The 72089-nt window shown below is 38.1% G+C and overlaps 4 long non-coding RNA genes across 4 annotated transcripts; all 4 read left to right on the top strand.

Moving 5' to 3' along the window:
• The first annotated feature begins 6173 nt into the window (after positions 1-6173).
• LOC128512306 (uncharacterized) lies at positions 6174-7009 on the top strand. Its single transcript, XR_008356282.1, has 2 exons — positions 6174-6297; positions 6383-7009. It is a non-coding gene; the product is annotated as an uncharacterized LOC128512306 (long non-coding RNA).
• Positions 7010-23253: 16244 nt separating this feature from the next.
• On the top strand, positions 23254-30522 carry LOC128512305 (uncharacterized). Its single transcript, XR_008356281.1, has 3 exons — positions 23254-23813; positions 29996-30122; positions 30229-30522. It is a non-coding gene; the product is annotated as an uncharacterized LOC128512305 (long non-coding RNA).
• An 8233-nt stretch (positions 30523-38755) lies between these two features.
• Positions 38756-40064, top strand: LOC128512308 (uncharacterized). Its single transcript, XR_008356284.1, has 3 exons — positions 38756-39252; positions 39531-39639; positions 39812-40064. It is a non-coding gene; the product is annotated as an uncharacterized LOC128512308 (long non-coding RNA).
• An 18014-nt stretch (positions 40065-58078) lies between these two features.
• Positions 58079-59773, top strand: LOC128512304 (uncharacterized). The gene is made up of 3 exons (XR_008356280.1): positions 58079-58667; positions 59203-59258; positions 59539-59773. It is a non-coding gene; the product is annotated as an uncharacterized LOC128512304 (long non-coding RNA).
• Positions 59774-72089: the final 12316 nt, after the last annotated feature.

The raw sequence follows: 72089 nt of genomic DNA, 5'->3' as shown, positions 1-72089 counted from the left end.
GAACAGACAAATTAGAACATTGAACTGTTCTTAAGGACATACTGTGCAGAGAATCAGGAGACTTGGGCCGATCACAATAATAACTGCATTTCAATGTGTGTGTAGACATTACATTATGAATGCTTCAGTGTTCATCAATTAGTTTTAAAGAAATGCACATGTATGGGATCAAGATGAGAAAACTTGGAATAAAATGTTTTCAGACAGACATCATGTTCGTCAGACGAGATGTAAACCTGGTAAACTGTATCATGGTTATACTGTAACACACATAATTCTTCAGAAAATTAATAAGTTGATGTATAAGCTGAAACTACTTCATCATTGCAACCTTTCTTATTCCATATATCCCAATTTAAGCCTGGCCGATCGGGACCTTTAAACAAAACCAGTTCATTTAACTCTCCCCCAGAACCCCTACAGATTGTGGGTCAACCTGCCTAGAGGGTAACAGCCATCTTAAATTCAACAGACAGGCAAGGATAAATCCAGAATCTCATAGACAAGGAGGGAGTATGGACCAGATAAAATATTCTGGGTTCTGGCCCATGGTGTATTGGCATGATGATAAGGGAATTTCAAGCTTACTATCCCAACTGACCAGAGTAGTATCCCAGAGGAAAGCCCACAAGGAATTTTAGTCCCATAGGTAACTCTGTTTGTTAAGTGTATCTTTATCAGATCCAAGATGACAACATCCTCAAGCTCTTCAACGTAACTCAATATGAAAAATAGTAGCTAAAGACCACAACTCCCAATAGAGTTTATCAAGGTCACAGAAATTGTGGCAAGACAGATGCAAAATTAACCTCACAGTTGCACAATGAACTGTTGATTGACCGGCCCTCACCTGTTTTGAACTATGGCTTTGAATACCTGTATACAGGACAGTCTGTCTTCATTATACAGTGTATATTCATCATATTTTTCTTTACAACACAGTCTTCAGGGTCAGGGTCCTGTAACAGTCAGAGGTAAAGCTCTCAATAATTGCTAATAACTAACTATTAAATCATGGTTATTCCTGCCCATTCTCCTCTATCACAAAATACTACCAACAGGGAGGATGATTAAAGCACGTGCTTTCTCCAAAACACTTGAACCACAGGTTTTCAAAATGCTGAGTAACAAGGTGCTGAGTAACAATAGTCAAAAGTATGTGGTATAGTAGAGGTAAAAGCCGTTACTAATTAAGCACACCTACCTATAATTTTCATCACCTGGAATTTCACTTTCATGTGCGAATGTGTGTGTTTGGGTGTGTATTGTGGAATGTTTTAGAAGCTGAGCTGACAAGGTGACCTCTTACCCACCTACCACCATCGACCCTCCTGCAGAACAAGTTCTTAATTACATCATTAACAGATACAAAGTATATATATCATATATATACATACTGATGGCTTCTGACTTGGCATCACTTGTGTGTACACTGAATCAAAGAAGTTGAAACTGATGTTGTTCCTTTAAGACGAATGTTGTTGATGTTGTTTCCTCAGAGATGGTTTAGTGCAGTTTTCTTGACCCATGGTTAAGGGATAAAATTAAAAGCAGGATTCGGAACGTTACCTTGTTAATCCAGATCAGTCATCTGGATAGGGAGTGCTTAAAGGGAAACTCTTCAGTTTCATTCTGTCATATTCATTGTATAAGGGGGAGGAGTGATAAACGCCATGCAGCAGGGTATAAAAGAGAGTAGTTAATAAAGCAGACCCAGAAACTCATCAGCGAGACACAGATAAAGACATCTTATTTACACTTATTCGCTGCCTGCCTGACCCCTCACCATGTCTGGTGGAGAACTTATTACTACTTTTCTGAGTAGCCGTGTTGGATTTTTGGGGATCTCCAGTCTTGTTCTGGTTGTTTTGGAGAAAATTATTGATTCCGACTTTGTTTGTCCTTGCCAACCTGGCTATAATGAAGTAAAATGTGCTTCACCATTTCTCTGGTAAGTTCTCATCTGTACTCACATAGCCAGAGGTTGGTAGTAACGTGTTATATTTACTCATTTACACTTAAGTAACATTTTGAAAGAAATGTACTTCTATGAGTAGTTTTACTGCAGCATACTTTTTACATTAACTTGAGTAAATTTGTGAAGAACAAACACTACTCTTACTCCTCTACATTTGGCTATACTCGGATCCATTTCTAACAATTTATTCTACACAATAAATGTTCTTTATTTTTGCCAGAGAAATGCAGATGGTGGATCTACCACATGACCAATCAGACATAGCAACAATCATCGCATGTAGTTACATGACCAGACACAAACTGGCTGCATAGTGGGGAAAAAAATCCTAAGCCAGGGTAGACAGCAAATGAAAAGATGTCGCGGTTAGCTTAGCTGTTTTATTTAATGTTGCAATGTTAGCATATATAATTAGTAAATAAACTAAAGGCTAACTGTTCTGCTGGATTACTTTTTGGTAAAGTGAGACCTCTGGTACACATGTTTTAATGTCTGCTGAGCCATTTGGAAGGAAACTGAATATACAGTAATAGAACTTATGGATTGCGAGCATAATTCAATCTGGAAGCGTGCTTGTATATCAAAACACTTGTATATCAAAGTGAATTTCCCCCATGAGAAATGATGAAAGCTCAGATTATTCGTTCCACAACCACCAAAAATTAATATATAAAAATAATTAATGCAAAATATAAAGTAAAAATAAAACAATTTAACCTGAACTTTAACTTTTAAAAAAACAAAAATAAATAAGTGTTTCAGTTAGTGTGTTAACGTAAACTGTGTCATCTAAAAAATAAACACGAAACATCTCTAATGACACTTAAGTGTGCACACACTAACAGAATCACACAATGTCCAATGATGCGCGCGGACACACACTAACGGAATCAGTGCATGGTGTCACAGAGAGAGAAAATGGAACTTTAACCTCACTAACAAACCTTGCATTTGCTTTACACGCACAGACGTGTTATAATAAACAGTACGCATGCGTGAAAGGACTTTCTTACACACACACACAAACACACACATACAAACACAAAATAAAATATGTTTTACGCACACACACGTGGTCACAGTGTTATAGTAAACAGTACACGCTTGCACGGAGGTTGATTATACCAGTAAAAGATGAGCACTAAGACCCAGCAGGGGAGATGATTACCCACAATTCCACAGCACAAGATAGAGAAAAACCATTGGCTCAGTTTTGATCACGTATCGCTCAGCGTGCCACATGATGCTCGCTAGTCGTAAATCAAGTAGTTTTTCAAGTCAAAATTTATTACAAATATTTTACTTTATGTTTACTTTATGTTACTCGCAATCCAAGGTTTCACTGTACAGGTCCTTCTCAAAAAATTAGCATATTGTAATAAACTTCATTATTTTCTGTAATGTACTGATAAACATTAGACTTTCATATATATTTTAGATTCATTACACACAACTAAAGTAGTTCAAGCCTTTTAATTATTTTAATATTAATGATTTTGGCATACAGCTCATGAAAACACAAAATTCCTATCTCAAAAAATTAGCATATCATGAAAAGGTTCTATAAACGAGCTATTAACCTAATCATCTGAATCAACTAATAAACTCTAAACACCTGCAAAAGATTCCTGAGGCTTTTAAAAACTCCCAGCCTGGTTCATTACTCAAAACCGCAATCATGGGTAAGACTGCCGACCTGACTGCTGTCCAGAAGGCCATGATTGACACCCTCAAGCAAGAGGGTGAGACACAGAAAGAAATTTCTGAATGAATAGGCTGTTCCCAGAGTGCTGTATCAAGGCACCTCAGGGGGAAGGAAAAAGTGTGGCAGAAAACGCTGCACAACGAGAAGAGGTGACCTGACCCTGAGGAAGATTGTGGAGAAGGACCGATTCCAGACCTTGGGGGACCTGTGTGAGCAGTGGACTGAGTCTGGAGTAGAAACATCCAGAGCCACCGTGTACAGGCGTGTGCAGGAAATGGGCTACAGGTGCCGCATTCCCCAGGTCAAGCCACTTTTGAACCAGAAACAGCGGCAGAAGCGCCTGACCTGGGCTACAGAGAAGCAGCACTGGACTGGTGCTCAGTAGTCCAAAGTACTTTTTTCGGATAAAAGCAAATTTTGCATGTCATTCGGAAATTAAGGTGCCAGAGTCTGGAGGAAGACTGGGGAGAGGGAAATGCCAAAATGCCTGAAGTCCAGTGTCAAGTACCCACAGTCAGTGATGGTCTGGGGTGCCATGTCAGCTGCTGGTGTTGGTCCACTGTGTTTTATCAAGGGCAGGGTCAATGCAGCTAGCCATCAGGAAAATTTGGAGCACTTCATGCTTCCATCTGCTGAAAAGCTTTATGGACATGAAGATTTCATTTTTTAGCACAACCTGGCACCTGCTCACAGTGCCAAAACCACTGGTAAATGGTTTACTGACCATGGTATTACTGTTCTCAATTGGCCTGCCAACTCTCCTGACCTGAACCCCATAGAGAATCTGTGGGAGATTGTAAAGAGAAAGTTGAGAGATGCAAGACCCAACACTCTGGATGAGCCTAAGGCCGCTATCGAATCATCCTGGGCCTCCATAACACCTCAGCAGTGCCACAGGCCGATTGCCTCCATGCCACCCCGCATTGAAGCAGTCATTTCTGCAAAAGGATTCCCGACCAAGTATTGAGTGCATAACTGAACATAATTATTTGAAGGTTGACTTTTTTTGTATTAAAAACACTTTTCTTTTATTGGTCGGATAAAATATGCTAATTTTTTTGGGTTTTCATGAGCTGTATGCCAAAATCATCAATATTAAAACAATTAAAAGGCTTGAACTACTTCAGTTGTGTGTAATGAATCTGAAATATATGAAAGTCTAATGTTTATCAGTACATTACAGAAAATAATGAACTTTATCACAATATGCTAATTTTTTTAAAAAGGACCTGTATATCTTACACTGGAAATAGTTTACACTGTTCAAACATACACATTACCTACAGTAGTTTTTTTTTTTGTAAAAGCTTTGTTGTGAAAAAAGTGAGATATTTGTGTTTCTTGTTCCTTAATTTGCTATTTTATAAAGATATTTAGTTTTATTTATTTATTTCATTTATTTTATTGTGTTTTATTTTACTTATCATTTATAACATTATTTTATCATTTTGTCTGGCTGCTTACATAATGGAGAATAATTTATAATAATGGTGGAAAGCGCTGTCTTCCGAGTGTGTTACGTCGCTTCCAATGGTGTGTGAGCAACCAGATCATGTGGTTTGGAGAAAATGTGATAGTTTTCTGCCTTCCCTAACTTGACCGGTAGTAGTAGCCTTAATGTGGGGGGCCCCTAGTAATGGGTAGGAATTGAATACAAATAAACTATGAAAAAATCAGGGAAGATTCCCCCTAATAACTAAAGGACCTAAATGTGTCCAAAAGTATGTGCATCTCTGTGTATTACACTTCAGTTCCTCTACTCCAACACACCACGTCTTGGAGCTGACATGGAGCTGGCTTTCATTTTGGATGAGGGAAATTAGGGAAATTTTTATTCTATACAATTGTGTTCTTCCCCTTTATTGCAAATATTTTATGGATGGAACACATGTGAATGTTATCAGTGGGTGTTTCCAATGTATGTATATTGCGCCCTTGGTGACCCCCTCTTCAGCGTCCTGTCAAAACCAACAATGGTAAGACCCAAGGTGATGTTCACTCACCGCACTCTATCCCCATTTTATCATTCTGAGAGAGAGACCTTCTTATTCATCCCCCTGCCTCGCTCACATGGTCCGGTGGCCACTGTCATTTTTTCGTAGTTATTGTATTTAAAAATGACAAGTAATGTAAATTGAAATAGAAATATAAATCGAAATGCAGAAATTTTGGTTCAATTAAAATATTTATTAATTAGCTTGTGTCTGAGTGTGACAGATCAGGGACACATCCAGGGGAGGAGATGAGGTGGTACACTTTAGACTATGAGCATTTTTTCCCTTCTCCCTATTTTTCTTTTTCAATCATTCTGCTGTGAGATGTTCAACTAATCCCTCTATAGAATGTGGATCCAAAAACTCTGCAGGGGTTATGTAAATTTTGTTTGACAAACACATGTTGCTTACTATTTCAATGGTTAATTCATTTTCAAAACATTGCTATGCAATAATAAATTATTGACTTATTTCACTAATTCATTCTTTCCAGTTTGTAGGTTTTGCCATAGCATTGGTGATCTCCTCCATCCTACTAATAACATATTGCTGCTGCCATGATCGTGGTCAGCAGAATGAATACGTTCCAACAGCAGCCCGGGACTGAGAAAAAGCAGCAGGTAAATAAACTTGTGAGATATAATATAAAGTTTATTAAAAACTGCTAATTCTATTTAGTGTTATTTATTATTATACCCTTTTTAGGTGAAACAGTCCAGGATAACTGATCAGATGGGTTCACATTCCAGGATGGCCCTGTGCTGAATTGTCTTGAACTTTGATAAAGACGTTTTATTCTTAATATACTTAAAAAATACAAATAATTTTTAAAAATTAAATTAAATAAAAAATTACCTTAATATAACCAAATGCTAGGAATGTAAGCTTTTAAAGCTCATGTATGACGTAGACATCTGTGTTAACATTAACTTTTACACTCTGTTATCTGGTGATTTGCTTTCTCTGTATACTTTTTGCTTTGTGTAAGTAATCTGAGACAAACCTCATGTAATCTCTTTATTTACACTAGTTTAAAATTAAAATAAAATAAATAAATAAGCAGACTCCTCTGTTAATTAAGTTTAATTATTTTATTAATTTGTCTCTGTTAAACCGAGTCAATACTTTGAGACTTGTTCTGTATTGTAGGGGATTAATTTTAAAACATATTCATTTAAAACTTATTAAAGCTAATAAACGGTGATTTTTGGTGATTTTATAAGGTTAATGTATTGAAAAGATGGATTGTTAATTGGAACTAAACGAGAACTTGTTGAATATCTGTACCATACTTTAATAGCTCCTCAATAAAATTCTACTGTTTGTTCTTTATTTCTTCTTTAAGTACAGTCTGTGTTCAATTCCTAATTTCAGTAGAATTGATTAAGTCAGAAAAAAAAAAAATATATATATATATATTATGGCTAAGACACACCGTCACCACTATCACACAAAACCACCAACATCAAGGCAATCACACACTTCCTGCCTAGTCCACACAAACAAAGGGGTCAGAGTTAGAGTCTGTGAGACAAAGAGAAGAGCCATCCCAAATTAGCCACACCCAGTTACTCCTCCCAATACTGTACTCTACACCGTAACTTTAGATGGCCTTTCTGTTCCATCAAATGCAACAGTAAAAGACCTTGGTGTGATTATTGATTCCAGCCTTTCATTTGAAGCACATGTAGATAATATTACCAGGATAGCATTCTTTCACCTCAGAAATATTGCCAGGATAAGAAATTTATTGTCGCTAAACGATGCAGAAAAACTAGTTCATGCTTTTATCACCTCTAGGTTGGACTATTGTAACGCCTTACTGTCTGGTTGTTTAACTAGGTGCTTAAACAAGCTTCAGCTAGTCCAGAATGCAGCAGCGAGAGTCCTCACTAGAACCAGAAGATATGAGCACATCACCCCTATCTTATCTTCACTGCATTGGCTCCCTGTGAAATTTCGCATTGATTTTAAAGCGAACTGCTAGTGTCTTACGATCCGCCACGCCTACTTCGATCAAAGGATGCAGGCTGCTTGTCAGTACCGCGTATTATGAAAACTACAGCTGGGGGCTGGGCTTTTTCTTACAAAGCCCCAAAATTATGGAATAGTCTTCCAAATAGTGTTTGGGACTCAGACACAGTCTCAGTGTTTAAGTCCAGGCTAAAAACCTATTTATTGGTTGTGTGGGTATATGGGGAGTGTGAGTGTGTATACTGTCTATTTTTGTGTGTCTACATGTGTGAGTGTGTGAATATTTGTTTGTGTGTATGAGGGTGGGAATGTATGTTTGTGTATGTGTGTGCCTGGCTGTCTACGTTTAGGTGTCGGGTCAGGTCCTAGACTCCACCTCTCTCAACATCCCAGGCACCCCCTGCTCTGCCACCACACACAGCTGTGGGGTGCCCCCAGCCGCTGGTGGGTTGTTGGTTTCTCGCTCCGGGGCGGGGCGCTCGAGTGAGCGCTGGCTCACTCGCGGCGGTCGCTGGGTGGGATCTGGCTCTCCTGGCTTGGCTGGGCACCGGCTGGTGGATGGGGGGGGCCCTGGGATCTCTGGACCCAGGGACCGGACTGCCTCGGAGTGGACGACCACTGGCGGAGCCTGCGGTCCTGTCACCACAGCCCCCTGGGGCGTCTGGACTGGGGCTGCTAGATGGCCCCCCTCTGGGCTCTCCGCTGCCCCTTTCGGGGTGGGGGGGCTGTCCCTGCGGTGGTTCTCCTGAGACTCCTGTGCTCTGGGGGGCCTCTGGATGTCTGGGACCCGTGTCTCCGCCGTATCTGCTCCATGCCTCGCGGGACGGGACTGTGGTCCCCCACACACACTATTAAACATTTACATGGAGGAGCCCTATGAACACAAGCGTGCTCACACACACAGGTGTGCACACAATCGTTTACACTGGTGTACAAACAGGTGCTCACACACACTGTCTTTGCTGTTGCTTCAAAACAAAATGTTTATTTCAAAATATTTTATTAATCAACAGGTTTTGGGATTTGTGGTTTGCCGCGAGTCGTGCAGGTGTTGGTTGTGGCTGAGGTTTCTCTGCTGTTGTGTCTTCTGTTGTTTTTTCTCTTTTTCTTTGGCAGGTGCGGAAGCGAATTCTGACTGTATTCTCTCCCCCCTCCCACCCCCCCTCCTTTTCTTTTTTTTTTTTTTCTCTCTCTTTTCCCTTTTTTTTCCTTAAATGTTTGTTTGTTTATTTATTTTTATTCTTTTTTTTTATTATTATTATTATTTATTTATTATTATTTTTTTGGTTGATTTGGTTTGGTTCTCTTCTCTTTTTTTGGTCCCCCGGTCTTGTCTGTTATAATATGGGAAACAAACAAAATAAATTAATTAATTAATTAATTAAAAAAAAAAAAAAAAAAAAATGGCTGTGAATGATGATAGAACAGCTACACATACACTCTGCTATGTGTTATCTGTGATACTGACAGGCCGGGAAAAAAAAAATAAAAACCTATTTATTTAGCCAAGCATTTTTATAAATAGATTATCCTTAGGTAAAGGAGCAGATCTGGGGGACTCATGGACGTAGAGTATTATGGTGAACTGGTATGTTTAGATGCTGTCTTCCTCACTCTCATTGATCACTCAGGTTTGCTGACGGTGAGGTGATTGGTTGCTTTACATCTCAGTTCCCCCTCATGTCTGTGTTTCCTTCTGGCTCCTCCCCTTTTAGTTATGATGTCATAGTTAGTCCTGCCGGAGTCTCTGCTTGTACTCTACAGTTAATATACATTCACATTATACATTGTGTGACTGTGACCATACCTAACTGCCATCTCTCCTTTTCTTCTCTTCCCCCCCCTCTTTCTCTTTCCTCTCTCCTCCTGTCTCCCCATTTCACTCTTTCTCTCTCTCTGTCGAGCTACACATGTCGTTCCTGAGCTGCCAGTGATCCAGACTCCCTCTGCCCTCCGGACTTGTCTGACCCATCCTGGTGCCCCGCTTCTGGCTGAAGATCTCGTCACATGGATGCCCCGTGTGTCTCTCTGGGATGCGTCTGGTGTCTGGGGATGGTTCTCTCTACCTAGAAAACGGTTCTGGCCTCGACTGGTGTTGGCAACTGTTTCTCTGGGGACTTGACAGTTCGATAGTTCAGGACTGGAACTTCTTACAAGTCTACCTGGGTCTTCAATAACTACCTGGACTCCATATTAACATCAATTAACATCAGCTATTATACTGAACTGCCTCCCACCCTACACACTGTATAAATGCAGATCATTTACTGCTTTCTGTTTCACCCAGATGAGGATGGGTTCCCTGTTGAGTCTGGTTCCTCTCAAGGTTTCTTCCTATTACCATCTCAGGGAGTTTTTCCCTCAGCACCGTCACCCTCGACTCGTTCATCAGGGACAAACTGACAATTTTGATTCATACAAATTCACATTTCATACAAACTTAAATAATTCTTTTGACTGTGTAAAGCTGCTTTGCGGCAATGAAAATTGCTAAAAGTGCTATACAAATAAAATTGAATTGAATTGAATTGTTAAAAGTATAACAGTGTAAGCTTCACCTAAGAGAAATCAGGAAGTAAGAAAATGTCATAGTTTATCTCATCCGCACTTTCACTTTCTCTCTCTCTCTTTCTCTCTCTCTCTCTCTCACACACACACACACACACACTCTCTCTCTCTCTCTCTTTCTTTTTCTGTGTGTGTATGTGTGTGTGTGTGTCTGTGTGTGTGTGAGAGAGAGAGTGTGAAGATACACCACACAACTTTAGCTAAAACAATTTTAAAAAATGGTGGGAGACTGATATATAGATTTCTACTCCAGTTTATAGTAAACCACCGGTATATTTAAATCTCCACACGTATGAGATGATCAATTTTTAAATATTTGTATTTTCACACATACTTTCTTAAGCCCATTTATACCTCAGTCACCCTGTCTGCATACACTGGCTTAAACAGAATAAAACCAGATTCCAGTCTTAACACACCATGTCTTCTGGCTCTTTCATTGGTTTTGTTGTTTTTACTTTCTGTTTCATAGATTCAGTGCCAAAAAATAGAGGAGTAAAGGGCAACTGCACAATTTATAAATATTTCTTCTCCCTTGTTATAGCTTTAATTTGGATGTTCTGTGACGTATTAGCACTTATGGCTGCAATTTTCTAAATCCTAAATCATGTTTTTTTATTATTATTATTATTTATAGACACTCCTTGATAAACACAGTGGAATAACAGCAGCAAATTGACATGGCACCCGAATCATCGCTAACTGTAAAACTTTCACACTGAACTTGGATTCTGTCCCTCTCCACTCTTCCCTCAGAGCTGGAATCTTGATTTCCAAATGAACCTCTAAGCTATGGTCCAGTTTTGTTTTTCTTCTCCTTAGCCCAGGTAAGATGCTTCTAAAATTTTCACTGATTCAGGAATTCAATCACTGATACTCGAAGAGTAACAGTTTGTGAAGACCTCTGTGTGTGGTGGCTCTTGCTGCACTGACTCCAGCCTCACTACACTCCTTGTGAAGTTCGCAGAATTCTCGAATCAACTTTGCTTGACAATTTTCTTAAGGCTGCGATCATCTTGTTGCTTGTGCACAATTTTTCCCTTTCTGTCCACATTTCATGAATGCACTTCAATACAGCACTGTCTGAGGCATTTTATCTTTCTTGTGGATGGTGTCAATGATCATCTTCTGGAGTCTTCATACTGTATGAAAGTGTGTGTAATGCTACAGCAAACAGAGACATTATTTGCAACAGTGTGCATTTGTGTTGTATTTTGTATTAGAGATTTGGAAGTGTGTATGTGTGAGAAAAATGTGTCTAGATAATAATGAGATGAATGAATGAAATGTCTCTGATGAGCAAGCCAAGGGTGACGGCGACGGTGGCAAGGAAAAACTCCCTGAGATGGTAATAGGAAGAAACCTTGAGAGGAACCAGACTCAACAGGGAACCCATCCTCATCTGGGTGATAACAGATAGAAATATCATCATGTGTGTTGTGCAGGTGAAAGTTCAATATAACAGAAGTTATTTAAATTAACATATAGTCCAGTTCAGCACAGGGAGTCAGTAGGTGCAGAGAGCAAATAGGGTCTGGATCACTGGGAGCACAGGAGCAGCATGTGTAGCTCCAACCATCATAAAGCAGAATCCAGCTGGAGCTGGTCCTTCTTTGGATGCCTCAGAAAGCAGGGTTGGCCTTTGTCTACTGAAGCTGGCACAAGCTTCAGATACCTCGGGATGGGTAGAAAAATACAGAAAAGATGGAGAGAATTATCTTGCCATTCAGGTTAGATGTACTGGAGTATGAGGTTATGGGATAAGTTACGTGTATGCCCTACCCCCTTTTGTAGATTTTGAAATTCTGGGAACTACAAGAAGTCCAGAGTTTTGTGATCTTAAGGGACGTGGTGGATTAGAGCGTATCAGAAGACTGGTTAGGTATGTGGGAGCTAAACCATTTAAAGCCTTGTATGTAAGTAATACTATTTTGTAATTAATTCTAAACTGAACAGGTAGCCAGTGCAGGGATGATAATATTGGGGTTATATGATCATATTTTCTGGATCTAGTGAGAACCCTGGCGGCTGCATTTTGGACTAACTGAAGCTTGTTTATTGAGGATGCAGGACAACCACCTAGTAATGCATTACAATAGTCCAGTCTGGAGGTCATGAATGCATGAACTAGCTTTTCTGCATCAGATACAGATAAGATGCTACTAAGTTTGGCGATATTTCTAAGATGGAAAAAGGCTGTTTTTGTGATATTGGAAATATGATTTTCAAAGGACAAATTACTGTCTAATATCACGCCCAGGTCTTTTACTGTTGAGCTGGTAGTAACAGTCCATCCTTCTAAACGCACGCTGAATTGTGAAAACTGTTGTGTGCTGGTTTTTGGGCCGATGAGTAATATCTCTGTCTTATCTGAGTTTAGTAAAAGAAAGTTATTGGTCATCCAATCTTTTATGTCCTGGACACACTCTAGTTAGTCTAGGTTCGTCTGGTTTTGTTGAGATATATTATTGGGTATCATCAGCATAACAATGGAAACTAATCCCATGTCTTCTAATGATGTTACCCAAGGGAAGCATGTATATTGAGAACAGCAGAGGTCCTAAAACTGACCCTTGTGGGACCCCATATTTCACTGGCATTACACCAGACAGTTCTCCATTTAGATCTACAAAATGGTATCGATCAGACAGGTATGATCTAAACCATTTTAATGCCTGCCCCTGAATACCTATACACTCAAAAAAATAAACATGGCTACCTGTTACATGTACTAAAATGTAATATGTGTTTTGTACATAATAATTTCATGTTTCCAAGATGAACATGAATAAATTATGTTGTATTTACATGAAATTCAACAACTTAACATGTATTAGATTTAATCATGTTGAGATAAACCAAAGAGATCTTGTCACTATGAAAACCGGAAATAGGAAAACCGGAAGTATCGCGAGAAGAGAACACAGCGTGTTGAGAAAACAAACGTTTGGCGGGCGTGTGGAAAAGGTAAGCAGGAATTAATTCCCGTCTTTCTAAATAGAAACGAAATACTGAACATAAATGTTACCTGCTGTTTAGCGATGTTTAGTCACGTTATTTTGGGTTAAGCTATTTCTTGTATTTTTAATCACATTTAAAATACCGACGGTTATATGCGCGTGCTTAATCTGCGGTTCGGTTCTGGTTTCGGTCTGTTCTCATGAGTTGTGAAGCGAGAGGAAGAAACTATATATATTGTTCATTTGATAAATTAAGTATCATGAATTTTAATTGAATCTGTCTCTGTATTTTTTCACAGGAGTTTGTGAGTGAAAGTGTCCTGTCTGCATCTGACTTCAGGAGTTACCTGACCAACCGTCTCTAACCGTCATATTTAAAAGTCATAACGGACAGTTATAAAGTACAAAACTTTCTGTTGGTGTTACATTTTTTTTTCTATGATTAATACTTATTTGTGGTGTTTTATGTTTTGTACATCTTTTCAAATTGAGACTTCATTTGTAAGTTGCTGCTGGTGTAAAATAAAAATCTCCGTTTTATCCCGTTTGTCTTATGCTTCCTTCCTTCACAGAATTCTGTTGACCAGGGCTTGAAATTTAAATTTACTTGAGTTAGATCAACTTAATTTACAACTGAAAAATGTGTTGTACCAACGCTATTCATTTATGTTAACAGTATTAAAGTATGTTGGACGCAGCTGTAGTAAATAAGTTAAATGAACCTAATAAAATTAATTTGACTGAACCTAAGAACATTAAGTTGGGCTAACAAAATTGCTTAATGCTGAAAGAAAGCCATTAAATCAGGTGGAAATTCTTTCCATAATTTAATTACGTTCATTCAACAAGTTATTTTTTTGAGTGTAGGATTTTGTAGGCGATCTATGAGAATATTATGATTTATAGTGTCGAATGCAGCACTAAGATTAAGTAAGACTAGTATTGAGATGCAGCCTTGGTCTGAAGCTAAAAACAAGTCGTTTGCAATCTTAACTAGTGCAGTTTCTGTACTATGATGGAGCCTGAAACCTGACTGAAATTCTTCAAGGATGTTGTTTTCCTGCAAGAATGTGCATATTTGAGCTGATACTACTTTTTCTAATATTTTTGATATAAACGGAAGGTTTGAAATCAGTCTGTAATTTTTTATTTCATTCGCGTCCAAATTAGATTTTTTTAAAAGCGGCTTAAAAACTGCCAACTTGAAAGGTTTAGGGACGTGACCTAGATATAATGAAGAATTAATAATGTTTAGAAGTGGCTCTCCAACCGTATGCATCACTTCTTTAAAAAATGTGGTTGGTATTGGGTCTAACAGGCACATTGTTGATTTAGCTGACGTGATAAATTTATACAGCTCTTCCTGTCCTATACCTGTAAAGCACTGAAAAAAATAATGTGAAGCTTTAGGCTGAACTGGATCGTGAGAGGTTGAATCTCCGTTATTCCGTTAAGCAATTTCCCTCTGGGATTAATAAAGTTATTTGAATCTTGAATCTTGAATCTTATTCTCTTCCTGATACTATTGATTTTTTCATTAAAGAAGTCAATTTTAGTAGTCAGTGTATGTATTATTAGAAGTACCACATATTATAATGTTATGTGTCAGGAGTAAAGTTTTTTAATTGATTGCAAACTCATATGCAATAGGGCTAGCAGTCATTCTTGAGAACTAAGACAAAACATATTTTTAATTGTGAAAAAAAATCACCATAAAAGAAATCACCTTCTTATAGATGTGCAACAAACCACACCTACCCCAAAACCACGGGTTCTTATCCCTGATGCTGGAGGACACATTTTGTTGTGCTGGTGTGCATCTAAACAAAAAAGAAAAAGAAAACAATCTATCTGAAACAAAATTATTTTTAGCATTTCCTTGGAATTTGGTATAAGAGGCTTGAGGCCCCAAGACATTAATGTTTTGTAGACTGTATCTGTAAGGTCATTCAAACAAAGTAATTTAACTAAAAAAAATTGATTAATTTAATAACAAATACACAACAAAAACATTTCCCCCCAAATCCTGCCAGAACCTTTTAAGTTTAAGAACAAAGAGAGAGAGAGAGAGAGAGAGAGACTTTATTTAGCTGTTGCAACATCTAATACAGAATAATAAAAAAATAAATCTAACCATAAATATTTTACATCTATGTAAAACAGGCAATGACAGAACATTAATTTACTTTAATCACTTATTGGACTAAATTATTGAAGTTACAGAACACCCTTTCAAAATGAGTTACTTTGCCATTAGCTTAACTTGATTTTGACCATGTCCCAACCTTAACCATCAATGAGGCGCTCTGTGAGAATGGCTGAGGGAACAGAGGAAACCTGTGTAACGGGTTCGAACCTACATGTATGTGCACGGGCGGCACCATGAAGCACGGATACGAGTTGAGGTCTAACGGGAAAATTGTTTACATTTATTTAGGAAAAATAGGGAAGGAAAGGGTTAAAGGAGAGAAAGAAAGGGGAAGGGATGAAGTGCACGTGCAGGTCCGGGGGCGGTGTCCAACTGACATGTGGGCAGAATTGGTTTGAACTGTAATACCTTGTTCTGCTAACCTACAGTAGGTTTCAGGTTAAGACCTTCATTAACTGTCTACTGTAGATGGCAAATCCCAACTAAACACAAACAGGAACACAATTCTAGTTAAAACATCTGTGTACGAGGCCAACAAGCTCAGCTTTATTGTTCAATATTAGGGTTATTAAGAAAGCCTGCTACAAATCCAGTACAAACACCTAAAGCCCACATTAGAACCCAGTTAGAAATATGAACTAGTATTTTGTAAAGAGTATGAACTATACATTTATTAAATTTAATAAATTAAATAACAGCATGGATGTTTTAACTTGTCAGTGTAACATTTGGAGGTTTAGCAAGCAAGCAGAAAAAGATAAAAATCTTAGCAGTTACCTAAATTTTTCTGTCATTCTTATCATTTGTTACTGTAGTGTTTTCCTCTGTTTTTGATTTTGGATCTTTTCGTATAAAATTTGACCCCTGTAGGAACTGTCAGGCAGCAGTGAAATGGGAGAAAAATAAGGCGGGACCCAAGCGCAGACTGTTTTAGACTCACTTTGTCCATGATATTCATGTACTGTAACAGGGAACTCGTGATGAACGTGAATGCTCTCAGTACCATACAGAATGTGACAGGTGAAGCTTAGTGTCAATACCGCTGTTCAATGCTTTTGCACAGTGAAATCCGGAAGTGGAGTTTAACGTGAGTGATCTTCATAGAATGATGTTTCACGATCAAAGACAAGTAAAGAATAATCCGGTGAGGAAGTGAAGTCAAGGTACGCCTTATATACTCTATATGTTTAATGATTAAGAAGTGGGAACAGGTGTGCAGAGGAACGGCAGCAGCGGGGAGGGTGAAGATCCGGACTGGAATGCGGGAATGGATAGGAGAAGATAGGATGTAGAGGGAGCTGGGCGGTTTGTGACAAGAAGATTCTAATCATTCTGATTAATTATATTCCATAGGCACACTGTAAAAGTGATGCCTTTTTCAATAACAAAAGGTCTTTTTTAATATTCTGCAAACCTCTTACGGACATTAAGTAACACCCTAAATGAACATGAAAATGCATCTGTTTGTTGTTCGATCTGGGTTTTTACAGGATTTTACATTTTCTTTATTCCTCTGCATTCATTCCTTAATATCATAAATCCCCCCCTTTTTTGGACGAAAGCAGTATTTGCACCTCTCTGCTGTTGAATTGTGGATTCTTTAGTGTCAGTGCTTTGTAACAGGTAACTTAAGTATTATCTAAAAATAAGACAGTTCTCCAGAAGTTGTTGTGTTTCTTGCAGATATTATCTTTACATTCCTATTCTTGAGGCTGATAAATGGTTTCCACTGCAATTCTCTCCCACTTTATTCATGCCTGCTGATCCTGTTGAGAAAAGTGTGTGCTATGTTTATAACACACAATTATACTTAAACAAACCCAAACAATAATACTGTACATACTGTAAATTCAAACACAATGCATTATACCAAAATTCACTCCCAAACAAACAATGATCTATCTATCTATCTATCTATCTATCTATCTATCTATCTATCTATCTATCATCATTAAATAAGTAAATAACACTGATTATCCGGTTATGGCACCTGGAAGTGGGTTGGATATATCAGGCAGCAAGTGAACATTGTGTTCCTGAAGTTGGAAGCAGACAACGGCCACATTGTGATGTCCTGATGACTGGGTCGGAGCAACTCCAAAACTGCAGGTCTTCTGGGATGTTCCTGATTTGGAGTGGCCAAACCCTACCAGTAGTGCTCCAAGGTTCATTGATGTGTGTGAGGAGCCAAGGCTGGCCTGTGTAGTAGCTAAAACTGTGGCTCAAACTGCTGTAAAAGGCAATGGTACTGTAATTGGTGATCAGAGTGCCTCAGACTGTTGCACTCCTTGTTTCTTTTTTTGTTGTTGTTTTTATTCATACACCAACAAGTAAATTGTAACACATAACTCCTTAAACAAAATCATAAAGATGCGGTTAGAGGTTAATTTCATAGTTTTTTTTAAACCATGCTACATTGTATGTGGCATTTTCTCTCCTCCCCTATTTCTAATAGATATTTCTAATATTCTCACATGAATATTGGGAGAGGATAGTAAACATCATACAGCAGGGTATACTGTATGAGAAAGCAGTGATTAAATAAACCGCATTTTATCACAACAGACTAAAGAAAAAATATTTGCATACAATGTAAAAAATGAATCACGAGGCTTGTAATTTTCATAAAAAAAATTGATTGGTTTTCTGTGTTTTTTATAATATATTGGAAACATTTCACTAATAAAATTAAGAAATAAATTTTACCTATTTTTTTAAGGAAATGAGTGCAATTTTTAGACTTAACTTAAGGAACCATTTAGTCAAAAAATTTGAGGAAAAAAGGAGAATTGGCCCAATTATCCGGGTTTGATTGAGTCGCCTTCATTTGAATCTCAACAACAGCAGTGATCAGACGGCATTTTGAAGGAACAGACGAACAGTGTAAAATGTTAAGAAGTAAGTTAGGCCCCTTACTAATTTTTATACTTTATTTTGATTTCTTAAATAAGCTCCTTTGTTGCATTAGTGTCAGCAATATAAATGAAATAAATTAAACATTGTGAACATTTCTGAAAACATCCTGTCCGCCATTAGCATACTTGAGTTTGTTGTAGCGTCTCCACAGTTTACTGAAACAAGTTTTGGGGAGTTATACCCCTATCTCACCTATGTGGTTTCACGCGGTGGCTATAAGTACGGTTCATTATGATTCACCGTGAGTTTTTGGCGCTGTGAGTACGTTTCCAACTTTCCACGCGAAAAATTAAGTTTAATTGGTCTTTGCCGTTTTTAATTCAATTCAATTCAATTGTATTTGTATAGCGCTTTTAACGATTTACATCATCACAAAGCAGCTTTACACAATCATAAGAATTAAGTTTGTATGAAATGTGAATGTGTATGAATCAAAATTATATGATTGTCCCTGATGAGCAAGCCTAGGATGACGGCGACGGTGGCAAGGAAAAACTCCCTGAGATGGTAATAGGAAGAAATCTTGAGAGGAACCAGACTCAACAGGGAACCCATCCTCATCTGGGTGATAACAGATAGCAGGGATTGATGTGCATAATAATATGCGAGACTGGAAGTTCAGTATAAGAGAAGATGTGTAAGATTAAAGTCCAGTTTGTTCCTGGAGGCTCAGGTAGACTGTGAAAAATTTCAGTCCTGAACTATTGAGCGACTGAAGTCACAGGTCCTCAGAGAACAGCTGTCTGCATCAGTCGAGGACAGGACCACCTTCATGGAAAAGTGGAACCAACCCCAGTCACCACACGCATTCCAGGCAGACCACACGGGGCATCCATGTGATGAGATCTCCAACCAGAAGCAGGACTCCAGGATGAGTTAGAGAGGTCCAGCGGGCAGAGGAGGTCTGGATCACTGGCAGCTCAGGAGCGACATGTATAGCTCGACAAAGAGACAGGGAGAGGAAAAAGGAGAGAGGGAGAGAGAGAGAGGAGAGAGCAGAAAAGGAGAGAGCAAAGAGATGGAGAAATAACAGTTAGGTATGGTCACAGTCGAACAATGTAAAAAGTGAATGTATATTTAGTGCAGAGTGCAAGCAGAGACTCCGGCAGGATTAACTATGACAGCATAACTAAAAAGGGAGAGCCAGAAGGAAACACAAACATGAGGGCTTCCAGAAATGTAAAGCAACCAATCACCTCACCGTCAACAAACCTGAGTGATCAATGAGAGTGAGGAAGACAGCATCTAAACATACCAGTTCACCATAATACTCTACGTCCATGAGTCCCCCAGATCTGCTCCTTTACCTAAGGCTAATCTATTTATAAAAATGCTTGGCTAAATAAATAGGTTTTTAGCCTGGTCTTAAACACTGAGACTGTGTCTGAGTCCCGAATACTATTTGGAAGACTATTCCATAACTTTGGGGCTTTGTAAGAAAAAGCTCCGCCCCCAGCTGTAGTTTTAATAATACGCGGTACTGACAAGCAGCCTGCATCCTTTGATCGAAGTAGGCGTGGCGGATTGTAAGACACTAGCAGTTCACTCAGATACTGCGGCGCGAGACCATTTCATGCTTTATACGTCAAGAGTAGTATTTTAAAATCGATGCGAAATTTCACAGAAAGCCAATGCAATGTAGATAAGATAGGGGTGATGTGCTCATATCTTCTGGTTCGAGTGAGGACTCCCGCTGCTGCATTCTGGACTAATTGAAGCTTGTTTAAGCACCTAGCTGAACAACCAGACAGTAAGGCGTTACAATAGTCCAACCTAGACGTGATAAAAGCATGAACTAGTTTTTTATTGTCATTTGGTGACAATATATTTCTTATCTTGGCAATATTTCTGAGGTGAAAGAATGCTATCCTGGTAATATTATCTACATGTGCTTCAAATGAAAGGCTTGAATCTATAATCACACCGAGGTCTTTTACTGTTGCACTTGATGGAACAAAAAGGCCATTTAAAATCACAGTGTGATCAAAAAGCTTACTTCTAGCTGTATGCGGTCCTATGACTAGAACTCCTGTCTTATCAGGATTAAGCAGAAGGAAATTAATTAACATCCAATCTCTTATGTCCTGCCCACATTGCTCAACTTTAGTAAGCTGGTTTTTCTCATTTGGTTTTGCCGAAACGTATACTTGTGTGTCATCAGCATAACAATGAAAACTAATACCATGTTTACGAATTATGTTGCCTAGAGAAAGCATGTAAAGGGAAAAAAGCAGTAGACCTAAAACTGAACCCTGCGGAACGCCAAACTCCACTAGAGATGATTGCAGAATAATCACCATTTAAGTCTACATACTGATAACGATGGGTCAGATAGGATCTGAGCCAGGAGAGGGCTGTACCCCTAATTCCTACTACATTTTCTAATCTGTGAAGAAGAATAGCGTAATCAATGGTGTCAAAAGCTGCACTGAGGTCGAGTAATACAAGCATAGTTACACAACCCTGATCAGAGGCCAATAGGAGGTCATTTACTACTTTAACGAGTGCTGTCTCTGTACTGTGATGAGGCCTAAATCCTGACTGATACAGTTCATGTATGCCATTTCTATGTAGATATGAGCATAGCTGCTCCGCTTCCGTTTACAATTGTATAACTAGGTACTGAATATGGTAACACTATTGCACATATTATTTTTAAGCAGTTTTAAAGGTTTGATTTTTTTAAAAAGAATTTACTTGAATAAATCATATAAAAACATCCTAAATTATTTAGCCAGACACATGATGATTTTAACATTATTAATGGAATAATTGTTTTTAGTTTAAGCAGATAAAACAAAATGTACTCATATGTATTGAGGAAAATTAGTTAATAATATAAAAAACATTTTATAATGAAATTAATACATAATGCATTTTGGTGTTAAACATGCTTTTATTTCATGTTTCACTGGTATCAATAATAAACACTGTGTAAAATAGTGTATATAACATTTACAGCAGTTTTAAGATCTGTAAAACAATTTGTAAAACAATTTGTAACTGACAATTTATGTCATCGAAATTAACTGTTTAGCATTATATGCTAACTTCTTTTCTTGTGTGAATAGTTACATTCTGTACTAAAACCTGAGAGAACTTGTAGAGTAAACCATTTCTAGGTTCATATCTTAGTAACATTGTAAAACACCAACTCCCCAAAACCTGTTTTAGTGAACTGTGGAGACGCTACAACAAACTCAAGGATGCTAATGGAGGACAGAATGTTTTTTAGAAATGTTCACAATGTTTAATTTATTTCATTTATATTATTGACACTAGTGCAAGAAGGGAGCTTATTTAGGAAATCAAAATAAAATATAAAAATTAGTATGGGGCTTAACTTACTTCTTAACAGTCCGTCTGTTCCTTCAACACGGCGTATGATCACTGCTGTTGTTGAGATTCAAATGAAGATGACTCAATCAAACCTGGAAAATTGGGGCGGTTCTCTTAAAATAAATATGAGGCATTTTTTCCGCAATTTTTTTGCCTAAATGGTTTCTCAAATTGAGCTTAAAAATTGCACTCATTTCTTTAAAATAAATAGGTAAAATTGTATTTCTTAATTTTATTAGTAAAATATTCTCAATAAATTATAAGAAACACAGAAAAGTTATTTTTTTTAATGAAATGTGCACATTATTTTTAATGATTACATCAATTTTTAAAATGAAAATTACAAGCCCTATGATTGTTTTTTACAGTATAGCTCTGGATATAAATGACTTAACTTTTTGGAATTACAGTAATGTCTTTGCTAGTTATTTATGAGAACTCACACAGTTACACTTTAAAAATGTATAAACTGTGGATAAACAAGCCAAAACTGTGTGAGTAAACATAGCGTGTGATACAATGTATGTTTAATGCAAGATCGTTGTTATGTTTGTCACCAAGAAGTAGCGAGAATTAAAACTTCATTCTACATTTCCATCAGAAAACTAAGAGCTGCAGATAACATCACACTTCTGTGTGTGTGTGTGTGTGTGTGTGTGTGTGTGTGTCAGAACCTCAAATAATTTACAAAACACCAGTGAGACAACGATTTAAACAAATACACCGCATCATCGCTCATTTATTACACCAAGCAGCTATTACAAATTATTATAAATACACATTGTTTAGGTTTATAAAATGAATTTTGATAAAACACAAAAAGTCAAAAAGCCGCAAACAATATGTAAATCGAAAGTAAAATGGTTGACTTTGATGTGTGCGTATGTATGTGTGTGTGTGTGTGTGTGTGTGTGTGTGTGTGTGTGTCTTTCATCTCGTATAAGAGCAGATTAGCAACCAACTCGTAGAATGGAACATCATACATTTTATCTGTGTATTCTGTAGTTATGAACTAGGTTGTTCACGTTTCCATACAGGAGGAAGAAGAAGGTGTGATAATCTTCACTGTAACTCTCAGTGTTTATCAGGGAAACGAAGAATGAAGTTTCAGTTCTCACTACTTCCTGTGTGAATGTTGATGCTCTTCAAATTAAGGTATTTTGAAAAACAGGATGCAGTTACAAAGAAGAGAACAGGAAGCTCAAGCACGATTGTTATTCAGACCTAATCACTGTTGGTGTGTCTGTCTTTTTCATTATATAAACATGTTTTTCTGTGCAAAAACAACAAGAATCAGAATACTTGGTGTTTGTTGCTTGCTGCTTTTTTTTTTTTACTTTTTAAAGGGACAGGATGATAAAAGTAGATACAAGTCTGTAGGAAAACATGTAAAATCAGATCAGAGATCAGGATATGGAGAGTTTTATCAAAGTGTAAAGGTGTATTTGTTTAAATATTTATCCCACTGGTGGTTTTATGAGGTGTAAAAATTCAATAAAAATTAAAAATTAAAAATTAAATAAAAAGACAATTTATGGATATGTGTATGAGTGAGAAAAAAAATGTGTTTATATAGTAATGAGATTGTGAGAGTGTATAAGAGGGGAGGAGGGATGCATGACACACAGCAGGATGTATAAGAGAGATGTTACTAAAACAGTCTCAGAAACTCATCAAAGAGACACAAATAAGGACGTCTTTACCTCCTCTTTACCTCCATTCACCGCATTACTGATCTCTCACCATGTCTAGTGGAAGAGGTGCTTCTGGTTTTTTGAGGAGCCAAGTTGGAAATTTGGGGATCTCCAGTCTTGTTCTGGTGGTTTTGGAGGAAATGATGGATCATGATTTTGTTTGTCCTTGCCAGGATGGCTTAAATAAAGCAATATGCTGTTGTTATGCCATAGTGCCATCCTTTGCTTGCTGTGCTTTTACCTTATGCTTTGTTGACACGGAGGCTAAAGGAACCGAGGATAAAGAATGCGAGGATAAAGGACCCAAGGATGAAGGAAATCATTACAAATGTATTAAAGTGCTCTACCACTCGCTCATAGTCTGCATCTGGCTGTTTATCTTCTTCATCGATGGCCGATACGTGTCCTGTGCGTTTTCACACTGGGGTGGAGAGTACACTGAGACTGGGGCTTTAAAGTGGTGCAAACCGAACGGGAGTGAAACTGTGGTGTTTGAGAGAATGCAGGAGACTCAGAGGTGTATCACTGGATCTCAGGTGGGTTCTGATCTCTACACACAACAAGGACCAAACACACAGAAAGCTTTCACAGCTTTTGAAAGCATTAAAACTTTTTTTAAAAGGCTAATTATTACCCAATATATATATATATATATATATATATATATTTTTTTTTTACATAGTATCAGTATTTGGTGTGTGCAAGAAACTAAATACACTGTGTCCAAAAGTATGCGCACTGCAGACATCACACCTGTATGTGCTGATATATGTGTTGAGTATCTCAGTACCAGATTTATTCCCCTGTGCTTGCTGTTACGTACAGTATAATGCACCCCATCCTTGTAAAGGCTTTCAACTAGATGTTGGAGCGTAGCTGTGTGGATTTGTGTTCACTGACAATCTCACAGTGAAGGGAAACTGTAACTCTACACAGTGTGCCAATGGTTTATGGATGGAACACATGGTCAGGAGGCCATAAAGCCAAAAGCAGTTCCTCTGAGATCCATACACACTCAGGGGAGGAGATGAGGTGGTACACTTTAGAGTATGAACAGTTTCTTTCCTGCACTGTATTTTTCCCTTTCAATCATTCTGCCCCAGATGATCATCTAATCCCCCCAACAGTGGTGTAGTTGTGCCTGATGTGTATACACTGTAGATCTATACCTTGTGGAAAGCCTTCCCAGAAGAGTTGAAGCTGTTACAGCTGCAAAGGGGGCGGGGCCAACATCATATTAAACCCTATGGATTAGGAATTGGATGTTACTCAGGGTCATTTGCATATGAAGGCAAGAGAGCCAATACTTTCGCCAGTATAGTGTATTTAGGTGTGTGTTCCAATAGAGCGACAGGGATGCCTTCCTAAACGTAAACAAATCTACCAATAATAGTAGAAAAAAGGCATGCATGTAGCACATGACTGTGTATCAGCATATCTAAGTGGATGTTTAAGTGGATACTGAATACTGATAGTGGATGTTAGCTGTGCTGACTAGAAAAACATGTAGCTGTCTGCCGTATACCTGCATACACCACTGCACTACATCACTGCCTCCACAGAATGTTAATGTAAAATTGTACAGAGTTTTGTAGATGTGGTTTGTCAAACTTGTACCACTTTCTATTTCTTTGCATAATTAATTTTCCAAATTTGTATAATACTGCAATTATTTTACTTACTTCACTATTTTCCTTTCCAGATTGTAGCTTTTGTCATAGCACTCGTCGCTGTCGGGCTAGCAATAAAATGTTTCTACAATGAAAAATATAACAAAAAGGGCCAGGACAATGAACAATGTTTGCTATCTCTGTATAATCTTTACTTTGTGTTATAAAGTAGTCTGAGAGAAATCTTATGTAATAACTTAATTTACTCTAATTTAAAATACAAAATAAATTTAATGAAACTGAAAGACTCCTTTGATAATTTGCTTAGCTCTGTTTCACCGAGTCAAAGTGTTGAGATTTAATTTGTTGTGGATCTCATTCATTTAAAAACTTATTAAAGCAAATAAATAAATTATGGTCATTTAATAAAGTTAGTGTATAGAAGAGACGAATTATTCATTGGAACTAAACAGACTAGATAAACTGTAAATATGTGTACCATAGTTTAATAACTCCTCGATTATATCCTGATGTTTTTTCTCCTTTCAGTACAGTCTGTTTTAATTAGAACATTCACTAAAATCTATTTAGTCACAGATAAATTGTAAAACTCTGTAGAATATCCAACTTTACTAGACAGTCCCCAGGTCAGTGCACTGTAACAGTCAGAGGCAATACTCTCAATAATCACTAATTATTAACAAAATAACTCATGGCCAATGCATATGGACAATTCACACTATAACAGATTCCCCTAATCGTGCATCTAAATGTATGTGCTGAATATCAGTGGAGAGATAGAGTCTGTGGAGCAGTGTGAATGTAAGAGACGCTCCTAATTAGCCACACCCACTTACTCTTCTCATCACTGTTCTAACAGTATAGCCCGAACTAAAGAGAAAGCAGGAAGTAACAGAGTAGCAAAATGCAACAGAAGACCTGAGCAGTACTTTCACTTTCACTTTCAACCTTCTCGCATCTAAATCACCCTTTTTCTTGCATGCAGTGTGTGTGTGTGTGTGAGCGAGCGAGAGAGAGAGAGAGAGAGAGAGAGAGAGATTGATTGTGTGTATTTGTCTCTATGTTTGGGTGTACATTGTGGAACTTAAAATCAAAAGCTATACGTGTCATAGTTTTCAGAAGGATTTTGTATAGTATTCCAAGTTGGCACTGGACTCTGTCAGTGTGTGACTGAGACTCTCAGACTTTCAACATGAGCAGCAGTTCATCAAACATGTTTGATTTTTCAGGGCAGACTCTTGTTGTTTAATCGTAGCATACACTGGAAACTGAGGTCACTGACGAGGAGGCGGGATCATGGGAAGGATACAGGAAATAGAGGGAACTGTTGCTGTCTGTATTGCAGCCATGTTTGTTTTCTCTTCTTTTTCTTGAAAGTGTATTCTTGCTCTCATGTGAGTTATTGTGAGAGTTTGGTGTGTTTAGTTGGCCTTAGTTGGACTGACCTTCATGAAGTGTCTGATCTCTTATCTGGTGCTGTAATTAAGTCTCTGATCCATAGTTTTTAAGTCATTACACAAACATCTGTGGAAGCCAGTCGGTTAGTGTATACTCCCAGTCTTTTTAGATTGTGAAAGTCAAATGTGTCCCTAGCTTAAGCTAATAATGTGAATTACTACAGAACATGTAGGACCTGCCAACATAATAACAGCCCAGAAACGTCATACAAATCTGCAGCTGTCAAAATAATCATTAAACAAACATAATATTATATTTGTGGGAAATTATTAAAATTTCTAACGCTGAAGATTTTCACCTTCCCAGAGAAATAACAAATCCCTGCAAATGTAATAGCAATTGTTACTAGGTTTGTGGAATTATTATATAAAAATAGGAAGATTTGTATTATGTACAGTATGTGTTTATTGTTTGTGGGCTGTTGTTAAAGAACATCCTGCTGAACTAATTTATAACTACATCACTAACAGATAAAAAAGTATGATGTGCCATTTAACATAAGAAATACACACCCACAAACACACATACACACACAGACTATGACTAATTTTTTAGGAGTCACATTACAAAGATCACACAAGCCCAAATTACACCTAGTAGCTCTTATGTCTCTTATGTAACTACCAACTGCAGAATGCAACTACTGTATGACTGAGATTAGACAACCATGTATTGCTGGCTGTGAAGGTGTTAGAGGAATGGTGGCACACTGGCCAGGAGAAACCCAACATCCATTCAAGACACACTAATTGCATGAATCTCTAATATATCAAATCAGCAAATAAAATGCATGCCCATTAGGCCCTAAATAAATACACCTCATACTCTTTTCAGCCTTCTCATGACTGAACAGCCAACCTCGTTTTCCAGAACGTATTTTGATATTATGGCTTACCTGAGGACACCTTAAGTGATCAGGGACCCAAGTTTACCTCCAATTTGTGGACAGATTTAATGAAAAAGCTGAGCATGACAGTTAGCTTGACATCATGATACCAACCTCAAGTGACTGGCCAAGCAGAACAGACAAATTAGAACATTAAACTGTTTCTAAGGACATACTGTGCAGAGAATCAGGAGACTTGGGCCGGGCACAATAATAACTGCATTTCAATGTGTGTGTAGACATTACATTATGCATGCTCCAGTGTTCGTCAATTAGTTTTAAAGAAATGCACATGTATGGGATCAAGATGAGAAAACTTGGAATAAAATGTTTTCAGACAGACATCATGTTCGTCAGACGAGATGTAAACCTGGTAAACTGTATCATGGTTATACTGGACCACACAAAATTCTTCAGAAAATGAATAACTTGATGTATAAGCTGTAACTACTCCATCATTGCAACCTTTCTCATTCCATATATCCTAATTTAAGCCTGGCCGATCAAGACCTTTAAGCAAAACCAGTTCATTTAACACTCCCCCTGAACACCTACATATAGTGGGTCAACCTGCCTTGAGGATAAGAGCCATCTTAAATTCAACAGACAGGCAAGGAAAAATCCAGAATCTCATGGACAGGGAGGGAGTATGGACCAGATAAAATATTCTGGGTTCTGACCCATGGTGTATTGGCATGATAATAAGAGAATTTAAAGCTTACTATCCCAATTGACCAGATTCGTATCCCAGGGCAAAGCCCACAAGGAATTTAATCCCATAGGTAACTCTGTTTGTTAAGTGTATCTTTATCAGATCCAAGATGACAACATCCTCAAGCTCTTCAACGTAACTCAATATGAAAAATAGTGGCTAAAGACCACAACTCCCAATAGAGTTTATCAAGGTCACAGGAATTGTGGCAAGACAGATGCAAAATTAACCTCACAGTTGCACAATGAACTGTTGATTGACCGGCCCTCACCTGTTTTGAACTATGGCTTTAAATACCTGTATACAGGACAGTCTGTCTTCATTATACAGTGTATATTCATCATATTTTTCTTTACACCACAGTCTTCAGGGTCAGGGTCCTGTAACAGTCAGAGGTAAAGCTCTCAATAATTGTTAATAACTAACTATTAAATCATGGTTATTCCTGCCCATTCTCCTCTATCACAAAATACTACCAACAGGGAGGATGATTAAAGCACGTGCTTTCTCCAAAACACTTCAAACACAGGTTTTCAAAATGCTGAGTAACAAGGTGCTGAGTAACAATAGTCAAAAGTATGTGGTATAGTAGAGGTAAAAGCCGTTACTAATTAAGCACACCTACCCACAATTTTCATCACCTGGAATTTCACTTTCGTGTGCGAATGTGTGTGTTTGGGTGTGTATTGTAAAATGTTTTAGAAGCTGAGCTGACAAGGTGACCTCTTACCCACCTACCACTATCAACCCTCCTGCAGAACAAGTTCTTAATTACATCATTAACAGATACAAAGTATATATATCATATATATACATACTGATGGCTTCTGACTTGGCATCACTTGTGTGTACACTGAATCAAAGAAGTTGAAACTGATGTTGTTCCTTTAAGACGAATGTTGTTGATGTTGTTTCCTCAGAGATGGTTTAGTGCAGTTTTCTTGACCCATGGTTAAGGGATAAAATTAAAAGCAGGATTCGGAACGTTACCTTGTTAATCCAGATCAGTCATCTGGATAGGGAGTGGAAGGGAAACTCTTCAGTTTCATTCTGTCATATTCATTGTATAAGGGGGAGGAGTGATAAACGCCATGCAGCAGGGTATAAAAGAGAGTAGTTAATAAAGCAGAGCCAGAAACTCATCAGCGAGACACAGATAAAGACATCTTATTTACACTTATTCGCTGCCTGCCTGACCCCTCACCATGTCTGGTGGAGAACGTATTACTGCTTTTCTCAGTAGCCGTGTTGGAAATTTGGGGATCGCCAGTCTTGTTCTGGTTGTTTTGGAGAAAGTGATTGATTCCGATTTTGTTTGTCCTTGCCAACCTGGCTATAATGAAGTGAAATGTGCATGTTATGCCATTGTGCCTTTTATTACTTGCACAATGGACCCAAAGCCCGAGGACAGAGGAATACGGGGCAATTATCTCTATTCCACTCTCATAGCCTGCATCTGGCTGTTTCTGTTCTTTGTTGATGGCCGATACGTGTCCTGTGCGTGTTCAAATTGGAGTGGAGAGTACACCGAGACTGGTGCTTTAAAGTGGTGCAAACACAACGAGAGTGAGATAGTGGCATTCGAGAATCAACAGGTGACTCTGAGGTGTATCACCATATCTCAGGTGAGTTCTCATCTACGCATAGCAAAGACTAAATCATTTTCTTTATTTTCCATCAGCAGTGGTTTTATTGGGTGAAATATCATGCCAACAATGCTTTCACATAGAATCAGTATATAGTGTGTGTTAAAAACTAAACTACAGTGTGTCCAAAAGTATGTCCACCCCAACCATCACAGAATTTGCCGTTTCTTGCCAATATTTTATAGATGGACCATACATGGGTGTGATCAGCAGTCAAACCTTCCCTATCAGTTCACTGCCTCAATTACTCAAGATGACTAATATATCTAATATAAATTGAGGCATAAATATAGCAAACTGATGTCACTTGCCATTTCTATGGTTTTAAACCATATAAATGCAAATATATATTTTTTACTCATTTCAGTTTTTTTCTTCTTTCCAGTTTGTGGGTTTTGCCATAGCATTGGTGATCTCTCTCCTTCTACTAATATCATATTGCTGCTGCCGTGTTAGTGTTCAGCAGATTAGAGACATTCCAATGATGACCCGGAACTGAGAGAGAGCAGCAGGTAAATAAGTCTGTGAGATATAATCTAAACATCAACCTATGTTTCCAAAAACTGTTCCTTCTATTCAGTGTGGTTTATTATTTACCCTCCCCCTTTATTTTTTTAGGTGAAACAGCACAGATTTACTGATCAGATGGTTGTGGGTTCAAGTACCAGGATTGCCTTGTGCTGCAAGACGTTTGTACACATTTAAAATGCAATAAGAATATAATACAATATAACCAAATGTTAGACACATAAGAATTTCATGTACAATGTAGACACCTACGTGACCTTGTGATTTCCTCTGTATAATTTTTCCTTTGGGTTGTTAAGTAAACTGAGACAAAACTCATGTAATCTCTTAATCTCTAATTTAAATCTATAAAAATAAAATAAATTAAACTCTTGTACTCCTCTGTTAATTTGATTAGCTCTATTAAATTTTTCATTTAAAAATTTATTAATGCTAACAAAAGAGACACTTCATCATGATTTTATAAAATAAATGTATAGAAGAGTATAGAACTTTGTGAATTTATTGCCCCATACTTTAATAACTTCCCAATTAAATTCTGCTGCTTTTCCTTTATGTATCCTTTCAGTACAGTCTGTGTTTATTCACTGATTTGAGACATACACAAAACCACCAACTGGGAGGGTGAAGGCTTTAATGGGCTTCCTGACATAACAAACCACACCTCTTCAAACTCAGTGGGCGGAGTCACAGTGCAACTTACGCACACTTATACTTCAAATGTTAATGAGAAGAGTAACAGGTTAAGGTTCACCGGACGCCAGCAGGACGTCATGAATAGTCGCGGAAGATTCCAGCAGCACTTTCACTTTCTCACCTCACACTCTAACACACCCTCTTCTCTTCGCATAGTGTGAAAATGAAAATGAAAGAAAAAAAACTGTGTGTGTGTGTGTGTGTGTGTATTTGGGTGTGTACTGTGGATGTTTTAGAAGTTGAGATGACAACCACCATAGTATAACACTATAAAACTTCCTATAGCTATAACTATAACATTTAGGGAATCTCAAATATATCAAATGTACCTAAGGACACAGTGTCAATTACTCACAATGGGTGTGTGTGTGTGTGTGTGTGTGTGTGTGTGTGTGTGTGTGGAGACATCCGCCACTATTATTCAGTGGATTCTCCAACAGTCAATGTTTGGTTCCAAAGCAGTGAAAGTATACAGGAACAAGCAGACTAACACTCAGAACGAGTGGCAGTGTCAAATAAATGGAATTATCTCATTATTGGCATCTATTTATTATTATTATTGTTATCATTATTATTATTAAGTAATCTTATTATTTACTCTACTTTAAAATACCAAAAGTAAATTAGATTAAACTGGTGGCCTCCTCTGTTAATTTAGTTTAACTCTGTTAAAGTCAAAGTGCTATGATTTGTTCTGTACAGTCATGGACCCCATTTATTTTAAAATATCAACATGGGGGGTGAAGAATATCACATGCTTCCTGCATGACATGCGACCCAAAAACTAAAACAAAGGAGTCAGAGTCAAGAGTCTGTGGGGCCGTGTAAGGTAAGAGCCAACCCCAAGTTAGCCACACCCACTTACCTTTTCCATCACTGTTAAAAGAGTAACAGTGTAACTTTCACCAAGGAGAAATCAGGAAGTGACAAAAAGTCATAGACAATCTCACCAGCACTTTCACTGCTCACACACACACACACACACACACACACAATCTTACTCATTCTCTCTCTCTCGCTCTGTGTGTGTGTGTGTGTGTAATGGTGTGTATTGTGGAATTTTTTAAAACTTAAAACTGAAGATACATTACACAACTTTAGCCAGGATTTTATTTAGGATTCAAAATCATGCTGAATCCGTCCTAGTCTGCATGAGGCTTAAGTTATCAGGTTAATGATAAAAAGCTGCTGTTCTTCAAAAATGGGGGCATTTAATTCTCGCAAGAATGCGCTAGGAAGATGGTGATGCACGAGGTCACCTGACCCCGCACAGAAGCACACCCGGGAAGGGGAGAAGAGAAAGTATGGTGGATCAGCGCTGTTTATGTTGCCATTTTTACACGGAGTTTCAAAGAAAATCATGGAGACCTTTGAGGATTTCTCCAAATCAGGTTTATCACTAACCGAGTTGCCTCACATCGTATTCCTGGACTAGTTTTACTAATATTGGTGATACTGGTTCATCTCTCTCGTATGGAAGTATAATAGTGCCAAAATCCCTCAAAGCAAAATAGCAGGTTGAATTACATGAACTGAAAAAAACGTGTTGCAATAAATATGTTTGAATTTTTCTGCATTGCAATTTGATCTGAATTGAAAAAAATCCTTAGAGCATTTACAATGTTTGAAATTTTTGCCACTGCAATTTATTGTGGTTGTATATTTCAAGTAAAAATGTAATCCAAGCATTTAAAATTCAATGCAAAAAGATTCAAGTTACTAAAGTGCAGTTCAAAAATATTTTCAAGTGTTAAAAATACAATCTTCATTATTTTTCAATCTTACAAATTCAGGTCGATAAAATTCAGGTAACAAAATTCAGGTTGCAAAAATTCAGGTAACAAAATTCAGGTTGCAAAAATTCAGGTAATAAAATTCGGGTTGCAAAAATTCAGGTAACAAAATTCAGGTCACAAAATTCAAGTCGCTAAAATGCAGGTCTTTACATCCGGGATATCACAGGCAGAGCAGTGGAGAGCCGATTGCTGCTGTCCGTGCCGCAGTGTACTTTAAAGTGTGCTTCCTGCTCCCTGTGTAGTCTACTTCTCAGAAACTACTTACCGATCGGAACGCAGCCCTCTTAACTAACAGGCCGGGTTGCCAGTTTCACAATAAAGTGTGTATGTGTTAAAATTACTCCTTTGCCGTAAACGCTATATTCAAAGCAAAGCCAGCGCTCTTTCATTCACACGCGAGAGCGATGGGTTTCCCGCCCCTGAGCTCGGTGATGTTACAGTCTGTGGAAAAATTCAGTACAGCAGCAGAAACAAATTTAGGAAGCAGTCAAACAGCATGGGTTCAGCAAGTGACACCAGAGTAACTGCAGAAGTCTGACTCTGTGCAAATAAACTGATAGGGACAATTCCAGACAAAGAATAAAGACAGATATATACGATAGATAGATACGATAGATAGATACTTTATTGATCCCGAAGGAAATTCCAGATATCCAACAGCAATAGAGACAGTAACAGTAAGACAGGTTTTAGACTCCACACTGTATATCTTACAGTCAGTATACAGTCAGTATACACAGGGTAATGTGGGAACTGACCAGAGTTACTAGTGCAATGATGGACAAAAACTATATATAAAAAGTATATAAAGATAATAAATATAAATTACAATAAAAATAGAAATGGGGTTAATTGCAGTGCAGCTATTGATGTACAATGTTATATGTGACAAAGTCACAGTGCGACAGGTATTTATGAGTCGCCGTATAAAGCTTAAATCAAACTTCACTCATGCACACACATGAAACAGTCACATATACATATATACTACTAACTGTTTGAATAACTACATGAAGACTTATGACTTCATACTAAATATTAAACTGAAATGTTGTAATTGCATTGCATAAAATATAATTTATTTATATTATATTTTAATCAGACTGACATTAAACCGTACTATCCACACCTTACGTTTTTCTTAATTACAAAGTTTTTGTGTTTACCTTTATTTATAAGCAATATAAATTTAACAAAGTCTAAACAGCATGTATGTTGTTGCTGCTGCTGAGGAAATTAATCACATCTGGTTACTGAATGTGACTGTAACATTACCGAGCTCAGGGGCGGGAAACCCATCGCTCTTGCGTGTGAATGAAAGAGCGCTGGCTCTGCTTTGAATATAGCGTTTACGGCAGAGGAGTAATTTTAACACATACACACTTTATTGTGAAACTGGCAACCCGGCCTGTTAGTTAAGAGGGCTGCGTTCCGATCGGTAAGTAGTTTCTGAGAAGTAGACTGCACAGGAAGCAGGAAGCACACTTTAAAGTACACTGCGGCACGGACAACAGCAATCGGCTCTCCACTGCTCTTCCTGTGATATCCCAGATGTGAAGACCTAAATTTTAGCGACTTGAATTTTGTGACCTGAATTTTGTTACCTGAATTTTTGCAACCCGAATTTTATTACCTGAATTTTTGCAACCTGAATTTTGTTACCTGAATTTTTGCAACCTGAATTTTGTTACCTGAATTTTATCGACCTGAATTTGTAAGATTGAAAAATAATGAAGATTGTATTTTTAACACTTGAAAATATTTTTGAACTGCAATTTAGTAACTTGAATCTTTTTGCATTGAATTTTAAATGCTTGGATTACATTTTTACTTGAAATATACAACCACAATAAATTGCAGTGGCAAAAATTTCAAACATTGTAAATGCTCTAAGGATTTTTTTCAATTCAGATCAAATTGCAATGCAGAAAAATTCAAACATATTTATTGCAACACGTTTTTTTCAGTTCATGTAATTCAACCTGCTATTTTGCTTTGAGGGATTTTGGCACTATTATACTTCCATACTCTCGACACACCCACGTGCATTTACAATAAACCGGACTTTGGGCATTTAAATCATCCACCTACACACCTTCATTTGTATATATTTTGCAAATATATACTCAGCAAAAAAAGAAACGTCCCTTTTTCAGGACTGTGTATTTCAACAATAATGTTGTAAAAATCCAAATAACTTTACAGATCTTCATTGTAAAGGCTTTAATCAATGTTTTCCATGCATGTTCAATTAACCATAATCAATTAATTACCATGCACCTGTGGAATGGACCTTAACAGCTTACAGAAAGTAGGCATTTAAGGTCACAGTTCTAAAAATGCAGGACACTAATGAGACTTGTCTACCGACTGTGAAAAACACCCAAAGAAAGATGCCCAGGGTCCCTGCTCATCTGCGTGAACGTGCATTAGGCATGCTGCAGGGAGGCATGAGGACCGCTGATGTGGCTAGGACGATAAATCGCCATGTCCGCACCGTGAGACGCCTAAGACGGCGCTACGGGGAGACGGGAAGGACGGCCGATCATCCTCGCGGTGGAAGACCACGTGTAACAACACCCGCACAGGATGGGTACATCTGAATATCACACCTGCGTGACAGGTACAGGATGGCCACAACAACTGGCCGAGTCACACCAGGAACACACAATCCCTCCATCAGTGCTCAGACTGTCCGCAATAGGCAGTCCATGAGGAGGAGATGCACTGCAGTACTTCAAGCAGCTGGTGGCCACCAGATACTGACTGGTACTTTTGATTTTGAGCCTCCCTTCATTCAGGGACACATTGTGAAACATTTTTAGTTTATGTCTTATGGTGTTGACTCTTTTAGTGTTCGTACAAATATTTACACATTAAGTTTACTGAAAGTAAAAACAGTTAAAAGTCAGAGGACGTTTCTTTTTTTGCTGAGTATATATATTTTTGGTGCACCTGTTTTTTTTTTTTCCATTTATTACACATTTGGATTTTGTTTACTGTTAATATCTGCATCATTCTTGTTCATCATTCTTGAGTTTTTTTTACCACACCAGAGCTTGGGTAAAATATCCCTCCTAATGTAACTCAATTTATTAATTAATCAGACAGTTACAGTGGTATATCAAACATGTTTAGCAATTTCCCTCTTGGATTAATAAAGTTATTAGAACCTTGAACCATGAATGTTTAATTTTTTTTTTTAGCGTCTCTGGATGCATGGGCAGGATAAACAAGATACAGACAACTGTTGCTGCTTGTCTTGCATCTATGTTTGTTTCTTCTTATTGGTATTCTTTTCTGTAATGTTCACTCTAGCGCTTGTGAGAGTTGTTGTGGTCTTGTGTTGTGGACACAGAAAAAGTGGTGTTTGACCATGTTTTGCACGTCCTTCTAGAAGAAGAGAAAAGGCTTTTGAGATCTTCTTGCAGAAGAAGGTCAAGGAGTGCACCTTACCCATAATACTGTAGCTCTGGGGCAAAAAAGAAAAAAGAAAAAAAGGATGAAAACCCCAGAACTGAAGTGCTCCATGGTGCGTTTCTCTGCCATACCAAGCTAATTTGCACAGTTCTCCTGTGCTAAAGGTTTAAGATAAACTCATGGCCACAGAACCTGAACCAGCTAAATCATCACCTCCTCTAGGACCAGCTTCTTTGATTCAGAGTGAGACTTGGCTGTGTGATCTTCTCCAGATTTTCTGTATACAGAAGGATCACATGATGGTTCCCATGTTGTAGGGTAGTTCCCTCACATTGTAGTGGAAGATCAAAGATGCTATCAACACAGCTGTAGTCCTGAATTTGCCTCCTAGGTTGGGACTGGCCAGGCCAAATTAATAACAGATGTATGCCGGTTGTTTAAGGTCAAGCAGATCATAAGTTCATAAGTCCAACAAATGTTGTCTACAGACTAGGGTACTATAACACCTGCCTATACACAGTATATTATAGTAAAGTGTTCTTTAGAATTCTGTCGATGGTTTAATGATTCATATTAAAAGGACAAGTAATGTCTGCCATCTTTTCACCGAACTCCATTCTCTCAATTATTATCTACGTTTGACTCCATCCTTATTCCCTGGCTTCTTAGCAGTTCCAGGTTTATCGTCGCTGCTTTTATAATTGCTTTCGAACATTATGGGCGTGTACTGCACTGGCAGAAGCTGCACACAGCACTCAGTGAATTATGTTCATATCTTTGAAAGTTTATAAAATTAATGTTCCTTGAATGTAAAGGACTTACTGTATCAACCCTACATTCCTGGTGAGTTCACCTGACCTTGATGAACCATGATGATGAACCATGTATTTGCCTAATGATTTAGCTTTGTTACGATGCTGGCTTGATTCACAGCCGCACCCATTTATGCTTACAGCCAGGCCTCTTCTATGAAAAAGGCACTTTCTCTCATTTCAATCATCAATCTTTTGCGACTGGATTCCTAGGAGAAATCTTTCTCTCTTTCTCCCTCTCTCTCTCTCTCTCTCTCTCACACACACACACACACACACAGTGTTTCTTCATATCTGGATGGTGGGATATTCTTTGCAACAATGGTTTTTCTACAGTGCATTTGTGTGTACGCTGAATCTAAGAAATTTGCACAATTGGGGAAACATGAAATGAAAATGGAGAGTTCACGGGATTCGAGTGAGCTCAAGAGTTTCTTGGGAAAGGAAAAAATAAGTTCAATTTCGTGTGATAAGTGTAAAGCAATGTCCAAGTCCTAGCGCTCGCTTAGGAATGGCATTTAGTGAAACAAGGTTGGATGAGCGGAGAACGAAAAAAATTGGGGAAAAAATATATGAAGTGCAGCTAGTAGAATGTCTGCTGGTAAGACTCACTCCTGAAGTATCATTCGAAGAACTTGAGTTCCATTTGTATCATCCGATGAATAAGCCAAGAAAGAAACCAGTCTGTAACAATCATATATCTCAAATTAATAACATCAACAACATCAGAGCATTTAAACCATTCCCAATGAGATTCCCAATGTCAGGTATTTTGTACATACACTACATATGCATGTCTTATCTTTTTTTCTTTTTTTTTTCCAAAACATGAGTTGGGAAAATGAATATGCTTAAACTTCTTTCTTTTCTCATTTTAACAAACACAACCACATAAATCAAATAACACAAAATTAGTTGCATATTACATTGTTAACAGTTCCACCAACATGTGAAGAAAAACTATACAACTTATATGAAACATGGGTCACCACATGCTCACCATGATTAGCAAAGCTAGCAGAGCTGTGCATAGCTGCTCTCCTTCAATACAATCACATTCTGACTGGTATCTTTTTTTTTTTTAGATGACACCATAATAACAACAACTTCACATACTGTACATATATATATATCTGCACATGTACACAGAATTGACTCACCAGAACGTCATGGGGAAAAAAGAACCACAGAGAGAATGAGTAAAGGATTCGCTTCAACTTCGGCAACTCTCGCTGGGATAATACATATACCAGTAAAGCACATATTCAAGGGATATTCTTACAAAACAGAAATACAACCTTTTTTCAGGGGAAAATAAGACTCTCACATGCGGTGTGTAGTCTCTCATCACAGTCACTTAGTCAGATACTTTTTTCCCTGCACTCTCTCCGTGCACTCGCTAACCCTGCCCCCTTAAAGGGAAAATACTGAATTAAGCAGTGCTACTCTAAAACATGTAAAAGTGTCAAGGGTTACATGCAGAAACAACAGATAGCAATTTACTTAGTTTTACCTAGTATTTTTAAAGGGACAAGAAAGTAAAGGTAGATACAAGCCTGAAAGAAAACTTGTAAAATTCTGATCAGTGATCAGGAGTGTTTTACCAAAGTCACCTTCAGAAACCTAGACAGCTTTGTATACTTGTAATTATGTGTTATTAATGCGCTGCTGCTTCGTGTCTTTTTTGTTTTTTATTCATGCACAAGTAAATTCCTTGAATCCACATTCCTTGCTTTGTATGTGGCATTTTCCCATTTCCCCTACTAGATTTACTACTTTCTAAGATCCTCATACAGGATGTACATTAAGGGCGGAGCAATGAACACCACACAGCAGGGTATATCAGAGAGCAGTGACTAAATAATGCTCATTTTATCACAACAGATTAAGGACGTTGTATTCACATTGATTTGTCTCTGACTGTCATCATGGAAGCTGTTTTGAAATTCTTGAAGTTATATGTGGGACATTTTGGGATGTTCAATCTTGTTCTCTTGGCTCTGGAGGAGATTCTGGGAAAGAACTTTGTATGTCCCTGCAGGAGTGACTTTAATCATTGGATTAGTTTTTTCTATGGCTTTGTCCCAGCTCTTGGATGCTTCATTTGTACAATACTGTTTGTGGATCTGTCACTACAAGGAGAAGATGAAAAGGAGGTGAAGATAATCAAATGTACCAAACAAAGATTATTCTACTCTATTCTCGCTGTATCTACCTGTGTGTCCCTTTTTTTCCTTGATGGCCGATACTTGGCCTGTGCTTATTCAAATTGGGATGGTATCTACACGTCTGAAGATCTGGGGACTGGAAAATGGTGCAAGCCGACTGGCAATGAAACCTCAAAGTTAGAAGCTCAGAAGAGGACTCTGGAGGGGACATTTATATCTCAGGTGGGCTCTAAGTGCACTAAGATAATTAGACACTTGTGTACATTTTAAACAAAATTGCTGCATTGCTAAAAATCTTTTCTCTCCTTTACTTGTTTCTACTAGTTGTATTATACATAATATCAGTATCTTTTTTAATAAAAAAGTAATATACAATTAAGCAAGTATATTGTATCTGAAAAAGAAAAAATCTTTAAGTGCTCTAACAAAATACATATTTACTGTCCAATGATGTGCTGGCTTAAATATTTGCTTATTTATTTATTAATTTTCCCAATTAGGTTACAGGACTTGCCCTAATGCTTGTGGTTATCTTGGTTTTGGCAAAGTTCAAGTATAGTAACTCCCAAGCCAACACTGGAGCAGGTGGTCAAGGCAATACAGAAGAAGGTTAATAAACCAAAGAGCTTTAACATATTAAGCAAAAAAAAAATAAAAAAATATATATATATATATATATATATATATATATATATATATATATATATATATATATATATATAAACTTGCAAACCACAGAACTTATTTTTATTAACCCTTTATTTTATCTGTTATTTTACAGAAGCACCAATAAGACCCACGGATCACCAGACCGCCCATTAGACTTTGATTGTTGAATGCTAAAATGTGACTAACTTTTGAAAAAAAAAAAATTTTGTGTTATATAGTGCATAAATTATGTTAAATATACTGTATATACACAGTACACAGATGCATAAAAATGTATAATACTTGTGTCGGCGCTTATTCTGTATCAAAATATACCCATGAATATATTCAAATATTGTTAAAGTAACATTATACGTACAATTAAAGTTAACATATATAGAAAGATGCAGAAACTTCTGTTCGCACATGCACAGTGAGTGTATTTCCTACAGATTTAATTATAATAATAATAATAATAATAATAATACATTTTATTTGATGGCGCCTTTCAAGACACCCAAGGACACCTTACAGCAGAAACACATGCAATAAAACACCAATACATAAAAATTAGGGAGAAAAAACTAAATAAAATAATAATAATAATAATAAATAAATAAATAAATAAAATTACAATGAATAAGCAGATTTGAAGAGGTAAGTTTTAAGTTGTGATTTAAAAATGTTAATAGAATCCAACTGACGAATATGAATGGGTAATGCGTTCCAGAGTTTAGGGGCAGTGTAACTAAAGGCCCTGGCAGTTAACCATTTTAACTGAAGGAATAGACAAAAGACCAGAAGAAGAGGAACGGAGAGGACGAGAAGGAGTGTATGGGTGAAGCAAATCAGACAGATATGTAGGATCAAGGTTACGAAGTGACTTAAAGGTAAGAAGAAGGAGTTTGTATTGAATTCTTTGGGTTATTGGGAGCTAGTTAAGTTGAATGAGAATTGGTGTAATATGTTCAGTTGATTTTGTGAGAGTAATGATTCTTGCAGCACAGTTATGGACATTTTGAAGTCGTTGGAGAAGCTTTTGGGGTAAACCGAGAAGAAGGGCATTGCAATAGTCGAGGCGTGAGGTAACAAGGGCATGAACAAGAACTTGGGTTGAATGCTGAGTGAGTGATGGGCGGAGTCTAGAAATATTGCGTAAATGAAAAAAGGCTATGAGAACTGTATTGTTAATATGTGAGGAAAAAGAAAAAGTAGAGTTCAGTATTACACCTAAACTTTTGACCTGAGAGGAACCGGGACTTGACAATTTTCAATGCTTACACTGATAGGTGGAGATTTGGAAAGTGTAGAATTTACATGAAGGATGAATTTATATGATACCAGCTGAATTTTTTCCCCACTATGCCCCTGACCAATCAGCCGCAATAACATGTGGTCACTGTCATGAGTCATGTGATTATTGTTGCTGTGTCTGATTGGTCAAACAGTCATGCGGTAGATCTACCAGCTGTATGTGTAGAATAAATGGTTAAAAAAGTAAAGTTGAGTGGAGCCGAATGTAGTGGAGTAAGAGTAGTGTTTCTTCTTCACAAATCTACTCAAGTAAAAGTAAAAAGTATGGTGCAGTAAAAATACCCATAGAAGTAATTTTTCTATGTTTTCAAGTAAATGTAACGGAGTAAATGTAACTGGTTACTATACACCTCTGACAATCATACATATAATCCAACTTAATATTGGTGATCTTTATTATTCATTTTCTTTAATAATGATACTTCTTTGACTGTGCTTTCTCCATTATGTTTTATTATTATTATTATTATTATTATTATTACCTTTGCTTATTGCATTCTGTTGTTATTTTGTGACTTGATTCTGAACTTCGGCAGTACGAGTGAATGCTGTCGTTGTACATTACACATAATATTGCATGTGTTTTGTAGGATTCTCTCTTGTGTGTTATCCCCTGAATATTGCCATGAATATAAATAGTGATGCACTTTTTTGTGTTTGATTAAACTCAATATAGATATTGTAATTTTCTCTGTCCTCCTAGAATATACATAACCTTAGCCATGCAGAGTAAGGAGGTGTGTGGTGTATGCGCGTGGGGTGTATGGTGTGTGTGTGTACACGCAAGACAATACCCTTATTTTCAAAATCTCACTCCAAGATGTTCTGAAAGGTTGTCAGCTATGCCACTGTAAGGGACCACCACCAGAGGTCGCTGTTTTTTAGTTGTCGTTTTTGTTGGCTGACTCAGTTTCCCAGAAGGCACCTCAGTCAGGTGATGCGAGTGCACACCTGAGCCGAGGTAGCCATTAATATAACTATAAATAGCTGTTTAGCTGTCATGTTGGTTTAACCACTGTCATTTGTGTGGGCGTTTTGTTTTGTTCTTTGTTTAGTTTATATTTTGATTTAAGTTGTGTTGACTTGGGCTCACAGTTTGGCAATGTTTCTCTGTAGATGTTCTGTGTGTATGTGGAGCTGATTCCGTCATGTCATCTGTGTAGGTATGTACTGTGGTTCCTGCCCCTTGTTTTCATGTGTGTTTAGCTAGAACAGGTAAGTAGATGGGTGTGTGTGTGTGTGTGTGTGTGTGTAGCTAAAATCTAAGTTGAGCTAACTAGCATGCTTCTAGTCATAGCCCCTTTGTGTCTCTAGCTATTCTGTGTTTCCTGTCTCCCTAGTGTCCCAGTGAGCTTGGCCATTGAGTGTCTCCCAGCGTAGCCACTGGGTATCCCTTGTCTCTGTGTTTCTGTGCCCCTATTCCCTAGTGTGTAGAGCTATTAGGTAAGTGTAGCTTAGTGCATGTTGGGGCTAAAGACATGCTTAGCTAGGTGTATGTGTAGCTAACTGCCATGGTTAATCACAGCTTAACCATGTTTAGCTAAAAGCCATGCCTAGCTGATTGCCATGTCTTTAGCCCTAGTCCCGTCTCTGTGTGTATCTGCAGGTGTTTTCTAGTTGTGTCCAGTCTCAGCTCCACGCGTAGTTTGTGTGTTCGTCCTCATGTTTTGTCCTTCTGCCTGTGTTACGCCACAGGGTGTGTGTTCATCCTTCGTCCTTCTGCCTGCCCTGCCAGAGAGTTAGCTTGTTAGCACAAAGTTAAGTTGAATTTGGTTGTTCCTTTGTTTGTGTCTTTATTTATACTTTTGTGTTTACCATCGATAAAACTTTTTTTTTTTTTTTTTTTTGGCTACCCAACCCCTCTGCCTCTATGCCTGCTCTCTACGCCCACGGCGTTCAACACCAGCCATTACACCCCGATCGTGACAGCCAAACACTTTTTTTAAAATAAAAATTAGATGATGAATGTCAGACTTTATTATAAAATAATAGAAATAATTAGACCACAGACATTTTAGATTAAAACATTTATGTTCTGCATAAGACTTTAATGTGTAATATAACTTTTAACCATGTTTAATCAGCTCTATTTTCCTTAAAATATCACTTTAACTTTGTCATTACTTTCATCTACATTTAATACAGCATTTTTGGCCCCAATGCTGTAGAACAGGTAAGAAGGTAATAAAAATCAATAACGACTTCACTTAAACATCCATAATGATTCAATAATGGCATTTAAGAATTGTTACCAAGGCATTTCTGAGGCGTTAATGTCGGGAGCAGCTGAAGTTTTTAAACTTACTGCAACTTCCCTTTCAATATTAATGACGAGAATTCAAAAGGAACCCAGAAGAGACTGTAAGCAGCAGTTAACATCCTCCACCTCGCTATCTAGACGTCAGAACTAATTTGCATCGGTATAGATTCAGAAGAAAATTCCGCTTAGTGGAATGGGGGCCTTAATAATTAATGCTACAGCATACAGATTTTTAAGAGATGTAAACAGGAGTGAAACGGTAGTATTGAAGCTTCAGCTGGAGACTCCATCACCAGATGTAAGGTCTGAATTATACACTGTTGTGGACCCGGCTAATATAAGTTGTCATATGTCCCAGCTTACTTTAGGAGATGTATTGCATGAAGCTAAATATTTTTCAGAGATGAAAGCTCAACAGAGACTCGGGAAGAGGCGCCGAGGCCCAGTGAGGGAAGTTGCAGCAGAGGCCCTTCAAACGGACAACGCTGTATCATGCTGTATCGCCGCAGAGAAGGAAGCCGTTGACTTCTGCAAGGCTGCGGTTACCAGCAATGTTCCTCTAACCTAACGAACTGTATAGAGTCACAATTGCTACTGCTGTAGAATGTGTTTCAGTTTGGCAGGAAGCCAGCTCTGAGATAAAAATATGTATCTTAATGTGTGCATTAGGTCTAATTAGAAGCAGTATAAGCTTAGCTTTGTGTGCCAGTATTTACCCTATAAGGTCAAGGCCTGCTAATTGGTTATAGCATAAGGCTGTTAGAACATGAGTCAACGGACCAGGGTATAAGAGAGTTCTGTTGTACTCCTGAATTGTTCCTTGGTACTTGGGCAGTGTTGGCATACGCTGTTAATTTAAGTTCACAAGCCTTTGTTTTTTATTTTTCATTGAACCCTTTGCTTAGTATTTACTATTGTATTCACCATAAATCTACCTCGTATTATTTGCTTCAAGTTGTTGTTGTTTGCAATATAAAATAATAAAAGGATCGCCTCCCATTGCGAGGCCAGTACCCCCCAGCACGGTGCTGAAGGTGTGAGTTTGTTTTGTGTTTGAGAGCAGACGGTCCCGGGGACTACATTTCCAAGGACCTTTTCTTAAGTGAGTCTTGCGCTTATCGTTACAGAATTTGACACTGGTAATGTTTCGTCCTTTGCATATAGACATGTCCTATTTGTGTGGTTTAGGTTATGTTTATTTAATGCAGCAAAACAACACACAACAAAAATATTTTTAGTCCCTGCAAATGTAATTGCCCCCTACTTTAAGAACTACCCAATTAAATTCTGCCCCATAGTACAGTCTGGGTTTACTTTCACTTTCAACCTCCACCCACTCTCCTTTGCATACAGTGTGTTAGAGAGAGGGAAAATGAAAGAAAAAAAAAAAAACTGTGTGCATGCACATGCTTTTTGGTGTGTATTTTTTTTTTAGAAGTTTTACAAGCTGGGTTGACAGGGCGAGCTCTTGTTCCACTATAAAACTTCCTGCAGAACTAGTTCTTAGCTACAGACTTAAGAGATAAGGGGTCAATGTATATTATTATAAATGAAATAGCAGTTCCCATAAGACACACACACACACGTGGGGAGGAATGATGAACACCACATGCAGAGCAATTATTAAAACAGTCCCAGAAACTCATCAAAGAGAGACGAATAAGGACGTCTTATTTACTTCCATTCACTGCATTACTGACGTCCCTGTCTGACGGAAAAGGACCCTGAGGAATGTGTTGGAAATTTGGGGATCTCCAGTCTTTTTCTGGTTGTTTTAGAGAAAATGAATAGTGATTTGTTGGTTCGTGCCAACCTGTCTATAATTAATTGATATGTGCTTGTTACAACATAGTGCCTTTCTTTACTTGGTTTGTTTTTACTTTCTGTTTCATGAACCCAAAGCCAGAGGACAGAGGAATGCAGGGCAACTCCACATCTAGTAGAGATAAAGAGACCTAATTGTCATTGTAGTGATACAACAAAATTTGTTTGGTAGCTCTCAGAGACCAGCAGAAATAATAAACATAAGAATAAATTTAAGAATTAATGAAAAATAAAGAATAAACACAAGGTTATTGCACTAAAATGTATAAATATAATATATATAATGAAATGTATGTGAAGTGGGACCTGGATCTTAGTGTAAACAGTAGAGTGCAAAAACAAAGTGCAAACATTATTGTCCAAGGTAAGAAAATATTGCACAAGTTTTACTAATAGCTGGAGTAACAGCCCTGGTGTAAAATGTTGGTGCAGAAAAGTGTTGTGTGCATTAGCAGCAACATTGGGAAGAGGGTCAAACAGTTGAGTTTGTTATAACCACCTTCAGATCACAGCAGCTATGTGTATGTGTGTGTGGTTGGGGGTAATACAGGCTACAGCTCTGGGGAAGAAGCTGTTCCTCAGTCAGTTAGTGTGTGTCCTAATTGTCCTGTATCTTGTGCCCGATGGGAGGGGCACAAACAGGCCTGGACATGTCCTGGATGGGTTGGATCCTTAAAGATGTTGCTATCTCTCTTGTGTAGACGGCTATCATAAGAGCTTAGTTCCCACAATCTTTTGTGCAGTCTTAACTATCCGAGCCAGGCCTCTCTGGTTTTCTGCAGAGCAGCTGGTGTACTGTATCATACTGTGATGCAGTGACAGAGAATGTTCTCTATCATGCTCCTGTAAAAGTTCACCAAGAGCTGAGAGGGTACGTTGACCCTTTTAAGCTTTGTTAGGAAGAAAAGCCTCTGCTGAGCTTTCTTCACTAAGTGGGAAGTGTTGTTGGTCCATGTAAAGTACTTTGGTATGTGCAGACCCATGAATTTGAAGTTGGCTTTCTGTCTGGTCCTGCTGCTTTGTTGGTATAAATTTTTCTAGTAAAAATCTTTCTCACCTGATGACATTCGAAGACAAGTACCGTCTTTTCTGTGGGTGGCGGTGCTGTCAGAGTTACCACTTTACTGGTGTGATTGTCGAAGTGAGCGAAGACCTGGTTCAGGGCATCAGGAAGCATGGCGTCATGGCTGGTCAGTGAGGTGCTGTTCTTATAGTCTGTCAGAGCTTTAATGCCTCTTCACATGCTGCGGGGGTTGTTATTTTCAAAGTGATCCTCTATGCACTGCTGATATCTATGCTTGGCTTCTTTAATGCCCTTCTTTAGTTCTTTCCAGGCATTACTGTAAGCCAGCCTGTCCCCTGACCTGTAGGCAGCATTCCTCGTCCTAAAACAGAATACACATTCCTGTCAAGCCATGGTTTTTGATTTGAGAACACATTGTTGGTCTTGGTGGTCAGCACAGTATCAGTACACAAGGCTATGTAGGCCAAAACAGATAAACTATATTTATTCAGATCTGTGCTAGCAAACAACTTCCAGTCTGTATTTTCAAAACAGCCCTCAGCCGTGAAGTAGACTTCTCACTTCAGACCTAACTGACCCTGCCTCACTCACACTCCCTGGCAAAATGCCACACTGTGTGGCTGCCAATGTCACCCAAATCTAAGTCCATTAATGGCCGTAATGGTCAGGAGGCCACTGTTATTTTAATAGATTTATTTTTATTGTATTCACAGATAAAACTAATATAAATTGAGGCACAAATATGTGTCAGAAGTGCAGAGATTTGGGTTTAATTGGAAGATCTATTAATTAGCTTGTGTGTGAGTGTGAGCAGCTGATATCACCCTGTAAACTTTAGAATTATTCTCCTTCAGTCGGTAGTCACATCATCAGTATATACAGAAGAACCAGTTGCTCTGACAGCCTTACACACCCAGGGGAGAAGAGGAGGTGGTATACTTTAGACCATGAGCAGGTTCTTCCCTTCTTCATATTTTTGTCTTCCACTCATTTTGCTACGAGATAATCATCTCATCCGTCCACAGACTATTGATCCAAAACTGTACAGGGTCTTTGCACATGTTGCTTGCCATATCTATAGTTAATTCATTTAAGATGTAATAATGCAATCACATGTTATTTACTTTTCAGTATTTTCTTCTTTCCAGTTTGTAGCTTTTCTTATAGCATTGATGATGTTCTTCAGATTACTACTATCATTTTGCTGCTGCTGTGATCACGATCACTGTGTTAGCATTAGCTTTTACACTGTTATCTAGTGATCTGCTTTCTCTGAATAATTTTTACTTTGTGTTGTCAAGATGTCTGAGGTAAACCTCATGTAATGTCTGTATTTACTCTAGCTTTAAATACAAAATAAAATCAATTAATCAGAGAGACTCCTTTGTTAATTTGGTTATCTCTGTTTAAAATAAGTCAAAGTCTTTAGATTTGATTAGTTATGGATCTTATTAATACTACAACTTATTAAGGCTAATAAAAAAGACACTTCATGATGTTTTTATAAAGTTAGTGTATAGAAGAGATAAATTATTCATTGGAACTAAACAGACTAGAGAATTTGTGAATATTTGTACCATACTTTAATAACTCCCCAATTATCAAATTATCAAAATCAGACTTTACTCCACAGACCCCAGGGTCAGTACACTGTAACTGTCTGAGGTAAAGCCCTCACTAATTACTAATACAACTGGTCAATGCACACTCCATTTTAGGTCTTTCTCCATCACACACAAAACTTTAAACAGGAAAGGTGAAGATCACATGCTTCCTGCATGACCTATTGTCCTCATCTTTTTAAAGAAAGAGGTCAGAGTCAAAAATCTGTTGGGCAGTGATAAGGTTAGAGCTGTCTCAAATTAGCCACACACACTTCCCATCACTGTTAAAAGTACAATACTCTAAGCTTCACCAAAGAGAAAGAAGGAATTTTCAAAAAGTCACAGACAAACTCACCAGTACTTTCAGTGAAAGAGAGATTATTGCTAAGTAAAAGAGGCTGGCATGCAAACATCTGGCATACAGTATATATGTGTATGCGTGTGTGCTTCTATATATATATCCTCGGTGTTGTTCATTACAGAATAAAAATTTAAGCCAATTTGGGTCTATCCTTTATCAGGGACACAAGCATATGACTTAGTCTTCCATCAGAAACACTTCTTTCCTATCTTGCCCATGAAATGTCAAATCAGGTGTTACAGCTGGCCAGTCATGCAGCATCATGGCCACCAACATCATGTCAGCAACATCAAGTGGTCAACAAACCAGTTAGTGGTAGTATTTGACCTTATGGGGCTTACACGCCTTGTGGAAGGTATAGTCTTCCACAATGAGTGGAAGGCTATTGTGGATGGCTATTTGTCTTTGTAAAACATTTAAGATCCTCTGCTTTAACCACTAAACCTATGGTATTAATGTATTCATAAATATAATGCAGTATGTTGTTTGAACTGAAATAGAGATATCACTAACATCACTGGAGCAGCAAGCTTCAGTTGTAGCGCAGCCACATAAAGGTTTTTTTTTTTAAATAGGCTGGTCATAAGCAGATTACAAAAAAAAGGAAAAACTGCTGTGCCAAATCAGCCCTCCCACCACATACTTCACACCATTCACAAATAACCCAGACTTTGGACATTTATTCCACTCACACTATTTATACTATTTTATATATTTTCATATTTTCTTGTTCTGAGTGGCTATCGCTTTATCAGAACTAAGATTAAAGATCCTGTTTAGTGTACGTACGGGAAGTCTTTTTTGTGTGTTTTCTGGTGTTGTACAGCCTTTCAGAACAGGATGGATGCTAATACCACTAATGCTAGCACTAAATCATAGCATTATGGCTGACTCGGTTGGTTCGCATTATATTTAGGATAATGATGTTGTACATGGTTCTTTTGTGATTCTGCGTAATCCTATAGCAGAAATTTTATTAGTTCTCTGTATATATATGACCAATTTTCTGAGGATGAGATTGATTCGGTTGAATGAGAAAGATCGATGTGAATAAGCGACTGCCAAGAAAGTGCCGATATAAGCCTGCTGTGCCTTTTTGTAATTATGGGAAACGTGAACTTATTACCAAACAAAGTTGATAAACTGGCTGGGCTGCGTGAAAACGCTATGGGAACGTCTCTATGTTCCACCAGTTATGAAGCACGTGTGTGTCAAACACGCCAAAACTTTGTCTTATATAACCTCGGTCAGGTGATGTTATCTGATGAGGTGCACCTATGGGTTATAAATAGGAATTAATCGGAAACCATCCGTCACACCAGCAGTGCGGCATTGGAGCGCAGCATCTCGTTCCCGCTTTTTCAGGGAACAGGGTTACGGCAAAGTAACCCAAGACGTTCCCTTTCAAAAGCTACACTCAAAAACTACACTCGATGCTTATAGGCTAGGGCAATAGCATCCCTCACCCAATGTGACAATGTTTGTCTAGTCGCGGCCGCCCTTTGGCTGCAGCCCCCATAACATATAAAAACCTGCTCTGATTTACATCACTGGCTAGTGCGGTGGATGTACTGTAAATCTGAAGAGCTCAAACTGGACACAGTAAGTGAAGTCTTTTCTGGTCTGGAGCTGTAAATGGAAGAGGACAAAGGCTTCGAGAACAACTGGGTGCATAATCGAGAATAGAACCTTCGGAAGATAGTTAGGGTGAAGATACAGAATAGCTTTGACTAGTCTAGCAAGTCTAAGCAAGATGGGGAGGCTGACCAAGCCTGCAAATTTCCAATTCCAATGGCCATGAGAAAAACCATCTTAAGGGTCAGAAGCCTGACAGGCGCTGACTCTAGTGGTTCAAAATGGGTGTCAACCAACCCCTTTAGCACAATAGCTAGATCCGAAGAAGGGACTGTCGTTCTAGTAGGCGGCCTCAACCGTTTAGTTCCATGAATAAAGCAGGCAACTAAAGGGTGCTTTTCACAGAAACCCCATCAGTCAGAACATGACAAGCCGAAATAGCAGCTACATACATTCTGAGAGTACTAGGGCATAAGCTTGAGGTCAGTTTTCTTGTAAATCTCCAGCACTGAAACAATTTGGCAGTGAACTGGGTCTACATGTTATGCACCAATTTTCAAATACACCCCATTTGAGGGCATAAGTTCTTCTAGTGGAGGGAGCTCTAGTACTTAGTATAGTTTCAATTACACTGGCTGGAAGACGAGCCTCACTTCACTGGTTCCCCTCAGGGGCCAGAGGTAAAGGTAGAAGGCCGGTGACGAAATTTTGCCCCCTGGGCCTGAGACAGAAGATCCCTCCTCACAAGAAGAGATATTAGATCTGAAAACCACACTCTGGTCGGCCAACGGTGTGCTATCAATACGAGGCGCAATTGTTGACGGACCTTTACCAGGACTCCCAGGACCGGAGGAATAGCATACAGACGCAGTCTGGCCTACGTATGGGCCATCGGGTTCTCTGGAGGACTCAGAGAGTAATAAAGGGGACATTGTGCTTCTCCTGCGAGGCAAAGAGGTCCACCTCTAACATAAAATCTCTCGGTTTGTGCGGGGTGACTTGGCTTGGCCAAATAAAAAGACCCGATACTGGTGGGCTTTGCCCTTGAAAGCGAACCTCAGGAACTTCCTGTGTTGTGGCAATATTTTTATATGAAAATATGCGTTCTTCAGGTCGATTGTCACAAACCAATTCTCTGGTTGGTTTTGAGAAACAATTATTTTGGCTGTCAACATTTTAATATTAAAGCTACCAAGAGCACGCTTGAGAAGTGGACCGTAGAAGGCTCATGATCTGGTGAGAGAGCGAGAGAGAGGGAGGATTCCGTCTCATTTGTTCCCGCCAGATCAGCACGTGAACCCCAGGAATGTGCCACGGCTCGGGGTTTCGTTTTAAAGACGGCGAGCCGAGCACAAAGGACTTTAATAGGAAGGAGATCGCAATGCTCACATCCTCCCTAAAGCCTGAGGATAGTGTGCTCTTCCTCCAAACACTTAAAACAGAAAGCGTGAAGATCGCCCTTGGTGAGATATCTCTCACACTGAGGCACGCATCTCCTGTCTAGTTCTGCCATCTTTCTGGTGAGTAATAAGACACTTTCTACTTTCTTTTGCTTGAAAAGTGCTTGCACACACGCGCACACACAATGCGGTCCTTGAAGACAAAAAGACCTAAGAATGTTTCCGGTTCATTCCTATTTATAACCCGCAGGTGGACCTCATCAGATGACGTCACCTGACCGAGGTTGTATAAGCCAAAGTACAACCGTAGCTTGTGTAGCTCGAGTGTAGCTTTTGAAAGGGAACATCAATATCTACAGAGAGTGCTGTTTGTTGTGCTTCTGTGAAACATGGCTCACTACTAGCATTCCAGTCCGATGCGGAGATAGCGAGTAATATCATCCACTCCGCAGCTGCCAAGCTTCAAACACAACATCCTGAAGCGCTTCTGTTAATCTCTGGGAATTTTAACCATGTAATTCTGGACACAACGTTACCTGCTTTTACCCAGTATGTGGACTACCGAATGGCAGACCACTCCAGAGACCACAGGCTGGGCATATCCACCAACCCAAGATCTACCATAGAATATGTATTCTGGTTGTTTAGAAATTGAGAAGCTACTCACTGCATCAGTTAGGATTAAATAACTTGTTGCAGCTGAACCCTCTTAATCACTTTTCTAATATGTAAATATTAATTGCAATATGCAAGCTCTAAATCATCTGTCGGCTGAGCCATGTGTTTGCAGCTTACGTCATTTCTTTTGTCATAATTTAAAGACTGCATGTGTTGGTCTTAACCTTTAGGTTTGTGTTGGCTTTCTTTCTTTCCTTTTATATTCTTTAGTTAAAGCTAGTAAAATAAAACCACTGGTTTTGACAAAAATGTCTGAAAAGTCACCGAGTGCACTACCATGAGGAAGTGTTTCTGATTGAGATGCCAGGGCTCTTCTAGACAGCTCTCTGGATAAGGATAATCTGCTAATTGCTTTAGACTTCATCATCACCAGATTTACCTCACAGAATATTACAGAAGAACAGAGCAGGAATCTGGCAGGATGGATAATCCGAAGCCCATGAGGTCAGGGTTTATAAACAGGAATTTACACAATTAGATGTGTGAATTTATTTCAGAATTTACATGAACACCAAATTTTAACACACTTGAATAATTATGAATATGAATGATTTCTTGGTGTATTAGATGTTCATCATCAGGGTAATGGTAGTGGTCACTGCAAAATGGGATTCAGGCTGGTCTTATGCAAAAAATCACAGTTGTATGTTGTAGCAGTATCACTGCAAAATGGGATTCAGGCAGCAGATGACAAAAGTAATGGGAAGTATGGCTGTAGTGGACCTCTTGAACCAAACTGGGATGCTTGGCAGACATAGCAACAACAACGTGCAAGCTATTTTTTCAAAAGCAAAAAAATATTTTTTTAATTAATTTTGCTTCTGATAAAGATCTTGTCTCAATCCCTCTCATTTATGTTGAGCAAAGCCAAAAAGATTACATTCTTGTGATGGCGTGCGCCAGTGATGCGCCTCAATCTGTTATCGCTTCTCACCTACTCCATAGGCTTACTAGGTAGACGGCCTCCCCTTCTGCAGTTGTGCAAATAGACAGGGCCATTGGAAATGGGCATGGCTGTGGAGTAATCAGCGCTAACGAATTGCGAGTTTCTTCCTGCATTATAAAAACAAGGCGGGGAGTGTAGCTCGGGGTTTCGTCTGGCGCTGGAGATCTACAGAGCTGAGTTGTGCGGCGGACGCTAAAACGCAAAAAAATGGCATGCGAGCAGGGTGATGTAACGTACCCCAGGGACTTGAAAGAAACAAAACTGAAAGCACTTTGATCGCTGCATGATTATATATATATAATGAAGCAATAACTATAAAGGATTAAATTAGACAAATAATCCATTATCTTATAAAGAGTTTTGTTTGGTAAAACACTCCTTAATTCTCTGATTTGATTTGAAGATCATGGTCAGACTTTTATCTGAATATTTTATCATGACCTTTCGGGTTAAGAAAATGCCAGTCAGTTTCAACACACTAAAAAACGCTGGGTTGTTTTTTCTACCCATGCGCTGGGTAGCCTCTGTTGGGTCATTTTTCTGGGTTATTTACAGAGAGTTGGGTCGTTTTTGTGTAACCCAGCTGCTGGGTTAAAGTTTGCTTGGCCCCTCCCCCAAAGTTCACCGGTGGATTCAGCGGCTGTCAGTCAGAGCTTCGTGTCTCTCTTGAGCTCCCACACCGCTGATGACGGTTCATTTAAGGGAAAATTACGTTAAATACAAGTTCTGTATTCACATGTTCACTCACCTAAGTCACATATGACTGAAATATTATTACTATATGTGAGATTTATTACTGTTACCGTGTTAAAGTTACACTTAAACATTCAGGCTGGTCTGAGGTAAGATAATTTAGCTGACAATAGCTGCTATAGTTAGCCACAGAACCCCACCTATGTGTGAAAGAAACGGATAAGATGTCTGAGCTTTTTATCTTTATCTGTAGAATGTTTGCAGGGTGACGAAACTGTAACTGTAGTATTAGCATGACGCTAGCATCTAGCGTTAGCAACCACATTAACATTAGAACTTTATTAATCTCACTGTTTGAGACAATAAAATGCTGAGTGTTACTAAACACTGACCCTCCCACAAATATACATACCATATTTGTATATAATATATACATATACTATGTATATAATATACATACTATTTTTTTTCACTAGCTAGTAATTTACTCCGCGGTCAAATTTCCCCCGCGTTTCTCCCGAGTTATAACAATATTTTACACCTTTCCCCCTTTGGCAAGTAGTATGCGAATATGACTGCTGCATGTGAGCTAACCAGGTAGCCCCCTTTAACCAAAGTTGCTTGTGACTCAGACTAAATTAACTATCAGTCAGCTGTACAGATAACTACTAGATGGAGGTATTAATATTTGGGTGATTGTAATGTGCCAGTATGACCCCAGCTATGACAATGCATCTCCTCGGTAATTAGCTTAAAATCAACACAGACCACAAGATTAACTAGTCTGACTAAAAACAACAACAACAAAAATTATACATATGAGCTTTCTCCTAAAAGCCATGCTTATTTTGCTTATTTTATTTTTGGTAGTAGCTGTCTCCATGTTTTTGTTTCAGGTTACCTATACCCTAGCTTTGTCATTTTTTTATTTAGTATAAATCCTATTACACATTAAATTGATAGTCTTATTCAGTTTAATCTTTGTTATTCAACAAATTTTTAACTTTTTTTCATTTCTTTCTAAGGTTGGCACCAACATGGTGGAATACCTCCAGCAGGCTGAAGTGTCAAGGCCGTACCCCTACTGTACATCCTGATGTTGGGAGATAATGACCAGCGCTGCTCTCAGGCATTCGTCATTCTGGTGGGACAGGCTCTGGAGCAATGCACACTACTTGGGGCGGTTGATGTGTGCTTCAAGGCATTTTATATTTTTGACATTAACTATTTAAAGTAGTGTGCTATTGTATAGGACTTTTTGTAATGTTGCTATAAAATAGCGAGGCCTACTTGAAAAGTCATAAACAGTGTTTGTATGTTAAAATAAGACCAGGGCTGGATAGTTTTGTTCTGCAGAAAAAATATATGAAGTCACAGAGAGATCCTGCTCTGTAGAAGCTGCCTCAGCCTATTTGTGTTATTACTCCATTCTGCCCTTGTGAGTAATAGTATGGTAATGATGTCGCTGTTGATTATCTGCTCTTGTGCTTTTGAAAAATAAATGTTTTTCTATGAACATTTAATATTATGTTGTTTATTGCATACATGGATGGTTTGCAAAACTTTAAAGTTTTTTTTGTAATAAACCAATATATTAAAGTAATTTAACTGTTTAATAGACATGGGTATTTTTTTTTTTTTTAGTTTTTTTTTTTAAAAATTTAATTTAAAAAATGAAAATAATAATAACCTATTTGTGAGGTAGAATTAACTCAACATTCCAGTTAAAATGAACCAACATCTGGGTAGAACATTTAACCAATTTATGTGGTAGAATTAACCCAGCATTATAGTTAAATATGACCCAGCATTTGGGTTGAATGTTTAACCCATTTTGCTGGGTTAAATAAATAACCCTTTGTTGGGTTAAATCAGTGGTCCTCAAAGTGTGTGGCGCCCCACTAGTGGTGAATACAGACATGACAGGTGGGGCGCAATAAACGGGAGGGAATTAGTGGAAAATAATAGGAAAGTACCTATTCTAATTCATGCTTTTCTTTATTGACAATAAACATCGGACACTTGAAACTAAACAATCACATGTAAAGAAATGGATCATTAATACAAGTAAATTAAAATAACATCAGAGAAAAAGTGGAACCATAGTGCAACAATAATGGTTTAACGTCGGCATGTTAATTGCAGAGGAACAATATATAAGGAAACATTCGGTATTATATATGTCATTTCATTTATTCCAATGTGTATGCTGATGTTTCTGTATTTTTGTTAAACATTAATATTTTATCAGGCAGTACTAGTCTGGCATTTCTAGTTTCCAGTGCGGCAACAAAGTTACTTTTTGATCCTTCAGGCGCTGAACAGAAGGGAAGATCAATATCGTTCTATGCTTTTTGTTGGTGTGCGGCATTTTGTGATGATCCCTAAATCATTCGTTGCACCCTAGAGAATAATAGTGTTTATGCTTTTAAACATGTATAATTTAAGGCGGATGGAGCTTAAAGACAATGTAGAGAGGAAATATATCTGGGTATCTTATTTGCGGGTTTATTTACACAGCTGTTGAATTCGGAGATGCGAATATCAAACTAACTTTACCGCGGACACAAACAGGTGTTATGCGCTAAAATGCCCCCCTGCCACGGATTGCCCCCCCCCCATCAAATATTATATTGGACATACATTTAAAGGTTTATTATTATCAAATATATTATTACTATTATAATTAACCCTAGGCAGGTGACAGCCGTCGAGACGATTAATACAAATCCCCCAAAATGATTATTTTATGGCACATTTATTTTGCAGGGGTTTGTCAATGTACTAATAAAAATTTTTTTATCACAAATTACACTAAATAAATATTGTTTGTGGTGAAAAATTACAGGAAATGATTTGTATTATAAAATAAGCAATATAAAATATACATGTTGTATATGAAAAAATATATATAATTTATATATTTTTCCCCTCTAAAACATTTTTTATATTGCTAATTTTATAATTAAATTCGTTTGTTATAATTTGTCATTTGTAAACCACAAACCTATGAATTTATGTTCTAATATATTATTTGAAAGAGATTATGTAGGGGAGGCAATCAGTGGCAGGGGGGGGCATTTTAGAGCATAACACCGGGTCAGTAGCGTACTGTATGTAGTGAGCATAATAACGTCAATGGATACATTTGTTACATGGACCACAAAAAAGCAGGTGATTCAGCATCATCAGCCTAATCAACCAAAAAGCCAGCCGAAAGGAAAACATGATGAAGCCTACTGTATGTTGCGCTTGGATTCATGGTGGTGATGGTGGGGGCAGAGGAGAGACACGTGTGTGTTTTGTGTCTTAAACCGCTGGCAGCAGACAGCATGAGACCGAACAAAGTAGGAAGACACTTAGAGACAACACACCCCAGTCACGTTAATAAGCCACTTGACTTCTTTGAAAGAAAGCTCTAGATAAGTGACGAAGTAAGTCTGTTATAACAATTGCACGTGTATTTTATCTGTTTTGAACTTGGTGTTATTTGATCTTATTGTTTTAGAAATTGATATTTCAATAAATAGTAAACTTGGCCGTTTTAGTTATCATTTTGTTGACAAGTGGGGCTTGAAAATTCGCCCACCGCCTTAAGTGGGGAATGACAAAAAATGTTTGAGAACCACTGGGTTAAATTAACCCAGCATGTAGTTAGTCCAATAGTTACCCAGCATTTTTTAGGGTGTATCTATTGTTTTATTTATGGAAGAGAGCAAACTCCAGTAAAAGCTCCAGCCATGATGACACGAGCAGGCTGATTAAATTGAAATAAGGTGTAAATAATGATGTGTGGCTTGTTTTTTTTTTTTTACAGTGTTCTTATTTTGTTTTTGTTTCTACCAGACCTTTGATATTTAGCCAGGAAGTGGGCAAAGCTTAAACTTTATTTTCATTACATGTGTGAGTGTTCTACACTCGGTGTAGAATACAGTGCAAAAGTCTTAGACACATGCAAATAACTGCTGTAATGGAAGAATGTCCTAAAAAAAGCTTCTGTGACAATTTCTGTGTTGCACATGTTCTTTTTCATGCAGCAAAACCCAGAATGCTTCATTACAAAATGGCTTTACAAACATTTTTCTGTAAGATGCCATTTTTTTTTTTACAAATCTGTAAAAATCTGTCTTTTTGGGACTGACTCAATAATGAAGTAATAAAACAAAGACATATAACAAACTAAGACTTTTTCACAGTACTGTTTATATACTGTAGGAAATCTATACTGTTGTAAGTTTCCATTCTCACTACTTCCTGTGTGAATGTTTGAATGAAGATGAAAAACAAGATGCAGCTATAAAAGTGAAAACAGGAAACATGATTCTTATTTACAACTAATCTTTTCAATATTTTAGAAAGTTTTCATTTACGTGAAGGAACAATGAATAACCAATTACTTAGTGTTTGCTGTTTTTTCCACCTGTTTTTAAAGGGACAGGTTGATGTAGGTATGATGGTAGATATAAATCTGAAACAAAAGTTGTAAAATCAGATGAATGGTTAGGAGAAGGAGTTTTTTTATGAGAGTGTCCTTTATAAACTTGTGTGCATTTGTAATGATTTGTTAAAGTGATGCTGCTTTCTGTAATAACAGAGGTGTGATAAGGTAAATTTTCTAAAATCTTTATCTCTGTTTTCATGACAAGTTGAGTTTGGTTTTCTCACAGCTTCCTTTGTGTCTCCTCCTCGACCAGATGTTAGTTTCATTCTATCATATTCACACACTTTGTGTAAGAGGGGAGGAGTGATGAACAACACACAGCGGACTATATAAGACAGCGGTTATTAAAGCAGTCCCAAATGTTTATCAGAAAGAGTCTTATTTAGCTCTATTCACCTCATCACTGACCTCTCACCATGTCAGGAGCTGGAGCTATTATTAACTTTTTGAGGAGCCGTGTTGGAGGACTGGGGATCTCCAGTCTTATTCTGGCTGCATTAGAGAAAATGATGGATGTTAACTTTGTCTGTCCTTGCAGACCTGGGTTAAATGAACTCATAGGGGTTTGTTATGGCGCAGTCCCTTGCATTGGTTGCTTTTTGTTTACCTGCCGTTTCGTAGATCTAGGGCCAGGGGATGGTGAAACACAAAACGGCTCCTTATGTAAAAAAATTCGCTTTTCTGCTCTTGTAGCCTTGATCTGGCTGTTTTTTTTTTTTATCGACGGCCGATACAGTGCCTGTGTATTTTCACACTGGGGTGGTCAGTACACAGATACTGGCACTATGAAGTGGTGCAAACCGACTGGAAATGAAACACTCATGTTTGAAAGTCAGCTTGAGACTCAGAAGTTTATTACCACATCTCAGGTGAGTCCTGATCTCTGATAGACAGCAGATGAGACTTTCTTTAAACAAAAACACATAAAAATAACTGAAGTATTCTTCACAGTTATGAAGGCATTATGTACGTTGTGTTCGTAATGGTTGATAAATAATAAAATGTTTTACACAGAGTCAGCATTTGGTGTGTGTGTGTGTGTGTGTGTGTGTTAGGAAGCAAACACACTATATAGCTAAAAGTATGTGCAAACCTCACCCCATCACAGCCAACTGTACTTGTTGCCCACCATATTCAACTCTCCAGCCCTAACACACCATGTCTTCATGGAGCTGGCTTTGTGGATCTCACAGGGGTGCCATCATCCTGGATAAGGGTCTACTTAGTTCCTCTTAGTACAACAGTGTGTTTCAGACTTTGTGGCTACAGTTAGGGAAGGAACCACATACAGGTATATACTGTATCAGCCATATTATACTGTAGGTATGATGGGCCAAAGAGAGAGAGAGAGAGAGAGAGAGAGAGAGAGAGCTTACGTGTGTTGTATTTGTTTTTAAATTACAGGTTTTTGGATTCCTGATATTTGGTGTGATCATTGCCATTGTGGGTTCTGGTAAATTGTAAGTAATTTTTCTGACTTTTTATTTCAATCATTAAACATTTATTTAACTTACGGTAGGTAGTCAAAATAAGATAAAAATAAACTTTAATGTGGATAATTATTTAAGTGATATTGTTCTGCCACTAGTTATTTATTATACAGGATGCTTTTTATGGTTAGAATGAAACTGTGATTGTAAAACAATATTACATGTACAATATTAAAACATAAAATAATCTTAGCTAGCCATAATAATAGTTCCATATAGTACATCTTATGGTCTTTTTTTTTCTTTTTAGTGAAACACAACAAAATTAACCTGAAAAAAAAAATAACCTGCAAACTTTAGTGTTTGTGACGAGAAATATCTTCTTCTAAGAACTATTACCTCCAACACTGGACATTGTACGAATACAAATTCTAGATATCAATTTTTTAAAATGTTTGTCCCTAAAGATCAATCTGTTTCTAATCTGATTCTATTATTCATGTAAGTTCAAGTAAATAAGCTACTTTGATTTGTTATAATCTTTAAATCAGACAGATGTTTCTTTTTTGCTGTATCTCACATGACTGTAATTAACATTTATTTTAATATTTAGTTAAAATTACTTCTTGTCAGAATAAGTTAGGAAAAATAATCCTTTAGGCATAAACATTGCTGTTTTGCTATACGACCGTAATCTGGATGCTGTACTGTACTGTAAACAAAAAGAAAAATATACAATTCCTTGTTTTTATCTGCTTTTGCTGAATTCAATCCAATAAATATACAGTACAATAAATAAACAACATAGTTTCACTTTCACTTCTTTCCGTTTTCTTTTTTTATTATAAATGTAGTAAAAATTACATTACATACGAATAGAAGTAAAAGATTAAAAATAAGTTTCAAAACAAATCAAAACACTCAAATATCGAATAAATTTCCCCCATAAGAAATAATGATAACTTAGATGATTTGTTTCACAACCAAAAAATATTCATATAAAAACAATTACACACACACACACACACAGCCAACCACACTGACACTTTTCTTTTATCATTTTTATACTTCCTGTTTAAAATCATACTGCTGTCATATTTGTATAGTTTAATACTTTTCACACTTTACACTTTCATTTTGGTAAATTTTTGTTACTAATTAATTTTAATTTATATATTTTTATATTTTATTTTGTAGCCTTAATTCCCTGCAGTCGTACTGTGTGTGGTTGTACTGTATATATGTAACATAAAATTTAAATTTGAACACCTGTGTCCCTTTAACAAGTAAAGAATAAGTTCTCTTAGCTTCTTTGTGAACAGGTTTGTAGTCCCCTCCTCCTCTACTAGATGTTTCATACAGTTTGTATAACAGAGTTGTCATAAGGGAATAACACACAGCGGGATATATAAGGAAGTGGTTATTAAACCAGTCCCAAGAATTCATCAGAGAGGCACAAATAAGGACTTATTTATATCCAGTCACTGCTTAACTGACTTCCTCACCATGAAAGATGGAAAAAAAATTACAGATTTTTTGAGGAGCCGTGTTGGAAATTTTGGAATCTCCAGTCTTGTTCTGACTATTTTAGAGAAAATAATGCAAACTGATTTTATTTGTCCTTGCACACCTCGCTATAATATTGGTCTAGTGTTTTGTTACGCCGCAGTACCTTTCTTTGGATGTTTTTTTTTTACATTGTATTTCGTGGACCCAAAGCCAGAGGACTGTGTAATGGAGAATAACTGCTGTGGTAAAATAGCCTACTCCTCGCTCATAGCCTTCATCTGGCTGTTTCTCTTTTTTATCGATGGGCAATACGTGTCCTGTGCGTGTTCAGACTGGGGTGGTGAGTACACTGAGACCAGTGCTTTAAAGTGGTGCAAACCAAATGGAAATGAAACGGTGGTGTTTGAGAGACAGCAGCGGAACCAGAAGTGCATCGTCATATCCCAGGTGAGTTCTGATCAATACACAGCCAAGGATATATTTTCTCACTAAAGCACACAAACAATCTTTGTGTATAAAAAATAAAGCTTTTTATCATTCTTCACCACTATAAGGTTAAAAAAAAATACTGCATAATTCCTGTTTTCAAAAAGAGTCGGTATTTGGTTTGTTTTAGAAAATAAATACCATTTATGGCTGAAAGACTGTAGACACCTAACCTCTACACCCATGTGGGCTTGGTGATCATGCTGGAACAGGTTGTGGCATTTTAGTTCAAGGAAAGGGAATTATGGAATGTCAGTGAAGGAAAACTGACAACAGTCTGTGAGAGGAAATGGATACAGGTGTGATTATAAGGTGGCCATGCTACTTTCAACATACTGTACATGACAATTGTTGTACATTTACATTTACATTTAGGCATTTGGCAGACGCTTTTATCCAGAGCGACTTACAAAAAGTGCTTTAATGTTTACAACATTGGATACATACTTACACTGGGTTAACTAGGTTAATAACTAAGTAGTTTTAGCAGCAGTCTATTTAGGTATATTAAAATTAAAGCATGAATATACAGTATGTGCAGAGTTATAACTTAGAAGCATCATCACAGGCTGGGTTCTTCCTTGGTGATGTTATGTTGTGGTGGCATAGTGGTTAGCATAGACACCTTGTACCTCCAGGGTCTGAGTTCATTTCCGCCTTGGGGTCTGCATGCATGGAGTTGCCTGTAGTGTGTGAACGTTGACCAGAGGTCCACCCCAGTTGTAAAAATAGGAATAAATACAGTGGTCATAATTTTTGGCTATAAAAGACTGCAAAATGCAAAAGTATTTGTTCCACTGGAAGTCATGTGTGATAAGATGAGGTGGTAGGCTTCAGATCACAAGCAGTATAGCACACTCCTACCTGCTACAAGTTGTTTCACTCTCATTCATTCCGTAGAGTGAGTATATAAATAACTCAGACCACTACCATTATGTTTGTAACTTTATGTTTTATTGAACAGTATATAACTTCCTTAGCAGTGCCACATACAAAAGGGGCCGTGTTACAACATGAGTCAAATAATCACATTGTTACATCCTTCCCTTTTTTTTTTTAACTAGTGCAACTTTACACCATATCTTCATACATGAACGCATTTACTGTCTGAACATACTAAAACAATAACAGTTCATATGTAACTTAAGTGACATAGTCCTTTAAATACTGTGGTCTAACACTAATCCGACCTGATCTGGTGGTAACAGTATGTTTTGTGTCACCAATTGACTGAGTACAGTGATCCTTTGATCTGGTGTTCTCAGCACACTGTTCTTGTTTTATGACCAGGTCTTGATGGCCAGTGTGCTTTAGGTACCTTCGGTTTCTCCTCAGAACACCACCACTGTCCAGTTCAATCTTGTATGACTGTTTGTTGACCGGTTCTATAACTGTTGCTTTCTGCCAGACCTTTTTTGACTGTGTTGGCTGTACTCTTACTTGATCACCTGATTTTAGTGCGATCATGTCTTTTGCGTGTCTGTTGTAGTACATTTCTTGTCGCCTTTGATTAAGTCTCAGTCCGTGTGCTGTGTCTATTACTTTTGGCTTTAACAGATTGTTGTGTGTTGGGAGTAGTGTTCGTGTCCTCCTGCTTAGCAGTCTCTGAGCGGGGCTTGCATTTAGACCCTGTGACGGAGTGTTTCTGTGATCTAATATCGCAAGGTATGGATTTTGTCCTGCCATCTTGGCTCTCTGCATAAGACGTTTTGCTGTTTTTACAGCCGACTCCGCCTTCCCATTACTTTGCGGGTGAGTGGGTGATGATGTTTTATGCTGAAACTCCCAACGTCTACTGAACTGTTGGAATTCGGTTGACGTATATTGTGGGCCATTGTCTGTAAACACAATGTCAGGTATACCTTGCCTGGCAAAATGGGCTTTCAACTTATTAATCACAGTGGAAGACTTTGTGTCCTGCAAGTAATCCACCTCCCAGAAATTTGAAAAATAGTCCACAGTGATTAGATAGTCACGGTTATTGAAAACAAACAGATCTGTGCCCACTTTCGACCATGGCCTTTCCGGCAATTCATGTGGGCAGAGTGATTCTTTCTGTTGTTTTACTCCCAATGTTCTACACAGATCACACTTCTCAATGTATCCCTTTATCTGTGCATTCATTCCGGGCCAATAGAGGCATTCCCTTGCTCTCCTCAAACATCCTTCAATACCAAGGTGTGCTGAGTGAACTCGTTGTATCATGTCACTCCCGAGAGCATCTGGTATAACAACTCTTTCCCCTTTGAACACAATACCATCCTGTATTGACAGTTCCTCCTGGATTGAGTAGTAGTGCTCTATTTTACTTGGTATATTTCTTTTGTTTGTTGCCCACCCTTCTCTTAATGTCTTTATTAGTGTCTGTAGTGTGTCGTCTTTTGCTGTTTCATTTCTGATTACATTTATTCTCTTTTCAGATATTGGGAGGTACTGAATCATGTTCACACTTTCTATCTCTTTTTCCACCAATCCTTCCTGTGCGGTGTCCTCCAGGAACGCTCGGCTTAGTGCATCTGCCATCAGCATCTCCTTTCCAGGAACATATGTAATGATGAAATCATATTTTTGTTATTTCATTAGCATCCTTTGAAATCTCTTGGGTGCATGCAGCAGTGGCTTCTTGACAATACTCTCAAGAGGTTTATGATCAGACTGTATGATCACTTTTCTTTCATATGTGTATTGATGAAATTTCTCCATGCCGTACATTATGGCTAGGCACTCTTTTTCTATTTGGGCGTAACCCCGTTCAGTCAGTGACAGTGCACCGCTTCCAAAAGCAACAGGTTCTCCACCCTGCAATAATGCTGCACCAAGGCCTGTTTCCGAGGCATCACGTTGTAGAACTAGCTGTTCCTTGAGGCTGTAGTAGCACAGTACTGGTGCCTTGGTTATGAGGTCCTTTATTCAATTCAATTCAATTTTATTTGTATAGCGCTTTTAGCAATTTTCATTGCCGCAAAGCAGCTTTACACAGTCAAAAGAATTATTTAAGTTTGTATGAAATGTGAATTTGTATGAATCAAAATGATCAGTTTGTCCCTGGTGAGCAAGCCGAGGGCGACAGTGGCAAGGAAAAACTCCCTGAGATGGTAATAGGAAGAAACCTTGAGAGGAACCAGACTCAACAGGGAACCCATCCTCATTTGGGTGAAACAGAAAGCAGTAAATGATCTGCATTTATACAGTGTGTAGGGTGGGAGGCAGTTCAGCTATAATAGCTGATGTTAATTGATGTTACTATAGAGTCCAGGTAGTTATTGAAGACTCAGGTAGACATGTAAAAAGTTCCAGTCATGAACTATCGAACTGTCAAGTCCCCAGAGAAACAGTTGCCAACACCAGTCAAGGCCAGAACCATTTTCTAGGTAGAAAGAATCATTCCCAGACACCAGACGCATCCCAGAGAGACACACGGGGCATCCATGTGACGAGATCTTCAGCCAGAAGCGGGGCACCAGGATGGGTCAGACAGGTCCGGAGGGCAGAGGGAGTCTGGATCACTGGCAGCTCAGGAACGACATGTGTAGCTCGACAGAGAGAGAGAGAAAGAGTGAAAGGGGGAGACAGGAGGAGAGAGGAAAAAGAAAGAGGGGGGAAAGAGAAGAAGAGGAGAGATGGCAGTTAGGTGTGGTCACAGTCACACAATGTATAATGTGAATGTATATTAACTGTAGAGTGCAAGCAGAGACTCCGGCAGGACTAACTATGACATCATAACTAAAAGGGAGAGCCAGAAGGAAACACAAACATGAGGGGGAACTGAGATGTAAAGCAAACAATCACCTCACCGTCAGCAAACCTGAGTGATCAATGAGAGTGAGGAAGACAGCATCCAAACATACCAGTTCACCATAATACTCTACGTCCATGAGTCCCCCAGATCTGCTCCTTTACCTATGGCAAATCTATTTATAAAAATGCTTGGCTAAATAAATAGGTTTTTAGCCTGGACTTAAACACTGAGACTGTGTCTGAGTCCCGAACACTATTTGGAAGACTATTCCATAACTTTGGGGCTTTGTAAGAAAAAGCTCTGCCCCCAGCTGTATTTTTCATAATACGCGGTACTGACAAGCAGCCTGCATCCTTTGATCGAAGTAGGCGTGGCGGATCGTAAGACACTAGTAGTTCGCTCAGGTACTGCGGCGCGAGACCATTTAATGCTTTATATGTCGAGAGTAGTATTTTAAAATCAATGCGAAATTTCACAGGGAGCCAATGGAGTGAAGATAAGATAGGGGTAATGTGCTCATATCTTCTGGTTCTGGTGAGGACTCTCGCTGCTGCATTCTGGACTAGCTGAAGCTTATTTATGCATCTAGCTGAACAACCAGACAGTAAGGCATTACAATAGTCCAACCTAGAGGTGATAAAAGCATGAACTAGTTTTTCTGCGTCGACAATAAATTTCTTATTCTGGCAATATTTCTGAGGTGAAAAAAAGCTATCCTGGTAGTATTATCTACATGTGCTTCAAATGAAAGGCTGGAATCAATAATCACACCAAGGTCTTTTACTGTTGCATTTAATGGAACAGAAAGGCCATCTAAAGTTACGGTGTGATCTAAAATTTTACTCCTGGCTGTATGCGGTCCTATGACTAGAACTTCTGTCTTATCCGGATTTAGCAGAAGGAAGTTAATTAGCATCCAATTTCTTATGTCCTGCACACATTGCTCAATTTTAGTAAGCTGTTTTTTCTCGTCAGGTTTTGCTGAGACATATAACTGTGTATCGTCAGCATAACAATGAAAACTAATACCATGCTTACGGATTATGTTGCCCAGAGGAAGCATGTAAAGGGAAAAAAGCAGTGGACCTAAAACTGAACCCTGCGGAACGCCAAACTCCACTAGAAAACATGCAGAATAATTACCATTTAAGTCTACATACTGATAACGATGGGTCAGATAGGATCTGAGCCAGGAGAGGGCTGTACTCTTAATTCCTACTACATTTTCTAATCTGTGAAGAAGAATAGCGTGATCAACGGTGTCAAAAGCTGCACTGAGGTCAATCAGTACAAGCATAGTTACACAACCCTGATCAGAGGCCAATAGAATGTCATTTACTACTTTAACGAGCGCTGTCTCTGTACTGTGATGAGGCCTAAATCCTGACTGATACAGTTCATGTATGCCATTTCTATGCATATATGAGCATAGCTGCTCCGCTACTATCTTTTCCAGAATCTTAGAGATAAAGGGGAGGTTTGATATTGGTCTGTAACTAGACAGCTGACAGGGGTCGAGGTCAGGTTTCTTAATTATTGGTTTGATAACTGCTAATTTAAAAGATTTTGGAACATATCCAATGCTGAGTGAAGAATTAATTATTCTCAACAGGGGTTCTACTATTGCTGGTACTATCTGTTTAAGAAAATGTGTCGGTACAGGATCTAATATACAGGTTGATGAATTTGAAGAAGAGATGAGTGAAATTAGTTCATTCTCTTCAAGGGGAGTAAAGTATTCTAGGTTCTGATCTGACATGGCTAGATTAACATCTGCATCAATTACATTGTTCGGTTTCAAAACCTCAATTTTATGCCTAATATTTACAATTTTATTATTAAAAAAGTTCATGAAGTCCTCACTATTGCATGATGTTGTTGTGGAGATTTCTGCAGTGGTCTTATTTCTGGTTAATTTGGCTACAGCATTAAATAAGAATCTAGGATTATTTTTGTTATTTTCTATAAGAGTGGAGAGATATGTTGATCTAGCTACACTAAGAGCTTTTCTATAGTTCAGGATGCTCTCCTTCCATGCTATTTGAAATACTAGTAATTTAGTTTGACGCCATTTACGTTTTAATTTCCGAGCGGTCTGTTTTAAAGTGCACGTGTGATCGTTATACCAGGGAGCAAGTTTCTTATCTCTAATAATTTTTCTTTTGACTGGAGCTACATTATCTAAGGTATAGCGAAATGTCGACTCTAAATATTCAGTCGCCTGATCGAGTTCTGTGGGGTCAGACGGCGATCTAATCGAAGTTGGGAACTCTGGGAGATTACTGATAAAACTCTGTTTGGTAGTTGATGTGAATGTACGTTTCATACGGTAGCGCGGCGCTGTGTGTACATTATTACTGTGACACACTTGAATTGAGACAAGATAGTGATCTGAGATAACTTCAGATAGTGGTATTGTGAATAAATTTCTTATACTTAATCCAAATAATATTATTAAATCTAAAGTGTGACCTGCTTTATGAGTGGGTCCTACTACATACTGATTTACTCCTACCGAGTCCAGTATAGATGTTATGTTCTTGAAGGCTTGTTCGTGAACCTCAGCCCAGTCCCACAAACTGTCCTTGTGTGTCAGCTGTCTGAGCACCTCACAGTGATCCGAAAGGTGTCTGCAAAACTTGGATAGATAATTCACCATGCCCAGAATTCTCTGTACACCTTTCACATCAGTTGGTCTTGGCATTTCTTTTATGGCGCATACTTTCTCTGGATCTACTTTTAGGCCTTCCGACGTGAGCAAATGTCCAATGTATGTCACTTCACTTTGTCTGAGTCTGAATTTTTCGACATTCAGCTTAATGTTTCTCTCTCTGCATCTGTCTAAGAACGATCTCAGTTTTTTTATTATGGTCCTTGCTCGCCATCTCCAGTGTTTCACCTTCCCCTGTTATCAACACATCATCTGCAATTATGTGCACACCTTGAAGTCCTTCTAATGCCTGGTTTAGCATTCTCTGGAAGACCTCAGGTGCTGGGCTTATTCCCATAGGCATTCTTAACCACCTGTATCTCCCATAGGGTGTTGCAAACGTAGTGAGATAACTTGACGGGTCGTCCAATTGGACATGCTAAAAACCGTTCTTTACATCGCAGACCGTAAATACTTTTGCTTTCGACAGCTCAGGTAAAATGTCCTCAATTGTAGGCAGAGGGAAATGGCTCCTTTTTAAAGCCTTGTTCAACGGTCTAGGATCTATGCAGATTCTTAACTTGCCGCTGGGTTTCTTTACAACAATCAGACTGCTTATCCAGTCAGTGCTATGTTCTACTGGTGTGATTATACCTCTTTCATGGAGATTGTTCAGCTCCTCCTTTAGTGGTCCCATCATTGCAACTGGTACTCTCCGCTTTGGCAGTTTCACTGGCTCCACCCCCTGATCTATCTCTATCTTATAGTGACCTGGCAGACAGCCATCTCCTGTGAAAACGTCTCTGAATTCTCCTGTTATTTGTTTCATTGTCCGACTGTGTCATCTGTGTCCGTCCTTGTCATAACATTATCCACCACCAGGATATTCTCAGACTGTACTTCAACCAGCTTCATGCCCTGGACTGCTCTGCTTCCTAGTAATGGTACTGCGGAGTGTGCATCAATGACCATAAATTCCAGTCTGTACAGCTTTTTGTTATGTGGGTTTCTCGATTTTAGATGGCATTTGCCTACTGGTTTTAGTGTACTTTTATTGTACATCACAAGTACTTGGTCTGTCTTCTGTATTTGAACAACAGGATTTACTAAGTTTATGGGGATAATGTTACATGTTGCACCACAATCCAACTGGAATTTGACTAAGTTGTTTTCGAGCAGCATAGCAGCGAACAGTTGACATGGCTGCCCATCTTGGCTTTTTGTGACTTCGTTCACAGTTTCGGTTGTGATGCTCCATATATCCTCATATTGCTCACTCTCCAGTTCCATTAAATTGTGTACAACCTTTCTTTGTTCTCGTTTTGATTTACACAATGCTGCGAAATGATTGTCTTTTCCACATTTCCGACATGTTTTCCCATAAGCTGGACATTTCCGTTTGTCTCTTTTGTGCATCTTTCCACAAAATTTACAACTAATGACAGCTTTTCGTTGGTCATCCTTTCCTGTTTTGTGTTCCTGTACCTGCTTTAAGGCATGAATTTCTTCTACCACTTTTCCCTCAATGGTTTTGCTGTTCTCCCTGGACAACTCAGTAGCCCTGCAAACCTGTACACATTTTTGCAGAGTTAAATTTTCCTCTCTCAACAATCTCTCTCTCAGATTTGGACTATTCGTGCCACACACAATCCTGTCTCTTATTAGAGAATCTTTTATGTCACCAAAATTACATGTGCTAGCAAGCATTTTCAGTTCAGTCACATACTTGTCGAATCCTTCATCAGTTCCTTGATTTCTCATAAAGAAACGATATCTCTCAACGGTTACATTCAATTTTGGGTTGCAGTGTTGATCAAAAGCTTCTATTAATAACCTTACTGTCCTGCCCTCCGATGATTTGCCCAGTAAGGTTTCACATAGCTCTCTACCAGTTTCTCCTACCAGGTAGTAGAAAAGTTTCACTTTCGTGCCTTCCGACGCCTCTGCCAAGGTCAGATCCAGATACAGCTGAAATTCCTCTTTCCACGCCTTTCATGTCTTTGCCAGATTGCTTGGATCCAGCATCAATGTCAGCAGTGGTTTTAGTCCAAGTGCACCATCCATCTTGTCCGACGAGGCTCGTATCAGCACGTCAGGATTCGTATGTTCACTAGCACGTTATTTTTTCCCGCGGCGAACTTCGCGCTACACGGCTAAGCACTAAAACAAGACTCGTACTCGGTCAGGAAGAAAAAAAAATCTCGCCGCTGCCACCATGTTTCACTCTCGTTCATTCTCTAGAGTGAGTATATAAATAACTCAGACCACTACCATTATGTTTGTAACTCTATGTTTACTGAACAGAATATCACTTCCTTAACAGTGCCACATACAAAAGGGGCCGTGTTACAACATGAGTCAAATAATCACATTGTTACACAAGTTAATCTTGGTCCAAAACTGTACAGGTCTCTTTTTTAGATGTTGTTTGACAAACAGATGTCACTTGCAGTATATATCACTAACTATTTAAAAAAAATCTTATAAACCTGAGGTCATAAGTGAAATAAGCAATTAATTAATTATTATTATTATTATTTTACAGTTTACAGGTTTTGCCATTGCTTTGGTGATCATCGTCGTTCTAGGAATATCCTGTTGCTACAAACATGGCTGTTGTACTTGCTGTAACTGCCGTGATCCTGGATGTGATTACTGCTGTAATAATGCTCAGCAGGATGAAACTGTGCCACTGAGAAACTGGAACAAAGGTGAAAGAACAAGTTAATAAGTCAAAGAGAAATAATACCAACATAACTCCATCTTTATAAAGCAAAAACCTGTAAATATTTTTCCTGATGCTTTCTTTTTCCTGTGTGATGTAGGCAAAACAGTAGATTCTCAGGGATCAGATGGGGGTGAGATCTAATCTCAGGACTGCTCAATGCTGTCGTGTTCTAAAGTTAGATAAAGTAGTCTAGTCTGTATACTTAAAAAAATGTAAAAGGTATGAGCTCGATATAATTCAATGTTTTGAACTACTACATCATTATTGTAATTAGGATTTACAGCCTATTGCCTTGTGATTTATTTGTGATTTTAAATATCAAAACACAAACTTTATGTAATTAAAATGTAAGTTTACTCTTTTAAAATAAATAATTAAATAAATAAAATAATGGATTTCTTTACTAAGTGATTATGTCTACTAATTGTGAATACACACAGTCTCCTCTGAATAGTGGATGTTGGAATATGGCTGTTGCTTGAACTCTGAGAAGTATTTATGTGAGTTCTAATCTAAGGTACAGTAAATCTGAGGCTGGTAATTCTGCAGAGGATAAGAAATGTATTCTATGCAGCAGGACCTGCAGCAGGTCGACCTTTCCTGGAACAGTCATCATGAGATCCAGTTTCATCATAGTGTTTGATGGTTTTGGTGACTGCACTCAGGGTTACATTCAAAGTTCTTTTCAGATTGAGATTTTTCAGATTAACTGGCGTTTAATTCTAAAAGTATTGATGGACTGTCTGTTCTCTTGAGAATGCCACGAGCGTCCCAAATGGTCATAACAGTTAAATATGGCTACTTAGGACAATCTAAAACATTCAGGATTGTTTATCACATTTTGTTTAATACATAGTTTATGCTTATTCTCTTATTCTCAGTCAAAATTACATAATTTTTGACCTCAGGACATTGACCGGATGAAGCAAGAAACAGACAATTGTCTATTCATATTTTATTAGCAACATGCTAGGCAGCTAACAACAGTGAGTTGTACAGACAGCTCCTTTTTAACAAACAACTAGATTTAACAAATGGCATGTCTGCATTTGGATTAATTTAAAGTTAATACTTGTATATACATTATATTTTATACATTAAAACACACTCATAAATCAACAATAATTCATAAGCATGATTTTTTTTGGCAACCTCACCCAGTCCTACAATAAACTCAACAAAACCAGAGCACCAAAGTAAAGCAATGGCTTTTAATAGACTAATTATGTAGAATACAATGGAAGACTGGAGCAACAATTAAAATAACTTGTCTTGTCACATGTGAGATGTAGTGACAATGGCTGTCCAAACCAAATGTCAAAATAATTCAATTCAATTCAATTTTATTTGTATAGTGCTTTTAGCAATTGTCATTGCCGCAAAGCAGCTTTACACAATCAAAAGAATTATTTCAGTTGGTATGAAAAATAAGAGTTGCACTCAAATTTTTTAAAAGTCTAAATGAACAAAAAACATATGTAAGACACAATTGTAATATATTCATGTTTATAAAGCAAAAAAATGTGCCAAATATATATGTGTGTATATTGTGTATATGAATGACCTTGGAACGACCTGGTTAAAGATTATTTAATAATAAGATGTAAGCAGTGTGTTTAGTTTCTCTTTAGCTGCATCATGTATAAATAACATATAAGTAACATAAGTATGTATACAGTTACACTGTACAGTGACACCTCAGATTGCAAGTAACACTGTTGTGAGTGTTCCGCAAGACGAACAAAGATT

Source organism: Clarias gariepinus, chromosome 24 (genome assembly GCF_024256425.1).
Source record: "Clarias gariepinus isolate MV-2021 ecotype Netherlands chromosome 24, CGAR_prim_01v2, whole genome shotgun sequence".
In the NCBI taxonomy this organism is placed as follows: domain Eukaryota; kingdom Metazoa; phylum Chordata; class Actinopteri; order Siluriformes; family Clariidae; genus Clarias; species Clarias gariepinus.
Note: the sequence above shows the minus strand (reverse complement) of the source record. Positions and strands in the feature narration are given on the sequence as shown.